The sequence below is a fragment of the Cupressus sempervirens genome, chromosome 2, assembly GCF_028749045.1.
Source record: "Cupressus sempervirens isolate cs-2001-9-10 chromosome 2, ASM2874904v1, whole genome shotgun sequence".
NCBI lineage: Eukaryota > Viridiplantae > Streptophyta > Pinopsida > Cupressales > Cupressaceae > Cupressus > Cupressus sempervirens.
In genome coordinates this window covers 19,482,002-19,554,090 of record NC_143119.1, presented here as the reverse complement: position 1 = coordinate 19,554,090, position 72,089 = coordinate 19,482,002, and the positions used below count along the sequence as shown (strand labels likewise).

Genomic DNA, 72,089 nt, shown 5'->3' with positions numbered 1-72,089 from the left:
CATCCCACACTAAATTTCTATAATGTCTCAACTTATCATTTTTCACAAAAAAAATTGTTTTCTTACCTATTTTACAATAAGTTCAACATCACCTCTCACTATCAGTTGCTTTATCTTCCTCACTTTGGCTTCCTACAATCCTAGGAGTAGGGTTTCATATTCTACAATGTTATTTGTATCATAGAAATCCAATTTAAACAAGAAAGGAAACACTTCTCTTGAGGGGGAAATCAAAACAACTCCTACCCCTAATCCCAAATTAGAGCAAGTGCCATCAAATTCAAAAATCCACAAGGTATCCTCACAGTCTTTTGTATTATTCTCCTTGGATTTATCATGAAGCAAAATGACATAATTTTCAAAATGACATTCTTGATATAATATTTGGGCTTTTGGATTATTTGAGGGCACCACCATGTAATTTTATTCTTAGGTTCTGGTTCTAGTTATATCTTCTTTTTTCCCATCGTGATATAAGCCTCAAGCCAATCCATCTTGATCTCTCCATCCATATCTTTGTAGAAGGTTCTACTGAGAAACATTCCATAACTAGCTGATATGTTAGCTACAAATATGGTTAGTTTTGGCCTCTTATTAGGGAAAGCACAAAGAACTACTTGTACATCTTTCACCTAGCCAAAAAAGGGGACTTGCTTTCCATCCATGGAATAGAAACCTCCATAAGTTTTAGTGAGGTTCAAGTTAAGGGCCTTAGCAATATGATTTGGTATAATATTGCCAGAGGCTCTTGAATCTATAATACAATTACTGAGTTTTTTTCCATTTAGCAACAAAGATACATAGAAAGGATTAGGTTTCCTTTCTTCTACTTCTCCTTCTATGGCATTAACAACTGGCTTCGTATTGGGGGAACGCTTTGTATATTTTTCAAATACAAAATTTAGTTTCTCCAAAGATATTTGATTTTCAATCATGTGGTTAGCGAATTTGGCATTAGTAACCAGTCCTCCCTTCACATATCGATCTAACTTATCCAACTCTTTAGGGTTCATTCTTAAGTATTTTTTTGGAGAAATGGATATGGAAGATGATTTACAAAAATCTGCAATGTCAAAAGCAGATGTACCAGTGGTTGTTTCTTTCTTGGATAATATCTTGAAATGTGCATTCTTCGTTGGATCACCATGCATGTGTTCCTTTCCTTTAGAACTTGATGCGGTCATGTTAGTTCTAGGATAAGACTTCTAATTTCTTTGGTTCATGGTCATGATAGTGCAAGAAGGATCTTGGATTGTCACAAAAGCATCTCCTCCTCTTTCTAAGTTAGATTTGTATTTAAGAAAATAAGTGTTTGCATCCTCACTTTTTGCCTTTTCATTTACAATTAGTGATTCAGCGCCAAGACCACCTTATACCAACTAATCACATCTTAACCAGTTTGTGCAAGTTTCCCATTATCATTTGTAGTTAGATGGAAGGAAAATATAGTCTCCTTAGGTACTCCTTCGATTTGCAACCCTTGCTAAGGATCTATCAAAGATGGGGATTTTTGATGACCTTGGTGTTGTTGATGTCTATTAACATCTTGATAGGGGTATTGGTAAGGATCATGAGGTCTATTCTATTTTCTTTTCAACATAGCTATGTCATTCATTAACATCTACATGAAAGGTCTATGGGGGTAGAGGTAGAAGTAGGCCTAGAGGTTTGAACATCCCTTCTCCATTTACATCGGTAATGAATGCATCTTCTAAATGGATATCCAATCTTTGAGTGGCTGCTAAGTTAGTGAGTGAATCTTTAATGAGGTGAAAAGTCACATCTGGGGAAATTGCATTAACAAAGAATATTAATATCTTTTGATTTTCTCCATTAGGTCTGGAGGTAGTTGGGATTCTCTCAACCAACCTATTGAAATTTGCTACAAATTCCCTAATGGGTTTCTGCATTTCCTTCTTCAATTGACTTAGCTAAAGTAACAAGGAACATTCATTGTTGGGGGTTTTGGATCTATTTTCAAATGTTGTTTTCATATCATCCCAACTGGTTAAAGAATGTTGGGGTAGATGGTTGAACCAATCAGTGACAATATTGGGCATTCTTCAAACAAACAACCTAATAGAAATTTCTTGGGTAGGAACACTTATAACTCCACAGGCTGTATGAAAGGCACTCAGGTGATTGTCTATATAAATTTTACGATCCCCACTAAACATGGGAAAATTTTTGGCTTCACCTTTAGGCAACACGGTAGGATTGACCCCAAGATTCAATGGGCCTATATTCTACCCCCATGGTTAGTTGAGAACCATGTTTGGTAGTACAAATTGAAAAGGCTAGATGTTCAGATGAGAAGGGACCAGAGCTTTCGATGGAAGCAAAGATTGTATCGAAGGCAAGAGAGAGAAAATTTAGGTGGGACAATTGGGTCTACTATAGGATTTAGTTTTCTTCTTTGGGTCATTAAAATCGAGCAGAAACCTCAAGTTCTTTAAAGGTTCAAAATTTTCATCTAAAATGTCGCTTTCTCTTTTTCTTCTCATGTACCTCCTTTCAGCCAAGTCTACTTCTTGTTTAAGGTCTCATAGGGGGTCGAGCAAGTCTATTTATTATGGCTTCTTCTTGAACTTCTACCACATCTCTCCAAAGTTTAGAATGCTCTTCTTCTCTTTCAAGAACATTCAATGCTTGATGCAGGAGCATCCAGAGGTATAAGGGCAATCCTGTGTCACCAAAAAAAATGTACTTAAACTTAGTTTTTGTTTCATGTCTTTACATTTTTGGATACCCATTTGGCTCAAATAAAGGCTCCAACTCTCATAGTTCAACTATCAGTGCGTTTGAAAATCCCAAACAAATAGGAGCATGTATTTGGGCCATCAGTTTGGTAAACTAGAAGGTGTGAATTGGCCAAATGAATGTAATCATGATTTAGAGCATTCCAAAAAAAGAATCAGGGCAATAGGCCCCACGGTTTGAAAGTTATTGCAGTTTTTCAGGTTTTGGAGACCTCCTAAGAATACTTCAAAGTTAGGTTTGGGGCATTAAATGACCTCAAAAAGGGTTAAAAATGGGGGACAAGCAAAGCTGTCCATGGGGCTATAGAGTGCTTCGAGAGCTTTCCAAAAATGTAAACGGTTCGTCAATCGGAGCTACGGTTCAAAAGTTATGCCTCCCGAAAGTTCGGCTACTGTTTCTGGATTCTTCTAGATTTGCACTGACTTCTAACGCAGCTTCTGGAATCTTCTATTTTTTCGGTGGATGCCTACTAGCACTTTCTAGAATGTACTCCTAGTCCTTAACCCTCCGGGGTCTATTTAAGGAGATTTCTGGCATTGTAAAAGGCAGTTCGGGGTGGAGTTTGAGAGGAGGTGCTATAAGGAAAAATATTCTCCAAATTTATGCTATTGTAAGCCCTTAGGGCATGTTCTGAAGTTTATTTTCTCTGTACTATTTGTACTGGCTTATTTTCTCAGTTAATATAATTTCCCTTTTCTGTTGTGTCCATTCTGTTCTTGGGTTGTGTCCCCATCAATGCTTGTTGAAATTGTTGATTATTTTGGTGTAATGTTCAAGCAGCAGAGGTTAAATCAGAGATTATGTCTTCATGTGTGTCTTGAAATTTGAGATTAGGCTACAAAACAAGAAAAAAATCATCATCTGGTAGGAGCATTGTAATTCATTACTACTTCAAAGGGCTTAGTCCTTTTTCTCTAGGGACTCTCCCTAGTAGAGTCACAAAAAATATATTAGTGAAAAAATTGTCTTTTTCAATTAAACAATAATATAATTTATGCCCAAAACTTGGAAAATCCAATAATATTCACAATAGTTGGGAAAACATAATATTTATTTGTTTCCCTCTACATTTATAGGTACAACTCCCTTTACAAAGATTTATTAATAAGCTCAAAAGAAACCAACAATAACTAAATATGCACTTTTACCAAAAAGTGCATAAGGATCACTCACATACTCTTAGGTACTGAGGTAACAATTTACATACTCATTTATATAAAATAAATGAAAAGCTCATAGTCCTTACACCAACAATAATCTAACTAGAATCTAAATACACCATAATTTGGATTAATCATGCAAGAAAATAAATGAGAATGGACCACAAAGAAATAATAGTAGATATTACATGTGACTAATTATCATAGCTCACAAAGTAACTACGATCAAATTGCTTCAAACACCAAGTTTTAAAGTTGAGTAAAAGGTCACACACACACACACACACACACACACACACACACACACACACACACACACACACACACACACACACACACACACACACACACACACACACACTCAATAACTTCGTTAGCACAAAGTCTTTTGAAAAGCATTCATATATATATATATATATATATAAATCTAATCCCTAAATAGTTAAATGCTCCACATTTATAGCTTTACATATCTGAAAAGGCCTCCATTAAAGCCCAACGTTTCGATTAAAAATAGTTACGAGCAAAAAAGACAGTTTTTGAAACAATCGCAAAACAAATAAACAAAACTAATTCAATTAAAGTTCATCGTCAATTTTCTTTCTATCAGCCATGATTTGCTTTACCAACTTCCAACTCTTGAAGGAATTCATAAATTCCTACATTGCATGAGAGTATGGGTTTTTCAGGCTCAACAATTTGGACCTACAAGCATCCTTCTGCCATTTGAGTTGTTTAATCCTTTCGCTTTGCCATGGCATGAGGTTCTTATTCAGATACAACATCAATTTGATGTTTTCTAGTATAGTGAAGTCGCCAAGAGTAGATGTATCATTGTATTTGATTTTTGTCACAACATCATTGAAATTTCTTGTTAAGACCTCAGAATCCATATTGCCATCTTTGAATTGTGAAACCCCTATGGGATTAACAACATGCATATCCTTTAGGAGCTCTTTGTGCATCCCAGCGATCTCAGTTTCCACTGATCACATTTCCTCAATGGCTTCTCTATAAATGGACTCCTTCCAACCCATATTACTCTTCAAGATGAGTAGCATGCATGAGTCCACAGTTTTCATGGGATTTCCACTAAGAAATTTTAGTACTCTTTATTTTTTGACCTCATTTACCTAAAACACGATGGCTTGGCATCAATTCTGATTAGCTTCCCATACCAGCATGAGGGTTTGAATCTCACCCAATATGGTGAGCACTTGGCATGTAAATTAGATTAATAGTTATGTATTTTTCTTCATTAAAAAAAGATTTAAAATAATTTTTGACAAATGAAAATTGAGATAATTTATATGAATGTATCATTGTATACTAAAGTTTGCATATGTAATAATGTGATGATGCAGATTCAAATTGAAAATGAAGACATCATCACATGAAGATTCAAGCTCAAGTCAACAAGTTGGCTAGGTGGCTCTAGAGGTGGCCCACCTTCAAGAGCTTTTGCAACAATAGGGTAATGCCCCATGTATGATTACTAGAGTGTCACCTAATTCCACTTATGTCAACCACACTCTACCCTCCTTTGCCTACCAGTCCCAAGCTTCGACATCTCAAGCTTCTTTCCACTCCTCTATTGGCAATGATGATGGCTAGCATCGTTGCTTTGCTTCTCTAGTGTGCCACAACTCTGGCTAGTCTTTTGTGGCTCTCACAATGCCCCCACCTACTATTGTTTGGTATGCTCTTGGTGACTTTTCATGGTCTCTTGCCACTTCTTCCAAAGAATTTCCTCACATGACCTTTGCTATTTCATCTCCCCAAGTTGAGGAGGAAAAAGAGAAAGATGACATGTGGGCTATCCCTGACAACATTCTCCTTGCATGGTTAATGATAATAGATTATAAAACCATATGTGATTGTATATATATGTGAATCAAGAAAGTAGGTAATTGATTTGATATGTTCTCAATGTTCTATGTAATTTTATTTTATTATTGAATATGCTCACTCCATAATGGTTTGTGAGAGGGGGAAGGAAGTCGAATTACAAATTTTATAATTATTTGTTCAAGACTAACATTCATTGATGCAAGATTCAGTCTTCCAATAACAAATGGCAATGTTCTATAGCTACTTCGACAAAATGTTTCTTGGTGATGGTATTTTTAATTATGATATATTCATATTTTAAAAATATTTATATGTAACACCTAGCCTAAGATTATAGTAAGGTGAAAGTGAAGTTGATCTTAGATCTTAGTTAGGATTAGTTCTAGCAACAATTTAAATATAATAAGGCCCTCTAATCATTTAAATCCATGACAAGGCCCTGTAATCACTTTAAAATTACTACATTTGTTCCCTTCTTTTATCCCCTTCTTGATTAGCTACAATGCAAATTCTTTAATTTTCTAAAATTGAATGCAATTACTAGAACCATGCTTAGTTCCATCTCCATTCGTATTGGAATTTCTCCCAAAGTCCTTGATGAAACAAGAATTGCCTTTCAGTATTTCCCAACAATAATACTCATTTTACTCCATCACAACACTGGATTCATGTCCTCGGTCCACAGGCAAGCAACAACAAGTTTATAACCTTGAATTTAATTCAAAAAAGTACTTGGTTGAATTAAAAAAAATAAATTTAAATTTCCTTAAAAAATGACATTAGGACATGGTCAAGATAATGATGCAAGGCATTACCATGCAAAAGACTATAGATGAAATCTTGGTAGGGCATAGAGCTCTAATATTTTTAGATTACCAAAATTCTGTCATCATTTTTGGTGAAGAAGTGTCCATCCTGCTAGCCTTGAGGATTATTTTAGCAAGAGCAACCACTTGATAAATGAGATCAAAGAGTATTGTAATGATTGATATTAAACCTAAGGTGTGTTTTTGCCTCCCAAAACAAATATCACCAAGAAATGAGGGATGCAGTGGCCTAAAATATTAACTGCTACATTAAAATTGACAATTAAAAATTCAAATTCAGAAAATGAAAGATTTGTTTTTTATTTAAATGCAGAGAATATGTAAAATGCATCATGTTCTGACAACATATCAGTAGTTTGATATATTTTATAAAACCAAAATATATAATATAAAGAATGCTAACCAAGAACATTTGGCATTAGCTTGGTCTATAGTGGAAAAACTAGTGAAAGAAAACATGTGATATATTATAAAACTATTATGAATCTATGCACATCAATTCAGCATCAAACGATGCGAATCTACTATCTTAAGATGCATACTAAAAAGCACTTCAAGACAAATTGCAAAATGTTCAAGAATTACATTCTTTATGCCAATTGAATCAGACCTGTGCTACTTTAAATTTCAACATATTTCAATGATCAACACTGGCTTTCCAGCATATTCCAGGAACTTTGTAGCTTGACACAGTTTATTTTTTATCAACAACATTATATGACTAAAATGTTTATGAATGAATTTTTAGCTTTGCCAGAGACAAGATTTCCCTCACATTATTTCTCATTAATACACCATCACCATCACCATCACCATAATGCATAGGGCCAACTCACTCTAAGACATAGGACCAATTGGCCCTAACACAATCTGATGAGAGAAAGCCTAAAAATAAAGAGTGCACATGTCTGATACCAAATGTTTGGACTATGATGTGACATCTGATAGACTACAATTCTAACAGAGGCCTACACAACAAAGATAAGAAAGGAGAATGTTATATTATTAAATTGATCTAAAAAACGTAGAAATTGATTAATATATTCAAATTGTTTTGGAATTCTTACCCCATGAGTATTCTGTCATCGCATTACATATCATGGTTCTTACCACTTCTTAAATCTGCCTTTACCATGTTTGTTTTCTTGATATTGCAATTTCTAAGGATGATCCAATGTGTTCCTTCAATTTTGGGAAATAAAATAGCTTGCCATTTCCTATAGGTTGGTGTAGCCTTGCAACAAATTACTTTTCCGATAGATAAAGCACATGTTTTTCTTTTTTCATTTATTTCCGATAGCCTCATTGGACTTCTTAATGTTTCTTTGTAGTCGTTGTGCATCATGAAGTATTTTTGTTGTTCAAATTGCTACAGTATTTGTGTTCCATGAGGAAAACTTGATTAATGAATATGTGGTAGAAGCATTTGAGGTGTCAGTGAAAGTATTGTGTAAATTATCAGTAGCTAAGCCTATGCATTTTCAGCTATTGCAATGCTTTGTTTTCTTTTCGCGCTACATTCTTGATAGCAGTAGTAGGCTGGTTCCTTTCAAGGCAACACCAATCTCTTTTGTTTTTTTGGGTGATAATCATCACAAGCATAAAGTGAAACTTATATCAGCATAACCCGTACCACTTCTTTCGTTTCGAAACATATTTCTACTCTTTATAGTTATAGTCGTATTAAAATTTAGTGTAGGACTGTAACCCCTCTATGTTCTCCTATGAGGTAGCCGTAAGTTGTAGTCCTTTTCTACCGTTTATGCCATTGTTTATTTTTCCACTTATCAGCATACCATATTACTGATCAAGGAAACGTGTCCATATAAAACTTACAACTCAGATGGAGGAAAACATCTTATGTTATTAACAAAAGAGGGTCGATTGGATTTTACCTCTGTAGTTATTTCATAATCTAGATCCATGTATTCAAAAAATTTCTAGTCAAAGTCTAGTTTGCATACTTTCGTTCCATTGTGAAGCCTACAAATTTATCTTGGTAGAGTCGACAACTAATAATGTTTGGTACTTGACAAATTATATAATCATTGCCATTTGCCTTGCTTTCAAATTCCATGTTTCGGAAATCCCTATCCAAGAAGGGCAAGTCTAGGAACTTTGGTGAAGGCATAAAAGAGAATCCTTTCAACTAAATGTCAGAATATCAGTCAGACTAAAATTTTGTTGAATTGTAATATAACTATGTCTAATTTACCATAATAGAAACATTTGTGAGAAAGATATGCTTTATGGGAACAATCTATAAAGAGTTTGTGCTGAATTGTTGTCAGTGATTATGTGACTATTATTCCCAAGCTTAGATAATTGTTTGATTAATCTGTGATATGTGTTTTATTTCACCACAGTAGTTGCATGAATCACAAGTGATTCTATCTATCTCCTTCCATCATTATTTTTGTGGTTTTATCATGCATCTTGAATTACACTAAATGTATTATTTGAGTTATTTTTTACTGAAATACATTCAATATTATGAAATGATCCCATATCTTAGCTTTTGGAAAGTGTATTCCTTTACTCCTCTTAGTTTTCCTTGTTTAGACTTCCTCATTGCTAGGGTATGTATTTTTCATGTCAGGAATGATGCGTAAGAAGCTTAACAACTAACTCGTATGGTGATAAAGCACTCCTACAATAACCTTATACTTTGTATTTCTTGAGTAGGTTATGTAGCTCCTCTCAACAAGGTCATTGTGTTCAAATTATTTCACTAATCTTGCAACCAGCAGATGGTGTCTTGGGTATGTCATTTGGTCAGTTACTTAACTAAAGGAGAGGTAAAAATTTTATTGAATACCAAAGGGAGCAGAACAACACAAGAAACAAAGAGAACTATAGAGCTTTATCCTAGTCCACAAGTTGAACCAACATCTGAGATAAATCAAAGAGAAGCATCCTATGATCAATAATGTTCCAAGCCAGCCCATGCTCAAAGGCCCATTTAGCTAGACAATCAGCCACACTTCATGAAGGATATGCATAAAAGACACAAATTCTAGAGAATTGCATAACTGAATGATCTACTAAATAATCAGAGCCAAATGCCAATCCACATGCACAAGGTTCCTTCTATTTAATAAATTCACAACCACCTACGAGTCAGTCTGACAGCACTGTTACACTGCAACCAAGATAGTCGGGGCTTCCATCAGGTTATTAGTATGGTAACGCTTGTATATAGAAAACAGAAACTAAATATCACCAGAACTATCATGCCCAACTCTCCTATACCAGCCGGTTTAGGATTTCCTCAAGAAGAACCATCAGTGTTGATTTTAAGAATACCTGACTCAGGAGGAGACCAATGCTCCTCACAATTAACATGTTGAGAGTGTTGCCTAGCTCTATTCCCAAAGCAGTGGTGGGGGACTGAGGGAATGCTACACTGAAGAGGAAAGGAAAGGCATGAGTAAATACCAACATCTCTAGGATCCAAACCTCCACCAATGTCACATTTAGGTAAGAGTGTTTCATGAAGAGAATTAACAATTTTCTCTCACAGGTGCCTGATCTCAAACTGCACATCATGAAAGATCCTCCTATTCCTCTCAAGAAAAACATGCCATAAAATAAGGGAAGGGCCAATAGTCCAAGCAACTTGAAGAAAATAAGCCTTGGAAGGGGGATGGCCCAAATAGTCCTAGAATTCAGACAAAGAGGAAACATGCCAGCGCGTGCATCCCCACACACTCCACTAGAAGTGCCAAATCTATTTGGCAAAGGGGCATTGGAAAAAAAGGTGAGAAATAGTTTCTTTACTATTGCGACATAAAACATAGATAAAATTTGTCAATTGTAAGTTTAGAACATACTGGTTTATCTTCTTTTGTCATGCATGTATTTTCTTTCATTTCAATTGAAAGGAATATATATTATGTTGACTGGTCAATGCACATATCAATCTTGACTCATGTAGACCTTTTCAATTTTAGTAGAAATTCCTGAGGTGACTCTTGTTTTGTAGGTGCAGTTCTTAGAAAATTGCAATCTGTTATTTGGTAAAAAATTCAAAACCCCCAGCATATTAGATGAAGGATCTCAAAATCAAGCTCAAATCTATGATTAAAACTGAAGTTCCCAAACATGTTTGACTTGACCTCTATGCCTTTAGCAATCATTCAAACAAGATAGAACCAATCTGAATCTGATGAAGAAAACACAACAAATGCAACAAAAGTTTTTATTGGCATGGAAACTGTTTTAAGGGTTTTAACAAAGTTTTAAAGGTGTTATTGAGAAATTTCAAAAATAAGTTGAAATTCAACATTGCCTTCGAAATTACAAGAATAAGCCGGTATCAAACCTTGTCTTGAAATAGAACACCAAAAACTCTATGTTTGTGAGCATCAATCCACCTGAAGCACCAATTCTATGAAAGATTGGTATCCTTTGAATAAGGAGTTTTTTTTAATTGGCTACAACCAATAAAGTTTGATTGTAGGCAATAAGATTAGTGCATGAGGTAGTTATTTGGATTTTCAAAATGTCAAATTGTGTATTAGATAGAGGGTTTTGGTTCTTTTGAAATACTTGCTTATATTTAAGGTGCTTATGTAAGATAGTAGCCAGCAACAAGTTTGTGCTTGTCCTTCTCAACCAAAGGATAGTTTCTCCTGAGTCCTATCAATGCAACTCAGTGTGATCTACCTAAGCCTTTGACATGTAGCTATGCATGTCCTTCTAAACTAAAGGACGGTTACTCCTGAGTCCTATCAATGTAACTCGACATGATCTAACTAAACATTTCACATGTAGCCATAGACTTCATAGTAAGTAGTGAAACTAGTAAAATATTTCCAAATGAATTCTTGTATCAATAGATCAACCACCATTTGTCATCTGACTCAGTGCCACTGTTAGTGAGACCCTCTTCTCTTAATTCATATTGACTAAGAAAATGAATTCCTGTATCAATAGATCAACCACCATTTGTCATCTGACTCAGTGCCACTGTCAGTGAGACCCTCTTCTCTTAATTCATATTGCATCGCACCAAATCTTTATATGTAAGTACATACTCATCCTTGTTACCGCTTCTCAGCAGATCTTTGATAGTCACAATTTCTTCTTCACTAATGACATTCTCAGAAATATCAAGTGTAGTGCCTGCGCTTGGTTTGCATTTTGTTATCATTGCTAAACTCTTTTAGAACTAGTTTCATGTTGATGGTTAGTAACATTATTATGAGATTATCAGATATTGTGCTATGGATTCAGTTGATATGTGATGAGATTACTTAGACTCTACATTTCATGTATGTATGATGATTATTTTTAGTGTTTGCAGTTATTAATGATGATTAGTAAGATGATTTATTATTATATGTGTTTTCTTATGGATACTTATCCCATACTTGCATGTGTATGGTGTGCGTGTTTGCTTTGTGTGTTTTCTTTTGTATGGTGTGTCTGATGTGGTTAAGGAAGGGAGTCGTAGTCACCTGCTAGTCGAGATCTACACAATGCACCACTTCCTGCCATTGCCTGTTTAGTTTAATATATTGTGCTTGTACATGCATGGTTTTTATGCAGGTTGCAGGTACCGAGTATCGACTTTTCTAAATTGCCAGGATGAGCGTACCCTATCACATTATCTCAATGATAAGAGAGGGGAGATAAATTCTCAAGTCCAAATCCCAACCCTTTAAGCCATTTGTTCTAATTGAAAAATTAGGACAAGTATTTGAGTTGAGTACCCTCCGAATGCGTCAAATGATGTAATTCATGATATAAACCCCTTGGTTTGATTTGTATGTATATTGGCTATGATGGGTTTTTCATATTTTTACCTTTGTGAGTCTTTGAAGTATTTTCTATTAATTAAGCCTAATTAAAAGATTTAGTTAATGGTTTAATTTAATAAAAAATTAATATGGTATTTTGATATTTATTTTATTTAATTAATTAGAAAATTAATTAAATAAAATAATTAAATTGGAAGATAAAAGTTATAATATTAAATTTAGAATGTGACAATATTTATTTTAATAATAATATATTTGGAGCTCATTTTTAAATAGATGACTAAATAATAATATTATTAAAGCTAATAAATATTTTAGCAATAAAGTTTTGGAAAATGAAATTTAAAAGTAAAAAATATATTTTAAATTATTAAAAGATTCTAAATCTCATATGATTAAAATATAAATATATTAAGATTGAAAAGTGGAGATATTAAAGTTAGTGCATGAGACTTAATAAATAAAATTGGAAAGAGTAAAATAAATTGAACTTATAAGCTTGCATGGGAATTAACATGTGTCAACAACATGGGGGTTAGTGTATCAATTAAGCACAAGGTGTCTACAATTCTATGACTCATCAAAAAATAATTAGAAAAGACCCATGCTTAGTTGGTGACACCTTTCAGTAGTTTCAAGAAGCATTCCAAAGGTTTCTTGAGAGCTCTTGATATTCAAGCATTCATAGAAGCTTAAAAAAAAAAAAACTTAATGGAAGCTACAAGCATAATGGAAGTCATGAGTTACAAGCAAAAATAGAAGTTTCAAAGGTTACATGCATGGGAGAAGATTCATATATATTTTCTACTTGCTTCTATGCTCCTTCTAGCACTTCTAATCACTTGGAGGATTCGATCGGCTTGGATTCTTGGAAGAATTGCGAATGATGAAGAAAGAAGGGATTTTCTATAGACTTCTGAGACATGGCAAATTAGCATCAGTGTCCAGGTGCACTCGTGATATTCTCATATTTCCTTTGCACTCTTTCTCTTCCTGTCTTCATCATATCTGTTTTATGTGTCTAAATACTCTCTATGATTAAATCTACTAGTTGAAATTGGAATCAAAATATTTTATTTGGTTGAGAAGAAAATAATAGAAAAATCTTAGATCCAAATAAGGAGAAATAATTAGATCTTAATCGAGTTTGGGTTCGAATTTATATTGTGAAATTAGATAGACAAGATTTGGAATTAAAATAGAAATTTTATGGTGAAAATTCAAATGATTAGATGTAATCTTTCTATCAATTATATTTTTAGATGCATATGAACAAACTCTTTTATGGTTAAATTTAGAGAACAATTATTTTAAAAGGAAATTCTTAATTCATCACAAATTGTCTTGTCGCTGCCTCTTGGATAGATCCGAATTCAGTCATTCATAATTTTTTATCGGAATCAAATTTATTCGATCGCTCCGGTCAGAATCGGCGCAACTTGGCCCTCTCTAACATATTTAAATTTCAGCCGATCCAACGGTTCATTAGGGAGATATGGCCGTCGTACTGAGACTATTTTATTCAAAAATGGATGTCTCTTCATTTCTCATAACTAAGAGTTCTTTATGCTTAAACTTCACAAAAATAATATATCAAAGTAATATAATAAAATTTTAATAATTATTTAATTAGTCTAAAGATTAATAAGAATGTTCTAAATAAATTAATGAAGATTTTTAACGGAAAGTTTGTGGATGGAGTTGATGGATAGAGATATTGAATTCAATAGAGAATGGATGACTTTTAATATTAATTATTTAATGTGTATTAAATACTATTTAATATATAGTTAAGGGGTGGTAAAAGTGTTTAATGATGATTATTAAGAGACTCAAATTTTAATGATATTGGATTTAGATTTAAATAAGAATTATTATATTGACAAGGAGTCATAGTTACATTATAACATTGTTATAACATAGTTACGATTTGAATTATTGATATGCCTTAAATGTTAGTTAAATAATAATTAATGGGGCTTATGGAAATATAGTTTGATGAGTTTATTATTTATTAATATTTTTTAGGTCTAACAAACTATTAATAAATAATGGTTTAAATAGTTATCAACAAATTTGATTAGAGATAATCTATTGAAGATTATTTAATGAATTAAAGATATTATTGCAATCTTCCCTTATTAGAATTTTATTAATATGCATTACTTTTATATGGTCTATTATCTAATCTAATTAAATCAAATTTAATTAAGATTAGTTAATAGTAAAAGAAGTGTATTTAATTATTAGTCAATCTAAGTAAATGGATTATATAGTGGAATTTTTATAATGTATATTGAATACTATTAAACAATTTTAGAGTTGTTTAATGAAAATAATAATGTTAAGAATTTGAAAATTATTCATGTTAAAATTTACAATGAGTCTTATTGGTTTGTGATAGGGATCTTTTTTAAACAACTTTTGTATAGACAAAATATTATTAGAACAATTAGAAAATGAAGTCTAATGGTTGATTTTAATATTAATTAAATAATTGTAAGATGATAAGTTATATTATGTTGATTTAAATTTAGAAATTTTAAATGATATTGGATTAAGATTGATTTATTATGTTATTGGTTAATACATTTGAATACCCTAATGGTATTAAAAGTTAGCTAATGAAGTTCTATGTAAAAGTTCTCTAGATTGATTATTTATAGTTGTGATAAGTTTATTATTTATTAATTTTTGTCGGGTCTAACAAACTATTAATAAAGAATAGTTTAAATAGTTTAAATAGTTATCAACTAATACGAACAGAGTCACTCTAAAGGAGATTAGTTAATGATCGAAGTATTGTAAAAGATATTAATCAAATTGAATTGGTTAATAATTTGGAGGATTATCAATTAACTGAATCAACATACATAGGAAAAACTTATTTGAGATAATAATACCTGGTATTGAGGATTTATTATAACTTGTTATTATTAAAATATAAATGAGAACATTGTTGCAGAGTGATGTATATGATCATTAAAAATTTAATAATAAGATTCTCAATATAGCTTGTCATTAAATATTAACAAGTTATTATTATTGAATTATTAATATGATCATTTGAGTATTGAATTATAGTTGACTTTTAACTTACAGAATTCTAGTTAGTTATTAGTCAACTGATGTTGATTAGAATGTTGCTATGGTTATACAATTATTAATTAAATCAATTAATGAGAGTTAATTAGATTTAAGTTATGTAATAGAGATTTATTTGATATAATTCTTTTAATGAGATTGTAGAATATCTATATTGAAGTTGATAGGTCTTATTCTTATGACTTGAATTACGACTTTAGATATTTTATGGTTGTTAGCGATGGTGACGATTAAATTCAAAGACTCAAACTTTAGTAATACTTAATTAAGTTTTTAATTGAAAACTAAAAAGATGTTAATAGGTCATGGATGGTGTACCTTTATTAATGGATTGAGATAAATAAAGTTATAATGTCTTATTCAAAGAATGATAATTGGTCCTCTTATAATATAACGAATAATGATCTTAGAAAAGTTGAAAGGTTAATCAATTAGAATATGAATCATGGTTAAATAAGAGAACAATTTAATTAAAAGTCAATGATGATCAGTTTATTAAATATTTATCCTTAAGTTATTCTTTAAATATAATTCTTATTAATGGAAAGATAATGTTATCGAGGAACAAATGGGTTGACTTGTAGGTCAAATGATGAAACTTAAGACACTTGAAAATATACTTGCAAACAGAAAATTGGAAACCTCTACACTTGATTCAACTATGTAAGTTAGCAAAATCAGAATATGTGTTTGCATTGTGTATTCTTTATGCTTCTTGTTTTGGGTTTTTGGGTTGACTAGTGTTGACTAGTCTTAGGTTGTTACCAGAGGCTCAGGGGTTATGAGATGTGTTGGCATGTTGATCTTATTTGGTTTCGATCTTTATAAGCCCAACCATGGTAATGTGATCGTATGCTCTATGAAATGTTTGTATTTACTGATTGTTATTGTTCATCAGTCTTCATATGTGAAGCTAAGATGTATGCGTATGAGACACTTGAGCTAATCAGTTTTGAGTTATCGATCAGTTATCCTTGGATTACTTTCTAGTCACCATGATGGAACTAAAATGTGGATTTATTTCTGATGATGTCATGTTGTGACATGTTTGACTCAACCATTTTGGAGTCTTCGATTAGTATGATATTGAGATATTCTTGGTTGCTTGTTGAGAACCAATGATTATGGTGATTTATTTTGAGATATATTTTGGTTATTGAGAACTAATAGATACTTATGATTATCAGTGATGCCTTAAGTTGCCAATAGAGAACTGTTGTGGTCATGATTTTCTATGGATGCTTTTCGAATGCTCATGGAGATTTGATGATTCTTATTATGGATATTTGATGCTTATTTGATGATTCTTTTTATGGATTATCTTTTGGATTTTTTTTACAGTCGCTTGTACAAGACTGTGGTGATTTATGATTCCATGAGCCTAGGGTAGGTAATTTACTTGTAGTGTCAGGAAGTGGCTTGCAATGGGGGTCGGGGCCTTAAGAGGCTGCCAGGGTAACTCATTGTAAGTTGGATTAATAAGTGATAACATTCACACCTAATACTAACTGAATGAACCTAAAAAGATAAGAGTTTTGGTTCTCGCCCATGCCTTGAGTGCTTGTATAGGCCAGGATGGGAGTAGTGAGAACGCATGGTTGCGACCTTGCATTCCATAGTATGCCTTGTCAATATGAGAGGATACTAGTGACTGCATGAGATTTGTACAGACCCGTGGAGTTTAGCTAACTGCCAGGGTAACTTGTATGAGATAAATACGATGACACTTTTTCACTTGCATAGTAGGTTCCTACATGTCATTGTGTGCCTTTGAAAATTAGATGTCGATTTTGTGTGTGTTGAAACCTTTGAGTTAGTATACTTTTAGGATTCTTCGACTATAGAGATTTGTGCTATGTGTTATGGATAGCCTATTTGGGACTTGAGATTATCTCCTCACCATGGTGGGAGTGGACCACTTAGGTACCACACAGTCGGGTGGTAGTGTATTTTCCACTCTTATCATTTGAGATTCATTGAGACATCATGGCTAATGCATCCTTCATGATGGTGGATATGTATCATTTCATTGATGATTAGCATATGTTAGATGATGTTATCTTATGCTTATATTTGCATGTTAGATTACTTTCTACATATGATATTGTATATGTTAGGAGTGACATTTCTATTATGTTAATACCGATGATCTCTTCGGTGATTTGGGATGTTACGCACGGAGGGATGGCTAGGGCCCACGATGGTCTAATGATGCTATTAACGGTTGGGAGGAACCGTGCACTTAGTTTATTTTGTTTGATCTTTATGATGGATGTATATGTCTTCTATAATGATGTATCATGTTATTATCTTTATTTTGATGTATCATGGATTAGAATAGGATGATGTACCTTATTCTACATATGTATATTCTTTGAGCTTGTCATACCTTGTGACATGTACAGAAGATGAATGAGCATTTGAAATGTAATATTTAAACATTGGACTTATCATTATTATTTCATGTGGATGTTGTACTAGATGGATTCATGTATGTAATTCAATGTTAAGGGATCTTTAAAGAATGTAATCGATTATGTATGCTATGTTTACTTTCAGATGGACATTGCTATTGCTTCCATTATTAAGTACAAGTTATATGTGGTATTTACTTTCATGTTATTTTTATAAAAAAAAATGTTACCAAATTTAGTGAAATTCTAAGTTAATTCTTTGGATCCCTTGGCGGGGCATTACATCAAGATTGATGCAAAAGCATCTTGCAAGAGAAAATTTATTTTAACAAAAAATTAAAATATAAAAATAAAAAAATATTGTGGAGGGGAGAGAAAGTGACGAAAATAGGAAAAAGAAAAAAAATAGAAAAAAGGAGAAAAAGAGGAATTTCTATTTTTGAGGTGCATAGGTGGCATAATAGAAAATTAAAATAAAAATGGTTGTCATTCCATTTATCGAGGTGTGTAAGTGAAATTCTAGAAAGTTATGAATATTGTAGAAAGTTGTGGATATTGTAGAAGGTTATGAAAGTTGTAAAAGATTGTGGATATTGTGTAGGTGGAATTCTAAAAAGTTGTGGATAAGTCATGCATTGGGTGGTAAGTGCCTATTTAAGTAAGGCATATGAGCATTTCTAATCAAGCTAGAAGTAGAAGCTTTGGAACGTGAAAGCTTCAAGGTGTGAAAGCTCGAGAAGTAGAAGTTGTGGAACGTAAAGCTTTGGAAGGTCAAGCTTGGAAAGGTGAAAGTTGGAAGGTGTGAAGGCTTCAAGGTGTGAAAGAGAAGAAGGAAGTGAAGGGTGAGTTTTCCTGAGTCTATGGATAGAGCGCCGAATGTGGCGCAATTTACACTTGGATCTTAGATAGAGTTTGTGAGAAGAGCTAATGACTACAGCTTAGAAACAAGGAGGTGGCTTGGTACCTTGTGAGCACAAGTTGAGATCTCAGAGGTTTCTACTAGAGTGTGGATCTAGACTAGCTTGGGTTTGGATTGGATCTTGAAAGATCTTGCAGAAATGTTATTCTAATTGCTAAGAATTTTCAAGTTTTAATAAAATTTCTTGGGAAGCATTTTATCTCTCTTTTTCTTCATATTGTTGCATTCTTGGTTATGAGTTGGTAAGGGTGGTGTAGGCCTTCATCAAGTGGTATCAGAGCATACCTTCATCAAAGACAATTGAAATTGGACTTTTTTGCAACAGCTTCTTTAGCTACCTTAGCCCCAATTCCAGTCATACCATTTACACTCAAATCAAGTGCTTCTAGCTGCTCATGACCTTCTGAAATGGCTTTGCATATTACAAATGATCCTTCATCCTCCAGTTTATTCTCTTCTGCAGAAAACATGGTCAGCAGGTTCTTTGCAGCAAGGCATTCTGCTAAAGCTGGAGCTGCTTTTGGAGTGATACAATTTCCTCCAACAATAAGAACTCTTAAATATGGAGTTGTATTCTTGAGGCTACGGGCAATAGAAATCATCCCTTCATCCTAAAATTTAATATTCATTATGTTAAATTCTATGAGACATAGATATCCAGAGATGACTGGTCTCAGTGCAAGTCCACACCTGTTAGATTCTATATCGAACATTGCTAAACTGCTGCCTTCTCTGAAAGATAGTACGACATCTGCACCATCCCACATGCCAAGGTTGTTGTTTAGTGAGAACTCGTTATCCTCCAGAGCAACCCATTTGCTATTTTCTGAGAAATGGATATCCAGAGCAATGCATTTTTTAACAAGCTCAAAAAGGTCTCTGCTGAATCGTTTTCTTTTCAGTAGTAAATAAAATACAAATCATCGATCCTTTCAATAGAGGGAAGAAGCTCAAAAATTGCTCTAGTGGCTTCTACTGAAATGTTGCTACTCATTTTGACTTTAGGTTTTCCAGCGCTTTCTAAGATTTCAACAGTTGCATAAAAGCTTCGACGCCCTTCTCTCCCATTTCCCCTAAATCAAGAATCAAGGATCTCAGCATGCTCCCTTCTAGAGAAGATGAAAATTCTTGCATAACCTCAAGTGCCTCATCCTCAGATTTTCCAAAGACGAAATGTACAAATTCCACATCTCTTGAAGTTTCCTGAACTTTCAACAGGGCTCTTTTGGCAACACGGGCTGCCTCCACTCCAAAACTATGGTTGCAAAAACTTATCCTAGTATATGATTTCTTGGCCTCTTCCAATGGCCTTAGGAGCTCTATGGCCGAGTCTTTGTCAAGAAATATGAAATCACCATCCCCATATTTTGTTGGTATATCAAAAACAACAGTTCTATACCACATCGATCCCATGACCTTTCTCAAAGCAAGAGTGCCCTGTTTCTGTGCTCTCTTGCGTAAAATTAAATAAACATTGTTCAACCCCTATAACCAAATTTAGTAATCTTATCCCCCATCAAGAAAAAATCAGCGATCCCATAGGGAAAGTCATCGTTACCAGAAACTAGTATATACAATCACCACCACCATAGTTCTTAAATAAAGAATTCAAATGGTTTGAAGCCGACAACCGAACCCACGCCTCCATTTTATAAATAAAAATAATAATATGGAGTGTTAAATTTTAAAATAATTAAAAGTAACTAAAATAGTAAGAAATAAAATATTATTATTGAATATTAAAATATTTATTTTCAGTTGTTATACTCGTAACGTGGCTTTAAATATTTTGTTTCATTGTTATAACAGTACAATTGATGGTGAAAGATGATTTCTTTTGCTTTCACAAATGTATGACTAGCTTATATATATATATATATAATAAGTCGAGAGATATCTTTTTGAGGCACCTATTGCATTGAGTGAGATTATGAAAATAGGCGCCTCGAGAAGGATATCTCTCGGCTTATTATATATATATATAATATATATAAGCTAGTAGCACTCAATGCAAAATAAAGACATTATTATAGTTAATATACAAAAGTAAAATATAATTACTAAAACTATATATATTTTATATGTTCACCTAAAAAATATGTATAATACAAAAGTTTCCCTTTGAAAATAAAAAAATTGTGTGACCTAATAATAAATGTGATCTTAAAAATATAATTTTTAAGGAAGTAATTATAATTAAATTTAGTATTGAAATTAGAGTTTTGGTTTTCATTAGCATTAGCATAAGTTTCATGCTGAATAAAGTAGATTATAATTTGAAATAGAGAAAATGATGTATTGGAGCTCATTTATTCTATAATATATAGGGAAGTCATATTGGGGACTCTCTCTCTCTCTCTCTCTCTCTCTCTCTCTCTCTCTATCTCTCATGTCCTAATTATTATCTCTCTCGACTTCATTAGACTTCTCTCTCTTTATGTCCATCTATTCCATGCTCTAATTATTACATCTCTCCACTCTCTCTCTCTCTCTCTCTCTCTCTCTCTCTCTCTCTCTCTCTCTCTCTCCTTTCTTCCAAAATCATAATCCTCTCACCATCTTTTCCCCCTAATTACAATATATCTCAGCCCATATCTATCACCCTCTCCCTCTTCTCTCTCTTTATCTCTCTCATATGTCTTGCATGCTAATTACTCTCTCTTTCTCTTCACGCCCATCATCATCCCCATCCATTTGATTCCCTAATTAATATCTCTCTTTACCTCATCTCTCTCTTTCTCCCTCTCCCCCCCTTTTCTCAGTTTCTAGCACACATTAGAGTTTTCATTTGCATTAGTGTTAGCTTAAGTTTTATCCTTAAAGCTAGATTATTATTTGCAATAGAGAAAAGGTCATAGTGGGACTTCTTTAAGAAAATCAAGAGTTAGAGAGTTATTAAGGCTTCAACTTTTATAATACATGGTTTGTGTATTGTTCATTAAATTAAAGTCTAAAAAACTCTCTCATGTCTCTCTCTCTCTCTCTCTCTCTCTCGTCTCTCCCCCCCCCCCCCCCCCCCCCCTAAATTATCCTCTTTCTATATTAACCTCTATCTCTCCCCACTCCCCCTTCTATTTTTCTTCCATCTCCCTACCCCTCTAGGAATTGCTTCCCCCTAAATACCTTATATATCTTTACATCATGTCTCTTACTCTCTCTCACACATCTCTCTTTTCCAAACATATAATACATATACCTCTCCCCATAATTACTCTCTTTCCCTCTCTCCCCACCCTTCTCTCAACAAATCTTCTCCTATTTAACCCCCCCACCCACCTCCACCCACTTATCACTATTATCCTCTCTTCCTTCATTACCATGTCCATCTATAGATCATATTTCCTAATTATTATATTTACCCCATCTCTCCCCTATTCCCTCTCTTATTCCCTCTTTCTCTTATATCCTTCCCCCTCTCACCATCTATTCCTCTTGATTACCATATAGCCCTAGCCCATCTCTCTCTCTCTCTCTCTCTCTCTCTCTCTCTCTCTCTCATCGTATCTCCATCTCTTTTGGACCCTAATTGTCATCCATTCCCTAATTACCACATCTCTCTCCCCCTCTCCCTCTCCTTCTCCCTCTCCCTCTCCCTCTCTCTCTCCCTCTCTCTCCTTCCCAAATTCCTCACCTCATCACCATTTCCATCCATTCAATTCCCTAATTATTTTCTTTCTCTCTACCTAATCTCTCTCCCCTTTAACATTGTCTCTTTCTATCGCATACCTTCCTACACTTGTCCCTTTGTCCTATTTCCACCCCTAGTTACCATATCCTCTCCTTTATTACCATTTATCTTTACATCATCTCTCTGCTTCCTTGCCTCCTTAATCTCTTTAAGTCTCCTCTCCCTCCTCTCACAATCTCTTCCCTCTTTTACCCTGTATATCTACCCCATATATCTCACTCATGTATCTTTATCTCTCACAATCTCTCTTGCACATATCTCTCACAATATATCCTCTTAGCTCACTCTCATGTCCCCTCCTCATATATCTTTATCTCTCAAATTCTCTCAATATATATACCTTGTGTCTCTCATGTCCCCCACAACCTGTATCATGTCCCCTACTACCTTCTCTCTTTGTGTCATGTATCTTTATCTCTCACTCTCTCTCATAGTGTTTACTTCATGCCTCACCCTCATCCCCTTCTCACACTCTCTCTCACATGTCCCCTTCTATAATTTGCTCACCCTTCCTTCTCTACACACTCCACCCCCTCCTCACAATGTAGACCCTCTCCACTCCCCTATCCCTTGCGCCCCCCCCCCCCCCCCCCCAACTCTCTCTCTCTCTCTCTCTCTCTCTCACACACACACACACACACACACACACACACCCACACCCACACCCACACAACACACACACCCACACCTACAAATCCCTTTTGAAATTCAACTATATTTATATATTTTGAATTAATTTATAAAGCTTGATTTTATTTGTGAACTTAAACTTTCTTTTAAAGATAACTTTATAACACTTTCTCATAACAAATTTAGCATTACTTTAGAACATTCTTTTAATTTTAACTTTATATGTTTAACTTCATTAATTTAATATTTTCCCAAATTTATAAATTTCAACCTTATTTCAAAATTTGATATAATATCTAATATTTTGTTCTAATTTTCATCCATCCCCTAATTACCAAATCTCTCTCTCTCTCTCCCCTCCCCCGCTCTCTCCCTCCCAAATTCCTCCCCCATCACCATTTTTATCCATTTGATGCCCTAATTATTCTCTTTCTTTGTACCTAATCTCTCTGCCCTTCGACATTGTCTCTTTCTACCTCATACCTTCCTACATTTCTCCCTTTGTCCTATTTCCACCCCTAGTTACCATATCCTCTCATTTCTTACCATTTATCTCTACACCATCTCACTGCCTCCCTACCTCCTTAATCTCTTTAAGTCTCTCATTTTCCTCCTCTCTTAATCACTTCCCCCTATTTACCCTTTATATCTAGCCCATATCTCATACTCATTTATCTTTCACAATCTCTCTTGCACATGTCTCTCACCATATTTCCTCTTATCTCACTCTTATGTCGCCTATTCATATGTCTTTATCTCACAAATTCTTTCTACATGTCTACCTTGTGTTTCTCATGCCACCCCATAGCCTCTATCATGTCCCCTACTACCTGCCCTCTTTGTCTCTTGTATCTTTATCTCTCACTCTCTCTCATAGTGTTTAATTCATGCTTCACCCTCATCCCCTTGTCACACTCTCTCATACATGTCCCCTTCTATAATTTACCCACATGTCCTTCTCTAGACACTCTCTCCCCCTCCACCCCCTCCTCATAATGTAGACCATGTAGACCCTCCCCACTCCCCCCCACCCCACGCATATGTGCACACCTACACCCACACCCATACATCCCTTTTGAGATTCGACTATATGCATATATTTTGAATTAATTTATAAAGCTAGATTTTATTTGTAAACTTAAACTTTATTTAAAAGCTAACTTTATAATACTTTCTCATAACCAATTTTAAATTACTTTAGAACATTCTTTTAATTTTAATTTTATATGTTTAACTTCATTAATTTAATATTTTCGTAAATTTATAAATTTTAACCTTATATTAAAATTTGATATAATCTCTAACATTTTGTTCTAATTTTCATCCTCTCTCTCTCTCTCTCTCTCTCTCTCTCTCTCTCTCTCTCTCTCTCTCTCTCTCTCTCTCTCTCTCTCCCTCCCTCCCTCCCCTCTCTCCCTCTCTCTCTCGTCCCCCAAATTCCTCCCCCCATCACCATTTCCATCCATTCAATGCCTTGATTATTATCTTTCTCTCTGCCTAATCTCTCTCCCCTTCAACATTGTCTCTTTCTACCTCACAGCTTCCTACATTTCTTCCTTTGTCCTATTTCCACCCCTACTTACCATATCCTCTCCTTTATTACCATTTATCTCTACATCATGTCTCTCCCTCCCTATCTCCTTAATCTCTTTAAGTCTCCTCTCCCTCCTCTCACAATCTCTTCCCCCTATTTACCCTCTATATCTACCTCATATCTCTTGCTCATGTATCTTTATCTCTCACAATCTCTCTTGCACATGTCTCTCACCATATTTTCTCTTATCTCACTCTCATTTCCCCTCCTCATATCTCTTTATCTCTAGATGTCTCATGCCTCCCCCCCCAGTCCCTTACTACCTGCTCTCTTTGTCCCATGTATCTTTATCTCTCACTCTCTCTCAAAGTGTTTATTTCATGCCTGACCCTCATCCTCTTGTCACACTCTCTCTTACATGTCCCCTTCTATAATATACCTGTCCTTCCTTCTTTACACTCTCTCTCCCCCTCCACCCCACTCCTAATAATGTAGACCTGCCCACTCCCCTTCTCCCCATTTTCTCTCTCTCACACCCACACCCACACCCACACATCCCTTTTGAAATTTGACTATATGAATATATTTTGAATTAATTTATAAAGCTTGATCTTATTTGTAAATTACAACTACTTTATAACACTATAGAACATTCTTAATTTTAATTTTATATGTTTAACTTCATCAATTTAATATTTTCCCAAGTTTATAAACTTCAACATTTTAAAATTTGATATAATATCTAACATTTTGTTCTAATTTTAAAAATCTATTGTAATTTCATTATTTATTATAGTCTTAACATAATTATTTAATTACTTTATCCAAATTTTGTCCAACATTTTAGATTATATAATCACAATATCTAATACTAGTCAGTGCAAAATTTATATTAAATTTTTCTTGTGTTTATTTAAAATGAATATATTAAAAATGTGGAGGTCGAGTTATTCCAAATTTTAACAATAAGAACAAATGAAGCCATGATCGGACAATGGAATAAGAAAAAACTTAAAAAGAGAGCAAGAAAATAAATTGATTTACTCAAACTTTGGGCTGGTGCTACTATGGGATTCAATTAGTTTATTTTTGGCAATAATTGGATTAAAATGTGTCAATATGGCGAGGCTTGGGAGATGTGAATAGAAGGAAAGAGGGGACAAGTGAATCCAACTAAGGTTGAGGTACTCCAAATGTTGTAGTTGGAATAGAGCAGGGAATACTCGACTACTTGAATTCCTCACCATTGCTAACAAGGAGAATCTGAGGGGCTAAGATCCAGACAAGCCACGTAGCCTGAGGCCCTGTGGTAGGTGATTTGCAGCCAAGAGTAGCAATCTATATTTATAACAAAAAACATCATAACAAGTGGATTTCCCAAAGTCTAATTATAAATCATTGTTTCTCTTGCCAAAATTAATGAACCTTCTTTGTATGCATCATCAGGAAATTGCATGTGTAAATGCTTGCATCTTGGAGCTTCTTCATGTCTCTAGCGTTAATCCCTTGTGATGTGACTGTAAACTACAAAACTAGTACTATTACCGACAAATATTGAAATTGATATCGAATTCCCCAAATGATTATGCTGCTACCAATAAAGTTCACTACAATAAATCAAAAGAAATTGCTTAAAGCATTTGTTAAAATATGTTTCTCTATAGACTCAAAAGAGTCATCTTCCTCCTCGATTTCTTGCTCAGGATCGATGAACTGAAGCTATTGATCTTTTGGTCTGCAGTTTGCAAAAGAATTATTTTGTCAATAAATTATCACTTGCAGCTTATCATCCAGGAGGATGAAAACTCACCTGAATTCTATGCCGACTTCTATTCGAGACCCTCTCAAATCTCAAGAACAATATTGACATGAAATTTTTTGCAAATGAAGATTATACACCATCATCCTTTCTATTACTTGTATTCATTGGTATTGCACTAACTGTCAAATGAAGTGATTTCTTTATTTTTGTGAACACACAATTTTTGTGGAGTCAGATTTGTAACTTTAGAGATATATAATATTATTTTTAACAATAATGTTAATTTGAACAGTCAGCTGCATGTCAATTTTTTTCAAAGGATGCAAAAGTTTACATTGATTTTTCAGTTTGAATGTACTTATATTTCAAATATCGAAGTATATATAAGTTATAATATTATAGAAGATTTTGCAATCTTGATAAAGTATATTTTTCAAAAAAACTTGTGCAAGTATTCATATAATAAAAAATATATAAAAAATTCTTGTATTTCATATGTTACTTGTTAATAATATAGTTTTTAAACATCAATATTTATATTTCAGAATTATTGTAAATTTATATTTAGAAAATAGACATAAATATTAAATAATTTATTTTACTTATGAAATCTATATTTTTGTGAATTAATTGAACCTAACACTCACAAAAACTAATATTGATTGAGAACTTATGTTCACATTAATAAAATACTTGAAAAATATAGATGATATTTAAATTAATTAATTTAACATTAATGTAACATAGTTTTAGAATTATTTATATTTTAATATTTATATATATTTTTTAAATAAATAATTTGAAGAAATAAAGTATAAAGTTAAAAAAATTATCGCATATTACAAAATGCTATATAATTTAATACAAAAAATTTATATTTTGTATTGGGTAAACATTATATAATATAATTTAAAATTCTCACATTTACCATACAATAGAATAAATAATCGACTCACATTATTTTAATATGTGAAATCTCATTTTTAGCGAGAAAAAAAAATTGGGAGGATGAAACCAACTAGAATTTATCTAAGTTTTTAACTCTATGATTTAAAACAATTAGGAAATGTTTTTTATGCATCAAGATTGAAAATGCATAAACTATTCCATATAGCAATAGGTCATTAATAGGAGAGATAAAGATCTTTTGGGAGGTACTAAATCACAACAATTGAATTTTGTAAATGGATTGGATAATTAAAAACCTAGAAAAACTATAAACGACCTTGAATTTTGATTGCAGTTTCAAAGGTATAGATGAATTTCAAATCTTTAGAAGAAATAATAATGTGTTTTGGATAATTGAAATGAGTAAGAAACAATAAACAATAGGAATTTCCCCCATGCAAAATTGAATCCTACAAACTATGTGTTTTGTTTGATCTATGTGAACCAGACAACTAGGGCAATATTTGAAAGATAATGTTTATCTATTAGTGCACAAAATATGCTCTCCCAGGGTTTTACTACAAACTGATTCTAGACTTGGTTCCCTCGAAATCTTTCTAAACTAGTGAAGAACTAGAGTTGGATTACTATAAAATTAAAATGGTCTTGATGGCACGAAGCATTTTTTAATACCCCAAAAACTCAAATTTCTCTCCACCCTTAATCTCAGAACTCACATAGATCAAAACCCCCGTCAAAAGATTGAGATCAACTTTGTCCAAATTAATTATAATCCTTTCATTTGTATGAGAGATTCAATTCTGAGATCATCCTTTCCTATGTTTAAATCAGAACTCATTGCCAAACCAATTAGGAAGGAAGCCCCAACAAGCCAACAAAAAGTGTCATCCCTAGTCTAGTGGTGACTAATAAGGAGGAAAGTCTCACTCCGGATCTTCAAGGTAATGAAGTGGAATATGTTGGCTCTTGATTTAATAGTGATTATTACTACCAGTAGATAATGAAATTTATTATACCTAGAGGTAGCTAGTGCTCATATTTAGCATAATAAACTATGTCTCTGGGCGAACTTAATAAAGCACAATTGCTTCCTACACTTCTTGCTCTACAAGACCAAGGTGGTAGTACCTTAGGGATTCAAATATCTTCTTGAATCTTACCCTTAATCCCTAGAAATGAAATTTGTGGTCCAATTTCTCTGATATATGTGAAATAAAGATGAGCTACAACAACTACCAATAACTCATAAATCCCATAGATTTAGATGATGACCACCCTTATCCACTTGATGCAATATTTGATTGATTTAGATTTGAATATAATTTGGATACATGTAGCATAATTCACTTCAATTTTGTCTTTGATTTATATGACTAGTGCCTTATCCATTGTTATAAAAAGTCAACTATTACCATGGGATCTAATTTAGATAACTTGTAAATGAATTATATCAACTATAATCACCAATTCAAATTCTTATCAAATATCCCTCTTATAAACTTATAGACCCTATTGATTCTTTGAAGCACTTCCTTAATTCCTTGAATTAAAAGAAACAATAGAATCAATATACGTCCTATCCAAACTGCATTCAATAAATTAAACCTTATTTAACTAATTTCAAAGTAAACAAATCCATAAAATGGAGATAGAGATTGATGACACAGATGTAGTGTAAGTGCCCTTTTGTATTATCCTTTCAATAGATTGATACAATAACCAATAGAAACTCAATGAGACTCAAAATATCTTGCTAATTCTATCATTGATATGAAAACATTAGGAAATACAAAACCTAAAAGTAAACTTAGAAAAATTACACATAAGTGATCTGACTATACCTTTTTGGAACAAAACAAAATTATACAAAATTCTTTGACCTTTTCTCTAACCTTGGGATCTCACTTATCTAGGGTGAGATGCAACAAGCTTTAGGTATAGAGAATTGATAGTTGTCCTTAGGACAAAATATTTACATCATTACTATCACAAAAGACAAAGGAATTTGCAACAAGAAAACTTCACATCATAATATTCCTTTGTGAGATCATTTCTTTGTTACATTTGTTGTTGCTTTCTTTGTTTGAAGAAAAAGCTAATGATTGGCTTTATTGTTGTTGTGAGTACTTGAAAGATGTGGCTAATGGAATTAATGGTAATGTTTCTAGCTTTGATTCATGCAAGCTCACTTCAACTCAAGGATCCCCATTAATATCATCATGAACTAATAAAACAACATTTATTTTCATTTCCTCTTTTTCTATGTTAGTAGTCTAGACTTCTATGCCTGCAACTGCAATTGGTTGCTCATTTTTGTTTTCTTCTTCCCCTTGATCTCTTGATGATGTGTCAATAATTTTTACTTCATCCTATTCCATCTCATCATCATCAATTTCAACTTCTTCCAACTACTCACTATGAGTGATATCTAACACCCACTTGTCAAAAAGGGTGTCATCTTGCCAATCAAATTGTAAAATATCTTCTTGCTTCTTAATTATATATTTAGTACTTTTATCAATTTCATCAAAGTCTCTTCTCAAAGGATCAAAGAATAACTATACTTTTACAATTTTCTCAATGTGTGGCTATCCACCATGCATGTCCTTTGTCATTAATGACTCTATTCATTCTTAAATAGAATAAGTCATTCACTTCTTAGGTCCATTTCTCTCTATTTTTCAACTATTCTTTCTATCTATAGCATGTGGCAATAAATCAAATTTGGCACTCTTATGTTTATCCAAATAATTAACAATCCTTTTTTGCAACTCAACTCTCATATCATAAAAATTGGAGAGGTCATGGAAAATATAATAAGTTTTCTCTATATGTTGATTAGTTGAAAAAATCACAAAAAAAAATAAAAATATGACCTTTGTACTCCTCTTAATCCATTTATTTACAATTGGCTTTAAGGTTTGATCATTTGCCTCTATCTCATCCCACACATTTATTGTTTTTTCCAATTGTTCATAGAATGAAGGCCAATAAACTTTATCAACCAAATACATGAGGGCTTTCCTCAACTTATCCTCATATTGTACTTCCAGTTCCACATGCAATGCCCATAGTTTACATTTTTCTTCTTCAAAATCCTCTATAGTATAATACTGTGGCCTCTGTGGTGTATCTGGTATCTCAATGAGAGGAGTGGATTTGAAAGGCTCTATTGGTGGGTGAGGGTAGGTAATCCTTGGCCTAGTGGACTATCCCATCACTTTATTTTCAAGTTCAATTCTCCTTTGAACTTCCTTATTGTATGCCTCCAAAACCTTTTCATACTTATCTTGTAATTCAAACCTTGCCTTCTCATCTCTTTCAGCAATAGCTAAAGTCAAGTTGGATACTCTAACACCCATTCTACACCAGTAGTTTCTTCCACTCTCTTCACAATCAGGTTGCCTATTAATCTAGTATCATTAGGTTGGGAAGAGCTAGTCCTAGATCCTTTCCTTACTAACCAAATGACCAATGTAGCGTGGTCCTCACTAAATTTAGCACCTTTTTTTTCTTTCTTCCCTTGATCCTCTATACTTATTCTGTCTACAACATAATTAAAAACTAAAGCATTGGCTATATCCCAATTCGATAGTAAAAAAATACTAGATGCTCTTACCATTTGTCTCCCCTCTTTAGGGCTCAGATTCTTAAATTCTTGCATCATTTCTTCTTTAACCTAATTTTGTGCATCTGATTCTTCCATTTCTAGATGATCTATTATTAGTTTATTGCACCTCTCCTCAAACTTTCCCATGTTTACTCTCCATGAAAATTGGTAGAAGGCTCCGATATTACCAAAATTGTCATCAGATATAAACTCATTACTGGCTCTAGTATTAACAAAATTGTCATTAGATATAAACTCATTACTAGCTTTTTCAATCATAGGGTCTAGCTCCTTTCCTCTTTAATCTTCCACTATTAAATCTAGGCTTGGCATTGGAGGACCTATGGATTTCCCTCTTTTAATTATGCCTAAGTGATGAACACTCCCCCTTGAGATCCCATTTTCTCCATCTACTCCCTAGTAAGTTGTTTGTCTCCTAATTGTAGTGGGAATTGTGTGGGTGAATATTCCTCAACCTGAGGTGTTTTTTCCTTTATTATTCTCTAGGCCTTGGGTGAGGGTTCATTAGGTCTTTCCTCAAGAACAACACTAGCTGATCCCATTACCTATTTTCCCTTATCCACAATGGACCTTTTATTCTGAATCACATTATAGCCAAGTCTCTTCTAGAAAACCAACTGCCCTATTCCTATTGTAGGAGTGAATACGACTCTCTTGATAACCTCTCTGGCTCTTTTTGAAAAAGGAATTAATAAAAAAATATTTCTTTTCATCCATGACCTCCATGATTTCAAGAAAAGTAATCATTTATTTATTTATTCTGTCTGCCTCTATTTTTGCATCATCTAGAGGCTTTTAATTATTATCAAAACAATGAATGAATTCCAAGACTCTAGAAAAAACTCTCTATTTTTCTTTCTTGATCTCTTGCTCTTGTAGAGAGAACTCATTCCTTATTATATCCTCAGTGAAATAAAACTCATGTTTTTTGGAGCCAACTTTAGCCCTTAGTCTAAACACATCAAAAAATCCCTCAATGTCACAAAAATGGGGATAAGACACATCCATCTTGTACTGATCCAAGAATTTATACAAAAACAACCATCCACCTTTTGTAATTATGAAATGGTTGGGCTACAGTCAAGTGGGGAAATTGAGCCTCTATTTCTCTAACCAAATATGCTTCCTCCAATCCTCCTAGCTACCACAGCATTTCAGCTATCCCTACCTTCAAAGGCACCTAGTAGGGCAATACATGGGGAGTCCCTTGGAAACCATAAACTCTAAAAATATTGAAATGGAGTATGGTATGACATCTGCCCAATTATGTGATACTTTCATATAAGAAGGATTATCCATGGGTTTGATAAAATCCATAAATGCCTTGGGGATTCTGGGATTGCCCCTTAATATGAGGCATCTTAGCCTTGATGCAAAGTACCTATCAAACCTGACAAAATTGGCCTCCCCTACATCCTAGGTCATGTTTGCACTCCACAACTAGACTAAAAAATCTTCTTCTTCATACTTTCAGTTTTATTTCATTTCCTTTTCAAAATATGTAACCCCCTTAAATAGGAAGATGTGCATTAACAATGAATAATGGCCAAAACTTTTTTCCACCTTCCCCTTCACAATTCCAACTAACCCTATATGAATTTCCTCTACCAAGTAGGATTCAAAATAAAAAATAATATCAATACCAAAAGAGGAAATTTGAATCAACATATACATAAATTTTATTGGCACAAAATTTTCCTATTCCTCACCAAAAACCCTACATAGAGTCATATATATTTCTATGGCCCTGGAAGTGAAAAAATCCTTTTTAAAAGGTTCCCTAGTAGATGTTGTGACTACTAGAAAATTTACAATTGGACCTATGTATGCCCTCAGTGTACCCTACCCAATGTTGTCCTTCTTAGATAAATATTCTTTCTCTAGTCTTTGTAGGTCAATGGATATATGATAATCTAAAATAGTTCTAAACCAAAAACTTCTCAAAATTTCTTCAGGACTTATTCTAACTAGGCATCCACCATCCATTCTTCTCAATATCATGGCTACTAAGTCATAATTTTAGGCAATGACCATTAATAGGTCAAAATCCATAGAAACACTAGGGACCACAAGTTTTCCCAAATCAAAATTCCAAATGTTCCTGTGGGGAGCAAACAATTTCCTTTTTGAAAACCACTTCTTAAAAAGATGGAGCCCTATTTTAGTGGTAGTGACATCTATAACCAAACTTCCTCTATCATATAGCCCATCCATAATCTTGAGCCTAGGGTTTATGAAAATTATCTTTTTCATCTGGTTAGACTCAATTGTAGATTTAGGCCATAACTCAAGAAGGTCATCATGTATGTTTTTGTTAGCAGAATCTAACTATCTTAAGAATACTTTCTTTGGAGGTATTATGGATAAAATATGTAGAATACTAGAATTATTCAATGTATATGGTGAATTTAGAAACTTAATTGGATTTTGGCTACTCTTTCACTACAACTTCTGTGATACACTATGAACAATGGAAATCCTTTTGCACTCTAATCACACCAGACACAATTATTTAATGGATTTGAGCTCTCTAAAAGTTTGAAATTTGTTTGCATAAAGAAGAAAAGATGAAATCTTTGCAATATACTCTATTTCTAGTTCACACAGGGAGCCTTCAATCTTCATAAATGAATCATAAAGAGAAACGGGGTGACATCACCTTCTATTTTTAAAACATGCCATCAATTTCAAAAAAAAATTGATCATCTAGGAATAAAATCGTGAATGACTCACTTTCCACTTGCCAAGTTAGTAGCCAATCCAATAAAATTTCTCCATGTAAGCCTTTCTCTCTATGGCTAGCAACTCAATCTAGACCCCTTAGTGCTCATGTACACATGTTGCACTCTCTCTATGTTGCTATGCATAAACATCAAAAAACTTTTGCATGCAATATAGCAACCATCACTGATTCTTCTCTGATCTGATGATGCATATTTCATAAGTGTTTTAATGTAACTGTGGTGGGTCCTTTTGTTTTTCCTTTGGTTGCTATGTTGTGTCCACTAAATAATGACTAGGTTTCTATAGCGACAACATGACCATTATTGATACATATTCAATTTGATGACTTTAATCAACACACATCTTCTTATGAGTCTAGGTCCATGTAGCATGTGACATCAGATTTCCCTTGATACATTGGTATAGTTATTTTATAATTGTCAATCTTTTTGGTGCTATTCTTTTGAAATTAGGTCCCATCATTTTTTATTTCACAGGAGGTCTCTATGTCATTACCAACATAAATACCACATTTCTTGAGCATGACATAGCGACCATTGCATTCTTTGCAAGAATTTGGCACATACAATATGCATGTTCTCATTATTATTACTCCATTCATTTCTTTTGACTTTCCACAATGGTCACGCAGCTCGTTGATGATGAGAAGACTTTTTGGCACCTACATTTTAGTGTAGACCTCATGATGTTCCATTTTCCTAGTAAGTTGTCATGTCAATACTGGTGAAACTCTTACACATTTTGGTGGTGACATAGCGACCACCTTAACCTTGGAAAAATATCGACACCATGAAATAGCACATGTTCTTGTTATGATACTTTATTTATTGCATCTCTAATGCATCTATCAATCTGTTGAGTTGACATGGTTTATTACTGATAGGCAAATTTTTCAGCATTGTATTCCCTTTTGGCCCACCATGTTTTCCTTTTGTGGGAGGTCACCATGTTGCTATTGGTGGAACTCCTACTTTTTTTGGTGATGACATAGCGACCACCATGACTTCAAAAAACTTGGCATCACAAAATAAAGCATGCTCCAACAAGTACTTCTTATGGTGCCTGATATTTGTGACATCCCATTGTGCCACCAAAATTCACAAAAAATAATTAAAATCCTTGCACCCATCTTTTGGAATCTAATCTCTCTGTGTTTCTATTTTGCGATGGTCGCCATGTAATGAAGGATAAAAGCTTTATAACTTTTGGTAGCAACATGACAAGCACCATAGATTTGAAAGAAGATCTAATAGTAGGAAACAAATTCAAGAAAAATGAAGCCAAAAAAGAAAAATTAAAAGGCTTCCCGAAAGTATATACCTTTTTCAAAATGATTGTCCCATTCATTTTCAAAATAAAGGCATACGACCTAAAAGGTCTACTTAGGGTAAAAATTTGCTTTTACTAGGATTTTTCTTAGGGTTCACAAACTTTTAAAAGACAAATCCCTTATTTGTAGGTTACATATGGATCTATCAAAAAAATTATACATATTTTTAGGAAAATTTTGCATTTTGGAAAATTAGACCATTAGAATATAACCAACAACAATGTCAGAGTATGCACTTTATGTTAGATGGACAAGAATAGGTACAAAGGTAGAATATATTGTGAGATGGTTGAAAGAATCTTATGGTAAGAAACTAGAAGTAACTATTTTGGAAAATAATATTCTCTATATTAATTGTTTTAGTTTAGGTATTAAAAGAATGAATTTTTATTTAAAAATGCCCTAGTTTTCAAAGGAAATTTTTTTTAGTGTCCTAGTCAACAGTCTTTTATTAACCCAAACAACTCAAACTCCTTCATAATAGATTGTGTTGTTAGTTTGCCTAATTTTCCTATTGAACTACTAACAAAAGAGACTCTTAAATTGATAGGTAACAAGTTAGGAAAATATGTGGCTTTTGTAGAAACTTAAGTGAGGTTTTCTAGTCCAACGTGTGGAAACCTAAGCCTTTATAGATCTATTTAAGGGAAGGTCATTCATAATAAAATCAAGATTTGTATAAGGATCTTTCAAAGAGGACCATGTATCATCTTCTCCAATCCTAAATTAGAGCCCTTCTTTTACTTAGCCTTCTTTGGACATGCACACTATCCTTAATAAGGAAGAGGGAGGCTTTGACATTGTGGAATCTGCTAAAGTAATAAAGCATTTTCTTATTAATTAAATAATATTTATTTAATTATTAAGTCATTCATTATCTCTATTTTTCTTAAGCTAAACTTTAGGCATATAATATTTAATCCTTTTATTAATTATTATCATGCAACCTAGGTTTTACCTATTAGGGTTTTGATCTCCTTTTATGAGGATTGATGTCTTTGTAATTTATTGTTTTAGTTTTGATAATAGAAATCACTTTTTTTCTCATCAAGAATGTCTCATCTATGGATTTGGAAATTTCAGCCTCCATATCTTTTGTGTCTCTCTTTCCATGATAGGTGTTTGCATGCAAGTGATTCTTAGGAGGTGTGGGGTTGATCTTTCGTCAACTTCAACATAATCATCTATAGGGGATGACTTGGAAGAGAGAAAAATAAGAGAAGTTGTGCACTCAATCGCCTTGGTTATAGTGGAAAATATTATCTCTACAAATCGAGGATGGGAGGCTTTAGGATTGATCATGCATACCACCCTTGTTGGAAATAGGGAATATTGAGAGGGGGGGGGGAGGAGTGGGGGGGAGTGAATCAATATTTTACTAAATTTAGCCCAAAAGTGAATATTGTTAATTACTTTATAACTTGCATATGAAAGTAAGCTAAAATGCTAAACAATAAACATAATCATACGATCAATGAACTCATAACACCATGTTTTATTAACTAGGGAAACCCTTGCCAAGGGAAAACCCTGGTGCGGATCGTACCCACAAAATGATCTACTAAGCAAAAGAATTTGGTGAAGGATATTAATGAAGTACATATAGTGTCTCAGTCCTTGTCAGAGGACTAGGTACTATTACATTCCCCAGCCCTATTAGAAGTTGCTTCAACCTTGTTAGAAATTGGTATTACAATTACAATCTATGCAAGATGAGCCCACTACCCAAACATGAAATCTATAATGAAGTTCCTTTATAAAAAGAGATAGATACAAAAACCTCTTTCCTATTGTATGTTGTACTTTTCATTCTTTTGGTCATATATCATAAATCTCATCACATATACCTTGTTGATCACATAGATAGCCTTCACATAAGTTTGCATAGCTCTCATAATACTTCTACAAGTACACACACTACTTTACATATTAGAATATTTTCTTTATACCTTACAATTCAACAACTACTATGTTGACCTTCAAGCTTTCACATGCTTGGAAAAATAAAAAATTAACTCTTTTCCTCTTAAGGTTAACATCTAGGATGTCGTCTGTAATTATTTTGGTAAGAAAAATAATCTTTGAACTAAAATATCCAATTCTTTGTCATTCTTTGTTCTGTCTATTTATTGTCATTACTAGGAAATTGATCATAATGCTTGCTAGACTCTCCATATTTACTCATGCACTTAGCCACATCATCATGACACTCTATACTTAGTGTACCTAACTATGCACATGCCAATTATGCCTCTAGTAACCATACATACCAAAAATGTGTCTTCTCTACTAGATGAACTCCATGATGCTTAGAAAAGTTTTTAAGTATAACTTCCTTAAATTCATTTTAATGATCCACCCCATTCACACTAAAATCATGTTTTCATAAATGACAACATCAATTTCTTGCCTTACCTAAATCTTCAATAATCTCCCCCTTTCTCATCAATGGTAAGATGAGGGAAAATTGGTAAGTTCCAAAAAACTCATCACTTCAAAATTTCAAAAAGCTTTTTAAAAAATTGACCTTGATTAAAAATTCAAAACTGCAAAGCTATAGATCATCATATTAACCATCTTTCCTTATAACTCTTAAATACACTACATTATTCCCTGTTTGACTAATTTCTCCTTACATACATTTGTTACTTATGTATACAATTTTCCATAACTTTTCTCCCCCTTTGATGTCAATGAAAAAGGCATCAAAACTTATTTACAAGTCAAAATCTTTGAATCTATACCCTTGCATCAAGTTGATAGTCATGTCATATAGTCATCAAAGCCTATCTTTAGAATCTTCAAGTTCTTCTCCCATGAATCTCCAACTCCTTTAGATATGTTGAGAATAGCACAAAGTCTATAAGATGTAATCTCAATTACCTTTAAGTTTGAATAGACAAATTTCTCAAATGATGTCTTAGCCTTAAAATATTCTTCTATATGTTGCTCTGATGTTCTAATTTTCAAAGATATATTTTCTCTGAAAAGTGAGATTTTCTTTTCAATTCTTTCCTTATCCATCTTAATGAACCTTATCTCATCATAAATCTTCTCAATTTGTGCCTCAATATCTTCAATCTTCTAATTTTTCTTTTGAATCTGACCTACCAGTGCTTCAAGTTCTTCATTTTTCTTCTTTATCTCCTCATCTTTGTCCTTAGTAAGCTTAAATTTTAGTGCACATATAACATACACACTATTTACTTCTTGTCTTAATCTTCTCAGTATTGTGATGTAGAGCCTAATCAGACTCATAGGTTTATTTGGTGTGATTTCTCCCTAGATTATTTCTATAGGGGTTTGGGGGAAGCACCCTAGGTGTGCTCCCTGTTGCAGTACATGGTGCGGTCAAGGGGAAACATCACCATGGGGGTTAGAATCCCCAAAGCCAAAAATAACCTTATATTGTAAAAATACATCATTTATTATTTTTCTATTATATGACTTATTCTAGCCCTAATTTTATAAGCAACAAATGCTTGTGTAAAAAGGATTAGGGTTAGGAATTTTATAATGTATAGTGATATTGTAGCTTCTTGTAGTGATATTGAAATATAAGGGATTGTGGATTGTAATAAATGGATAATAATAAGATTGTACTATTAGATTAAATAATTAATAATTAATTATTTATTCTATTTACTTAAGCTTACTTAGGTTAATGCATTTATTTAATATTTAATAGTTAATAGTTGTTGTGATGAGTTGTTGACAACACGGGAGTTTGTTCCCTTCTCGCATGTTCCACTTTTTGTGGAAAGTATGTTAGTTGTCAACCTTATCTTCTACCACCTTCCAAGCTTGTTCTACAAGTTTCCTTGAGGCCTTTATAAGTGGTCTCTCTCTGATTGTAAAATCATCCATTCACATAGCAAATCTAATTTTCTAATGTGAAATATTTTCTCTTGCTTTATTTTCTTCAAGATCTTGTTCCTTTAGTTTCTCTTCAGGAAGCTATTTGCATGCAGGTGATCTTGGTGAGATGTGGAGTTGGATTTCATCAACTCCTATATGGTATCAAAGCCTCCCTGCTGCTTCTTATTTGAAGGATTTTTTTAACCCGTGATTCAAAGAAACAAACCCTAGCTTGTTTGTGATTTTTTCTTCAATCAAGAGGAAGAGCATTTTTTTTAGTATTTTGAAAAAAAGGAGAAAGAGAATTTTGCATAATAGATCTAATATTTTTTGGGCTTTTTTCTTTATTTTTTGAAGGTATGACAGCTGCGATTTAGAAAAAATAACTACAGAGGTGATTTTCAAACAACGATATCTCCCTCATACAAACTCATTTTTTTGAGCAATTTTTTTTGTTTTGGGGTAGGATTTCATGATCTACACATTGTTTCAGGTGGTTTGAGATATTTGTTCTTGAGTTTTTCTACAACTCACAATTCTCAATTTTTGCCACTTCAAATACTTAGTATGGGTTGATCTGGATACATAATCGGGTTCTTTTTTTTGAAAGTGTATACTCTTTTGTCTACTTTCCAGATCTGTAATTAGATTATAGATTTTGTAGATAGATACTACTTTCAAAAATAGGCCCTAAATTGGTTATTGTAATTGAACTAAGTAAAGAGTGCCCAATTTATACATTGTGGGGGGGGGGGGGGGGGGAGCATTTTATTTTTTGTAATTTACTTCAAAATAGACCCTTCTACTTCCATCTTCTTTTCTCTCTCAATGGTGGATCCATCTGTACCCTATCTCACACCACAAAACTATCACACCTGGAGGCCACAAATGACTAGGCCTCTCATGTCAAGGGGCTTATGGTCATGTCTGGATAAGAATCAACCTATTCTTACACACCCTTTTGAGGTTCTTCAGCATAGGAATAAACTAGATGAACCCATGGGATTGATTGCACTGAATATTTTAGATAGTCTACTATTTCACTTGGATGGTTTGACCACTCTACTAGCTTATTGGCTCAAATTTCAAACTTTGTTTGACATAGTGAAAGAGTTTTGGGCACTTCAGCTTGATGCAAAGTTGACTTCTTTAACAACTAACAACTTTTCCACCATTGAGGACTTCTTGATGAAATTCAAATCTTTGCATACAATTTTGTAGGGATGTGGGAAAACCAAGACAGATGATGAGTATATCTTTTTGATACTCTCAAAGTTGAGGGGATAGTATCAGATCTTCTCTTCCACTTTCTACTCCACTATGGATGCCTTGGGTGATAGACAAAGAATGCCTTCATTTAAGATATTTTGTGATCTGTTAACTCATGAACAATCCAAAATCAATTAAATGGGTTCACTTTTAGGTTTATAGTTAGAGGCATTGCTTGTTAAGGATACATAGGAGCAGAAGTCGAAGAAGATATCAGATCCCTCTTCTACTAGTTCATCATCTTCTAAGAAGAAGGAGAAAAAGAAGACTGAGACTCCTACTTGTTCCTATTGTTAGAAAGGATCTCATGATGAGGCGCATTGTTTTCAGAAGAGATTTGATGGCTATGAGAAACAAATTGTAGATTTGCAAGCTCTTCTTCAGAAGAACATTTTTTCTTCTCCATCCTCTTCTACCTCATAGGGGTCTACCTTTCAGTCTTCTTCCACATCTTCAACATCTACAGTAGATCTTGAAAAGGGTCATGCATTACAAGCTACCATTGCATCTCCTTCATAGGTTCCTTGGATACTAGATTTAGGTGCTTCTCACCATATGACACCTTCTCAAGGTGTCTTCTCTACTCTTGAGGCTTCTCCTATTCCTCATATTCTCACAAGGAATAACACTAGCCTACCAGTCTATGGGAAAGGTTCAATTCACATCCAGGATGGTATATTCAATGATTTATTGTATGTTCCATCTTTGTCTACCAACCTTCTCTCAATTTCTTAGATTACATGTAGTGGATTAGGGAAGATAGTTGAGTTCACTATTGATTCAATCTTCATTCAAGATCATGCTATAGGAGGTCTTATTGCTATAGGGGTAGTTGATCCTTCCACTCATCTCTATAGCTTCTCACACTTTAGTCCACCATCTCCATTGTTGGAGCATGACTCTTCTCTTTCGCACGAGCAGAATGTGGTGCAGTCTGGATACTTGAACCTTTATATTGTTCTTGAGATCCCTATTTTGGCTACTACACCACATCTAGTTGAGGGCTTTTATCCTCTATAGGATTCTTCTTTTTCTCTACCTAATCCTCCAGCTTCATTCATTGAGACTCCAAGTACACTTGTTGCAGATACTATAGTGGACATTCATGATAGTGTCACCACACCTTCCTTGGGGATTCCATTTCAAGATCCTCATCCTTTTTATTATGGGCATCAACTAAGCCTTCTAGTTTCCCCTCTCATTTAGGGGTTTCCTTGTTATGTGCCTTTGTTCCTTTCACATTGGAGTTTCATTGGTTCGATCATTTCTATGGGAGCTTTGTCATTCTAGGGGGTCTTTGGTGTCTATTCTCATGGGGGGGCTAGTTGTACTTATGGTTTTGGGAAAGTCTCTTGAAACATTTCCAATGGAAGTTGTTCTTGGGGGGTCTTGTTGAGGCTTTCCTTCCTTTATTTTTCAGCATGTTTTTACTTACCTATTTTTGGAGGAGGCTTTTTCCCATGTGGTTTTCTCTCTTTCTCCATTTTGAGATGTTGCATTTCTTCACATTGTACATGGGTACCTAACATGGCCCTATTGTTAGGATCCATCGTACATTTTCATCTTAGCTTTGTGAGCTTAAGGCATTCCCCTAAGTTGCACTTAAAGGGGGGTGTTAGAGTAAATAATTAATAATTAATTATTTATTCTATTTACTTAAGCTTACTCAGGTTAATGCATTTATTTAATATTTAATAGTTAATAGTTGTAGTGATGAGTTTTTGACAACACGAGAGTTTATTCCCTTCTAGCATGTTCCACCTTTTTGTGGAAAGTATGCTTAGTTTTCAACCTTATCTTCTACCATCTTCCAAGCTTGTTCTACAAGCTTCATTGAGTCTTTTATAAGTGGTCTCTCTCTCATTGTAAAATCATCCATTCACATAGCAATTCTAATTTTCTATTGTGAAATATTTTCTCTTGCATTATTTTATTCAAGCACTTATTCCTTTAGTTTCTCTTCAGCAAGCTATTTGCATGCAGGTGATCTTGGTGAGTTGTGGAGTTGGATTTCATCAACTCCTACATGTACTTGTTGTTGGTGGGTGTAGCCTAGGGATTGGGTGAACCACGTTAAGTCTTTGTGTCTTGTGTTCTCCTTTGTGCACTCTATTATTTTCTAATATTGGTTATATTTGCATGTAACTATTATTTTTGTTTGTGGTTAATCCTAACACTCAGTTCCTAGGGTTCCCAAATCATTTATGATGTTCTAAAAAACATTATTGAACATTTTTGCATCATCCCTATCTTGTGCTTGTATCTCTGCAATGTGATGTAGCTTGGTTAATTGTGCATCAAAATATGGTATCATAGCTTTTTCTTTTTCTTAAGGATCTGATTCTATCATCTTTATAGGCAAGGTTTTCTCAAATCTTTGTTTTTTTTTTTTTTTAAGGTATTCTATAGCCTTTACACCTTCCTAATTTTTCTCTATGATTTTTCTAAGAGATGAGATTAGTTTAGTCTGATCATCATCATTTGATCCTGTCAATACTGCTAATGTAATTGGTGTCCCAAAAGACCTAGGTACACTTACCTTTTTCTCATCTTCTTCACATTTCCACTTATCTTCTTCCTATTTCTTCTTCCTTTCTTCTTCCTTCCTTCCTTCCTTCCTTCTTCTTCTTCTTCTTCTTCTTATCTTATTTTTCATTTTTCTTCCTCTCTTTCGCTTCTTCCTTTCTCTTCTTCTCTTTTTCTTCCTTTTTCTTTTTCTCCTCCTCTTGCTATTTATTTTTCTCCTCTTCTTCTAATTTCCTCTTCCTTTATTCCTCTTTCTTCTTCTCATCTTCTTCCTCATCCTTTTCATCCGTATGTTCTTTCTCCTTTCTCTCCTCGTCCACTTTTATTTTATTTTCCTCTTCCTCATTTTGCTTGTTTTCTTCTTTCTCCTTTTTTTCCTCTTCACCATCTTTAGAACTAGTATAGATAACCAAATTGTCAACAATATATATTCCATAATCCTTGAAAGGAATTTCTTCCTCAATATTTATTGTGATTCTAGTACTATCTACATACACAGTGTCAGTACTAATAGATACTAGCGATGAAGGATATGGGATTATAGTGTCCTTGCTGACCTTTGGAACTGATAGAACTTCTGGTATGGATTATGTTAGGGTCTCTTCTTCAACCATAGTCTTTTTTTCATTTGTTGATTTTGATATTGTAGCGACTTCTCCCACTAAGTCTTTTATTTCTTCTTCTTTTGGAGCCATAACCTTTTTCATTTCTTCAACAAAATCTACTATTACCTCCTCATAGTTTCCACCCATTATTAAACATTATCTTTTCTTGTTCCTAAGTAGGGGCTCAATACCCTTCTTTATCCCCTCCAAGTCATCGTCATTAAAACTTCACACAACTTCCTCATTTGATTTACTCTTAGTTTTCTATCTTCTTCTACTACTCTTCTCCTATTTACAAGTCTATTATACAAATATTGAGGAATATCAGATTGAATATCTTCAAACCTCTTATTTTTCAAAATTATGTTTCTAACTATTGCATTATCTAGATGTAACCTTTTGATATTAATATACAAGGGATAATACTTTTTTAATTAGTTAAAACTATTACTATCAACAATTTGGATATGTAGTCCTTCTACCTTAGGTTTCCAACATTTCTTACTCTGAGTCTTCTTTGTCTCTTTCTTAGCCTTCTCAAATGGTCTATCTTCTTGTTGTTTTCATTCTTCTTCATCTAATTCTTCAGACTCAATCACCTCTAGTGTCTTCCTCCTCTTTCCTGAACCACTTAATTTCTACTTTATTCTCTTCTTTGATGTTGATTCAGTAGGTTTAAACTATACTTTAGAAAGTCTTTCAAAATTCCTTATGCTAGGAGGGGTGACAATTTGTTCTTCAATTATTAGTACCTCCTCTTTATCCTTCTCCTTCAATATAGGTCTTCCAAAATTAGGTTGCACTTGAGCTACTAGTGCATAGGGAGCACTTGGTATTTGAGTGGATGACCTTGCTATTGTGACTCATTTTACCACTCTTGTAGTTGCTAGAGGTCCAACAACTAAAACATCATGTTGTCCACTAGCTCCCATTTCTAGAGCTATTCCTAGTGCCTCTATAAGTTTCTCAAGAATCATTCCTAATTCTTTTCTCGTGGTCTCAAAATTCTTCTCAACTTTCTTCTTAATCTCCTTCTTGTGGAACTCACTATATACCTCTTTTATTTTTTCTTCATATGTCCCCCATCTAGGACACATGAACTCCTTTTCTGACTCTAGGATTATCTTAGTATAAACCTCAATTAATTCGTCAATTATTTCATATCCTATACGGTCAAAGGATTTTAGCCTTGGTTCCACTTCCTCCATGCATGTGACATCTATTTCTACTATAAAACCTATTTCATTCATATAATTTATCTACTAATGTTGGTGGAGTTATGAACCTTTTCCTCATGGATGGCTGTAAATTTTTTATCATCTTTGAGATATCTTTTATTATCTTTTTTTTTGACCATCTTCTATAGTTTCTAGTTATCATGCTCATTATATAATTATTACTATCCCATTCTTGATTAATCATACTAGGGAATTGTATAATCACCTAGAAAAAGAAAGTGTTAATAGTGATTCGAAGATAAATAGTGCATTCTTGGTTTTATTTTGTTGTTCTATGTTGTCTAACAACTTTTGTTTCACAATTTCACACATGTTAACTTCCCCTTCTTTTTTGCCATTAGCTAAGTTGCATGGATGAATCCAATAGGCATAAAATTCACTCTAGAACAATAGTTCAACTTATAACTAATAATTCTTCTAATCAATCTGATATTAGTTTCCTTTATTAGATCAATCCTCGTGTTTCTTCCATTAGATTCAGTTTCTAGGTTTACTTCAACTTGCTTCTTCAATTCTTCTCATTCACGGGATTGCATCCTTCATTACTTAGGCCAACGAGTTTTTGGATCATATTTTTATCAATTATTACAAGAATTTCTTCTACCCATAACAAATCTTCATGAATTATGTTCATAACTATCATTGTTCATTCATGGTTGTCAAACTCATTTTAAAACATTTGGTTGATAATGTTCACACCCTTGTTTCAATGTTAAATCATTGTTGTAAACTACATTCAGCTCCTTGTGGATATGACTATCACCAATAGTTTCAAATTTATAGTGAGTGTGTGCTCTAATGTCTTCTACATGTAAAACATTAGGAAGAACTTGTGAAAAATCCTCGTAGAGGTTCATCTTCCAAAGATACATAGGGATGCGTCTTGAATTTATACCTAGGTCTCTCACTAACATCATAGAGTATTGGATTTTCCATCTTAAAGATTTTCCATCTTAACTAATTCAAAGCTTCAAAAATGCAACTTCAATTTCATAAAATACCTAAAAATTGCATAACTAGGGCTTCCTTTAGTTCAAACTTAAAAAAAATTCAATTTTCCTTCAATTTGTCCTCACTTCTCTCTATACTTTTCTTAACTTCTTCACATGATCAAATGGTACATACAATCTTGTTTTTATAGCTTATATCTCACAAAATCAAACTTCACATTAATTGTAGAAGTACTTAATTTATAAAAGTTTTTTATGATTACTAGTAAACTTTTTTCTTTGCACTCACATGTGATGTCTCCAAGTAACATGTGCTCTTAACCATAGGTTCCTTTCATTTTTTTCTTTCTTTTTCTTACTTCAAAGCTCTTAATTTGATCTCTAAATCATTTTTCATCTCCCTAGTACTCTATCTTCAATAAATAAGTGCTTAATTCAAATGGAATGAGTTACATACAATAATTGACTTCAATATTTCATTAGGCGCATCAAAATATTGTTCTTCCAATACTATTTATGAACTTGATGAATCCTTCGCAATGAAAAATACTTCTTTGAGTTCTTCAACATATTCTCTCATTTCATCTTTCTAACTATTTTTGCCACTATCATTCCTTTTGAGGTTGTCATTCCTTCTATAATTCTAGTTCTTGTTGATGCTCCTCATATCAATTCTATAAAACCTTGCAATCTGACCAAAGTTGAATAGCTGACATACTAATGTACTCCTTCTCTGATTATGTTCATTCTAATTAATTGGTGCTCTACAATTTTTGGAAATGTGTCCAAAGTTATTACACTTGTAGCACATAAAATTACTCCTAGTTTCATTAGATCTCTTTCCTTCATTAGAACTTCTTGAGGATCTTCTTCTTTCATTACCTATAGGGTTATTATCCCTAGACCTTCTACTATTGATATTATTATTATCAAACTTAGGTTTCTTATAATCAACATCCTTATGGCTAAAACCATGACAATTATAACAATAGAAATTAGTAATAGGTTTGAATGACTTAAGTGTATAATTTCTCTTCATGTGACCAACTTCATTACATTTAAATAATCTACCTTTGAATTCATATTTTACCTCTCTAGGTGATTCAACTTGCTCTATTTTCTTAGGTTCATCCTTGGTGCTCTACAATTTCTGGCAATGTGTCCAAAGTTATTACACTTGTAGCACATAAAATTACTCCTAGTTTCATTAGATCTCTCTCCTTCATTAGAACTACTTGAGGATCTTCTTCTTTCATTACCTGTAGGGTTATTATCCCTAAACCTTCTACTATTGCTATTATTATTATCAAACTTAGGTTTCTTATAATCAACATCCTTATGGATAGAACCATGACAATTATAACAATAGAAATTAGTAATAGGTTTGAATGACTTAACTGTATAATTTCTCTTCATGTGACCAACTTCATTACATTTAAATAATCTACCTTTCAATTCATATTTTACCTCTCTAGGTGATTCAACTTTCTCTATTTTCTTAGGTTCATCACATTTCTGACGTTGATTTTCATGTTCAAAATTTTAGGCACATATTTGTATTGAATTGGTTCAATCTCATTTTGATCAGTCTTCTTAGTTTTAGGATGTTCAATATCTAGATCTAGTTCTCTTTTAGTTTCATTTTTCTTTGTTGATTTTTCTCCAATAAAATATCCAATACTAGTCTTATCATAGGATGCTCTTTGAAAATACATTTGTTCATCAATTTCATCACTATTGGAATATAAATTTTTTAACTATTGCTTGATTTGAGTCAATTTCTCTTTCACAATTGCATTGTACTTCTCAAGGTATACATGCTCTACTTTGATAGATTCAATTTCAAATGTTACCTTTATAACATGATATTTTAGGTCTACATGTTGATCTCATTTTGGTTTTGACAAATGAGTGACAACACACCTAAGTCATGCTCTAGAAAAATGATAGTGTAAGCTGAGTGTATAGAGAAAGCTAAGTATAAGTTGTCAGATAATGCACATCAAGCAATATACTTAGTTAGTACCGAGAAATAGTATGTGCTGACTAGATGGTATGTACCAAGTCACTCAATTGCTAAGCACGTCAATACATGCAAAATGATTCAAGAGCTAAGTAAATAGTTTATGTTGAGACATTCAAAAGCTGTCTGAAAAAATTGAAGATATAGTGATTGGTTGAGCATTAGATTCTTCAGGTGCCAAGTGAACAATTTTTGGCATTGTTGTTTGTTTTCTATGTACACCAATTTTGGGCTGACTTAATGATTATTTTATGATTCTAGAAGACATATATGAATGTATATTGTGGACCCTCATGTAGTACATGCAATTGATTAGAAAGAGGGATGTATTAAGTGACACTATGGATCAACCACAACTATTGATTCCTACCTAACCCTAGTTCACCTAAGTCTTCTTATGGAGGGAAAACCCTAAAGAGTTTGTATGCATGTATAAGAAAAGAAGGACAAATGCTAAGTGTAGAGAGAGAGCATTCATGGTGACTATGGAGGTTATGATAGTGATATGACTTACAAAATTAGTTAGAGAGAACAAAGAAAAGAAGAGAGAGGATAGAGGAGACATATCTAATTAGAAGGATCAAGGATACACTAGGAAAGAGAAGTTTTGATATCTAGTAGAAGAGTACTAACCAAAGGATCATGGTGCTGAATCATTCTAATAGGTGATGTAGAGAAAATCTTCTAATAGAGTATCCCTAATAGGTTTTTGAGTTCTAATAGACCCTTGTAAATCCCTTAAGTGAGTGCTTACTTTATTATGAGTTAAATTCCTCTAACAAGGCACACTTTTATTAGGGTATTAAAATCCTTTAATAGGGTGAGACTTAACGATCTTTGAAAGCCTTTAATAGAGAAAACCTTTCACAGGTAGATCATAGTTTATGATCAAACATTGTACCCTTAATTGGATACACTTTACAATTGTAGTAGTGAAGATTTGTGAGCATCATCCCCGGCCCAATTTTACCTTCTCTTTGGAGGGTTTCTCGGTAACCAAATATCTTGTGTCAAATGCTATTTACTTCATGTTATGTATGACATGCATGGATAGTTATCTTAGTTTACATATTTGATTATGATATGGACATGTGGTTAATATTTTTTCGATAAATTTTTGAAGAGTTGATTCAAACTCCCACCCACCCCCCCACCCCCCCCCCCCCCCCCCCCCCCCCCCCCCCTTAGAATTCACTTTTCCACTATTATTCCAACAATTGGTATAGGAAATTTGGTTCTCTTGAAGGAAAGTTTGATTGAAGATGAAAGTCTACAAATTGGGAAAAGTTATTGAAAACTAGAAGATTGAAATATAGCTTATCCTACATTAGTTGAATGAAGAAAGAGATGAGTTGAAGCACTCATTGAAGAGAAGGAAAAAGATGGATATTCAACAATATGACACAAAATACAAATAGATTGACACCATTGGGCTATTTTTAGAAGGAAACTCTAGAGAGCTTGATGAAGCAATTATAGATATGATGAAAAAGAATGGTACCCTAATTGAACAAGTCAAAAATCTTAAAAGGGAACAAGAAGCACAATTAATACTATTGTGTGAGACAATTAAAAAGAAAAAGAAAGTTGAAGAATAAAAAGTCATGATTGAGGAGGATAAAATAATACTGTCTAGTAGACTAGAAGAGAAGACATTAGATTTGCAAAAGCTTACCAACATGAAATTGATGATGACAAATCAAGAGCTGAATGGGAAAGACATTAAGATTATAACCTTGGAGACAAAAAATGCCCTACTACAGAATGAATTGAAATTAGAAAGAGAGAAGCTTAACAAGCCAAGTGAAGCCATAAAATATTTTAAGAAATTTATGGAGTCACCAAGACCTAACAATGATACTATTGGATTGGAATACAACTCTACTGAAGAAGGAAAATCATCTAGGAGTGATGATAAAAGGAGTAACAAAGGTAAGAATACTAAACCCACTTATCATAATTATGGTAAATTAGGTCATATAGCTAATTTCTATAGGAGAAAAACTTCCAATCAAAGCCCTAAGAAAATATATAAAGGAAACTGCTACACCTACAAAAAGAAAGGACATCTGACACATGAATGTAGGACCAAGATCATGAACACACAAACATTTGAAGGTTGTTATTACAACTATCAAAAATATGGAATCAAGGCATATGAATGTAGATCCAACCCTAAATGCCAATCAAGCAAGAAAGTTAAGGTAAATAATAATGGAAATTCATATGTTTGGGATTACAATACAAGATACATTTGTCACTATTGTCAAGAGTATGGTCATGTTACTGAGAATTGTAGTAGAACACATTTAAGGGGCAACTATAATAAATGGTTAAGTGTGACTACATGCTTTAGTTGTTTGAAAACTAGTCACATTAGCAAAAACTATCCAACAAGGTCACTTGTTCTGAGTAACATATCCAATAAAGGAAAAGAGAAAGTTGATGTTGAGAAAGTAAAGGTGTAGATGAGAGAAAATAAAGTATAGATGAGGTCACTTCATCCAATGAATCAGGTGATCACATCACCCTCAGCTAGGCAATCAAAAGGTATGTGTGGGACTGATATTTTAATGTTATATTATACATCAGTTCCAAGAATCTAAGATCTGAAAAGACTATATATGCATGAAGTAAGATGCAATGTATTGGTTAGAATTTAGAAGAAATATGTAGTTTTGTTATTTTGCATGTTGTTGTTGAACATGGAAATTTTCATAGTTGTTGCCGAGCATGAAAGAAATTTCAGTTGTTGCTGAGTGATGGAATTATCTTATTATTGGCCAAGCTTGCTATGTTAGCCAAGCATAGTGGAAATAATGTGTATGACGAGTGAGTTGAAAGTCCTATGATAGCTACATTTACAACTATAAATAGTAAGCATTTATTGCCGAATTTCAAGGGTTATATAGTCAATTTTTGACTAATTTGTATTCATCGAAGATCAAAGAGAGCACAAAGAGCACAAAGGTGAATTGAGAAAGAAGATTCAATTGTTTTTGAATTGGATTCAGCTACTACTCATCGTCATTCATTAGATTTGAAAGGTATTTTACTAGTGTCAAGTTATGTTGTTTGAATTTTCACAAATGCTAGTTACTTGAAATGATATATAGCTCTATTGCAAGTGTTAGGAATGAAGAAAAATGAGTTTTTAATTTTTAATTGATAAGTAATGATGTTAGAAAACCACCCTTCTAAGCTATAGTATATAAAGAAGACCTTTCTGGTATGTTATCGATGATACCACTTAAGGTTTTGATGATTCAAGATGTCAAATGTTATTATACTAGAAAGATAGGAGAAGTTGAAGATATGGAGATTAGAGATGCATATAATAGACTGTGTGATAATGGTGGATTGAGGGATGAGGAAAAAATTGTGGAGTGAAAAGGATTAAATCATGGCCTAGATTTTCCCCAAGTTTTTAAGATAGAGTAGATACACATTATTCTAAGCTGAATACATGACAAATACATTTGGTTGGAGAATGTGATGCAGGAGCATCAAGATTGGATTTTGGTGGTGTGACAATTTTCATGGTTAGGGATGTGTTGGAGACACACTGGAGAACCTTTCCTCATGATTTCATAGATATTGGATGGATTGAGTTGAGTTTGAACTATTTTTACCTTGTTGTTGGAACTATGCTTTTCTGGTTTCTAGATGCTTGTTGTGAGATGCGTAACTAATTTTTTGAAATGAATGCAAGGATGAAAAATTCAATAATTAAATAGGGCCTAGAGAACTATCATTGATTAAGGGTGCAAGTTTTTATTCATTACAAGTTGAGAGATATGGAATGCTCCTACAGTATCGATTTCTTGCAATTTTGTGTGATAGTCTACTATGCATGACTTTTAGAATGGATGCATAGATATTCTTAACGAATAAGATTTTGTGAATTTTATGGGTTGTAGAGGACCTCAATTTCTACCTTTACTTTGAAGAATGAGTTTTAATTCAATTAGAGCTATGAGATATCACAATTTTTCTCGGATATTGATTTGTAGACATTTAATTGCTATTGGAGGCTAACTTGTGGCTCTTCAAGTATTTAATGCTAGGTTTATTTAGTTTTTAGAATTTTGGGCTGATTTGTGGCATAGATTGGTATTGATGGGGGTCTTGTGGAGTCTTTTAGTCATGCAATTGGGAGTGGCAAGTAGCTGAATAGAATTTTTTTCCTGAGTCTATGGATAGAGCACTAAATGTGAGGCAGTTTACAGCAGGATGGTGATGGAGTTGTGAATGTGTGGATAAAGCATAAAATGAGAGGTAGTTGATGCTTGGATACTAGATTAGTTGGAATAGATCTAGGGCTATGACTAGAAATAAGGAGATTGCTTGGTGGGCTTGTGAGCACAAGTTTAGATTTCCTTGGTGATTTCTTTCAGATTGTTGTTATGTTATATATCTAAACTAGCTAGGATTAGTGTTTGGGTTGGATCTTGAGGGATCTTGTAGAACTAATTTTGTAATTTCTATTTTTATTTGGCCCTAACCTAGAAGGCCTTACAACCAGGCATATGGCATGTAATCAATTATATTTTATAAACAAATTATTGTAATTTGGTATCAGATCTTTCATTGTTGCTTCTTCTTTTTGTGTTTCCATTGTGTGGTTATATTGTTGGGGGCTAGGACATCTCCTTTGGGGATTCTCCTAACTTGCACTACATCATAATAGACCTATCAAGATCACTTAGAGGATATTAAACCAATTATTAGGGTATCCTACCCTTGAAAACCCTAAAACAATGTGAAATGATGCAAAGGAGAAAATTGAGAAAGGTACATGTGTAGTATGGAATAAAAGAGGGATGTCTATTGACACAATCTCATACCCCCTAATTTCCTTTGTAGTAAGAGTGATTGGTCACAAAGTCTTTCAATCTACCATATTGAATAGTGTATCTTTTATGGTAGTAGATTTGGGATATAAGATAGTAAAGAAAGATCACACATATGACCTTTTCGAGTTACAACTTGAATAGCTATCTAAAAACTTGGGGGCCATAAGGAAACAAAGAATGCATCATGCAAGTTTGGTTCTTTAATATTTTTCATATTCTTATATGTGCATAATAATTTTCCAACATTTAAAAAAGTGGTGTGGAAAAAAAATAGGCCTACTATAATTTAGATTGCATAGCTTATAGAGAAGCTTGGAGAAGATTTTGAGTCTATGATTACAAGCTACTTTGAAGATTTCAATAAATATATAAAGAAAAGACTAAGAATACCTATATCACTAGTAGAATAGTACTACAATTGTGTTTTCTTTCTAATTGATGTAGATCATACATATTTAAAGGCAACCATACCTAGGGTTTTATGGTTGAAGCCCTTGCTAAATAAAGTGAATGTAGATGAGGCATTTGCAACTATTACAACTCTAGTGGTAGAGAAAATTGATAAAAGTGCCACCTAATTTGGAACTTATGAGGAAGCCAAGTCAAGAATCACCATATACTTGAAGACAACTTTAGTTATGAGGAAGAAAAATAAGTTGGTGAAGAAGCTAAAGGAGAGATTTGGCGAAGGGGGAGAAGAGGAAGAACATGCCTAATCCCAATTGGCACTCACTCAAGGAAAAGAAGAGGATGAAGAAGTAAATATAGAAGGTATAAAGGAAGAAGAAGCTAAGGAAGTACCTAAACTAGTTAAGAAGAAGAAAAGGAATGGAAAAGAAAAAGAGGTGGAGAAACCCAAGAAGCTTGTGAAGATTTCACAACAAAAGCTAGTAGTACCTACTACTAGGTCTAGCACAAGGTAACCACCAAGAAAGCGAAGGAAGGAAAAAAACCAAAGGGTAAAAGGACTATAGCCTCAATAGAGCTGAGCTAGCTTGCAAAGAAAATATATAAGAGAAAGTACACTCCAGTGGCTAAGTTAGGTGAGGATAAAAGTGAGTCTGATGACATGAGTGAATTCAAAGTGGTAATCCAAAATCCTTCCTCTAACTTAGACAACTTGTGTGATAACATTAAGCATAATGAAGATTTATATGGTTTCACACATGTTGAGTTTGATAAAAAGGAAAGGTTGATATGAATAAGGTGGAAGAAGCCATATATGAGATGATGGCTACATTTAAGACCACACCTATTGAAATTGCTAACTCATTACCTAAAAGCTTATATGACTGAGTTGAGTAGAAATAGTAATTCAGTTTATAAACTAAAAGACAAATAAGAGAAACCAATCTAGCTAAGTCATGCCTAAATTTCCCAAATAGATGATTGATGAGGCCATGGAATTGCGCAAAGGAAAATTTACTCCCAAATATAGAGCATTCTAAAGTTTAAAAAAGAATATAAAAGATGTGGTAACCAAGAGCACATATATTTGGAAATCTATTTATCAGTTACCCAAGTTCCTACTATTACATAGAAAGGTGAGAAAGATTTGCAAGATCCTAAGCAAGGTGAGAAACCAGTAGCATAGACTTCACAAGAGGATTTAATTAAGGATGGTAGTGTTGGAGGCACTAAGGAAGTAGAAGAAGAAGAGGCCATAGTTGAAGAAGAGCAACATGATGAACAATGTTTACAAGATGTATAAGTACCGAGTAATAGCCCCCCACACATAGACCAAGTGAGCCAGTAAGACTTACTAAAAATCAAGGATATTCTTGACAATTCTACTCAGAACATCAATCCTCTAACTAATGATGATTTGAAGAAATTTTTAAAGTAATCCACCACTGTAGCTCAATTGTGCACAAATCCTATATTGGAAAGAATAGATGAAATTGAAAAGGATGAAGTGGCATCAGAAGGGGAGAAGAAAATTGACACATCTAGTGTGCCCCCTCCATCTATAAAGGTAAAAGTTATAGAAGAACAAACTACAAGCACTACACAACAAGGTGTTTCTACTACAACACTAGTTGCATTACCTATAATTCCACTCATTATAACTAAGCAAGCCTTAGTTATAGTTGAGAAGGATGGAATAGAAGTAAAACTAGGTTAGGAAGCTATTCTTGCACCGACTCCATGGACACCAAGTGAAGAACAAAAGGAGGAGAGTCAAGAAGATAATTTTGAAGAGTTAAAGTTTACTTCTACACTAGAGGAACAAGTAGCCATATTGACTCTAGTTACCCCACTAGTTTCTGTTATTGCTACTAGTAGTCAAGCCCTTTAGAGGCTAATCACTCATGCCACACCATTACAGATATCAAGTCCAAGTGCAGAAACATCCAAAAGCTCAAATGAAATATCTTATGGAGATGTGAGTCTTGATGAGGTGATTGAACTACCCAAACTTGACCTTAACACAATAACCATTGAGAAAATGAGCATTACATAGGAAGCTCTACAGAGGAAGAAATTATAAGAGTTGCTAAGAAGGGAACATAAGTAAAAGTAATTGCTTCATGATATCAAAGACATATTTCTTGATGCTTTTAGCCTCCCAACCTCTAATGAAGATATACCTATTATTGAGCAACTGGTAAATATTCTTGACAAGATAAGTGATGAAGACTTGGATTTTAATACTAAACTCTTGGAATTTTCTAAAAAAAAATTCACACTAAAGTACTTGAGAAGATATCTATTGCCACTGCACTATAACAACTTGATCTAGAACCTAAGATGGAGAGTGTGAAGGTGTTGGAGAACATATTCTTTCTTTACACCAAGTTATTTGATGTGAATTTATTTACACAAGAAGTATAGAGGGATATTAACAAACTACAAGGAGATATACAAACAATAGGTAATACTCTTAAGTTATCTCTTGTTCAAAGCCAAGCTCATTTCCAAAGGTTACTATCTACTCAAGGTCAATTAGCTGAGTTACATTCACAAGATGCAAACATAAGGGCTACCTTAATTAGTACCCAATCCATGTTGACCTAAAAACATGGAAGTTTTGCATAAGGAACTAGCTTATGCTAGGACTTTGATGAAGAAATATTCTCATCTTTCTACTCATGATGGCTTAGTTTACCTTTTTGCATAGTTAGAGGTAGTATGCAACACTAGAGAACATAATGAGGATCCATAAAACATTTATGGATAAAAACACTATGAGTGTACCACCCATGACATAAGTGTCAAAAAAGGGGGAAATGTATAGAAAGGGGGATATTAGATAAAAAGAGGAGTTAGTATTACAATTTCAATATATGAAAGATGAGCCCATTGCCCAAACATACAATATATAATGAATTGTATATATACAAAGAGATAGATACAGAAACATCTTTCTTATTGTTTATTGTACTTTGTATTCTTCTAATCACATATTAGAAGTCTCATCACATATAGCTTGTTGATCATGCATGTCTTCTTTGTGAATTGCAACTAATAACCTTTTTCCACTAGTTTTCCAATAGTCAAAAGATTGTGCTTCAAACCATTAACAAAATATACATCCTTATTGTTCATTTTACCATCAAGAGTTATAGATCCAATACCTTTAACTTGGCATGCTATATTATTTCCAACATTGACAATGCCTCCATCTTGGCTTTTGAAGTCAACAAACTTATTCATATCACCAATCATATGATGTGAACAACCACTATGAATTATCCAATTAGATTTATTTTCAACCTATGACACCAAAGCTACTTCCTCTAGACTTTCTTCTTTAATTACCATGATTCCAATTTCATCATCACTAGCACTTATTGCTTGTTCATTAGAATCATTTTCTTCATTTGTGTACAAACACTCTCTATCTTTTCAAGGTTTGTAATTTCCTTTATACTTTTTTCTCTCTTTTAGGACACTTAGATGCATAATGACCATATTCATCAAAAGTCCAACATTTAAAGATTTTCTTACCTCCATTTTCTCTTCTTACCAGAAGGGCTACTCCTTCTTTAATATTTTTGTCCTCCTCAGATTTGTTGCTACTAGCAAAATCTCCTCTAGCACTTGTGCTCCTTGATAAACTAGGTTGAATATTCAAGGCACTAAAAGTTGTTTATGTTTTTTTAATTTCTCTAGACTTTCTAAGCTCATTCTTAATTGATTCAAGTCTTCCAAGAAATGTCTCCTTTATGAAATATTTGGTACACGATATCAACAATTGTATCATTTGAGTTGCTAGCTTAAATGGTGGTGTTAAGCTCTTCAATATCTTCCATATAACCTCATCATCTTCTTTTGCCTACAAATGTTCTTACAGATTCATCTTCCATCACTTTAGCATCTTGAAATGCAGAAATCCAATCTCAATTTCTTAGAATGTTCATCACCTTCCAAACTAGTTTCAAAAGCTTTCCAAATCAAGTGTGAAGTAGCAAGTCACTTTATCTAATTGTGTTCAATTTTAGGAAGTACAATAAATAGGGCTTCTCTACCTCTCATGTCACACATAAAAGATCTATTTTTTCCTTCGTACAAGTTTCCAAATCCTTTGCATCAATTATTATTTTTTCTAGTTTTGTCAAGATCCAATATCCTGAACCCATACACAATAGATATGTCTTTATATTTTCTTTCTAGTTGTCATAATTTGTTCCATCAAAATTCAGACTATCTTTCCTAAACATGCTCACCATGGATCTCCCAAAGTTTTTAAACATTATCTTCAAGAACTTGATGCTTTGATACCAATTTTTAGAAACAATATTCCACTAAGATAACTGAGAGGGTGGGGGGTGGGGGGTGCGGGGGCTGAATCAATTATCCAACAATAAATTTTTTTATCTTCTTTAAAAAAACTTAACCATTCAACCAAAGAAAATAAAAACCATAATAAGATGCACATAGACAATTACACTAGATATGTTAACTAGGAAAACCCTTGATCAGAGGGAAAACCTTAGTGGGAATGACACCCATAAGATGATATACTAATATATAAGTTCCTTGTTAGAGGATGGACCTTGTTAGGAGTCTATTATAGCATTAAGTAAATATGAGTGCCTATTAGGAGACTTTGAAGCCCTATTAGGAGATTCTAGCCCTATTAGGAGTTGTGGCACCCGTGTTAGGAGTTGTAGTACAATGTATGCAACAATAGCCCACTACCCAAACATCCAATTTCAACTACAAGAAGAGCTCATTGCTCAAATATGAAATTTAATATTATGTTCTTCTTTCCTTTTTTCTATCAACCAAACCAATCACTATCAAACCTTGTAGATTAGGTCACAAACCTTAGATCACTCAACAAAACCTCGGTAATGAAGTTTCCTTCACTTCCACTCTGCTTTAAATTTTTCTCTCTCTTATACTTACAATCACTTCATCATGACATACTTGATAAAGAAAAATTTCCTTCCTTTATACCGAGTCCATAAAAGAATTCCCTAAGTTGGCTATTAGACCTTCTTAATTAATCATTATAAGACCACATTAAGAACAAGTTACACTTAGCAATAACATTAATCTTCCACCTTGCAACTTGAATATCTTTTCATACATGTCATATTATGATGATTGAACATAGCCACATCATCACCAACATGTCTTCTTCACATCCTCAACCTTGATTCTTAGAATAACAATTTTTCTAAGAGATATAACAAGTTTACCAGAACATGCCTCTATAAACTCTCTCAGAACAAACATCACCAAAACTTACATAAGTTCTTCTAGACTTGTCATTTTTTCATCTGATGTTAACTAAATATACTAGATACTCAAAATTATCTCCCATAACCTCAAATAGTGAGAATACTTCTATTAGATACCACATAAAACTGCTATGTTGACATCAATGACAAACTCATTCATTAATGTAACATATCATCATAGTAACATATTTATAATACTCCCCTATAAGAATATCATCAGCATTCATGCTTCCAACATATCCATGTCCTTAGTCTGATGAATCACATTAGCAATTGAAAGAGACTCTTCAATTTAGCCATGATGTCCATGTGAAAGCCAAAATTCTAAAATGTATTTGGGTTTATTCCTGTTAAATTGAAAAATAAAGAGACAAATCTATTGGAGACTAACAAAGAAAGAATATGAGAGCACTAGAAGGCACATAGGTGTAAAATTTTTATGCTTGAATATAAAATAAGATGCAATTAATTTGAAGTATAAATAGGAAAACTTATGTTAGTGTTAAGTTTCTTGAACTACTCTAGGTAATAAATGAAGGTATTAAAAAGATAGGAGCTAAAGATCAACAAATTAAACCAATTCAATATTTATACAAAATTTGATAGTAAGAAATTAAAAAATAATATTGAAATCATAGTACAGTTTAAAGTTGACTTGATGATCATGATTGAAAAGAAGGAAGAGGAAATAATGTTGACACAATCTTGGCATGAAAAACAATAATGGAAATGGCCAAAAGGGCAAGAAGCATTAAGAGAGTATATCAAGAGGAATACAACTAATTGAAACCCACTAGTATGACATGTACACATATCCTCAATGTACATGGCATTCATGAATATTAAATAAATAAAATTATTTCTAACATCAATTATAACTATATATAAAATTTGACTAAAATGATAAAGCTAGTAAAAGAATATAATACAATAATGTAAATAAGCAAGTTTTACTTATGAATGTGGTTATTATAAGGAAGAAGAAGAATTAAAAAGAGGGAAAGTAAATAAGTTATTAATTGGTGAAAAGGAAATAATAATAAGAAATAGAAACAAAGAGGTTATCAATTTTTAGATTTTTTCAAGAACTGTTTTGAGATAATAGATAAGACTTATTTTAAGATTAGACAAGTTAAGAAAAAAGTGAAGAAAATTGAAAATAGATTAGATTATTCAAATTAGAAAGATATTTTGACAACATAAACTTCATGAATAAAGTGTCTCCTCCTATATTTCAAAGTAAATAATTTTTTGGAGAGTTCAAATTAATTAGTAAATTCTTAATTAAATAAGAATTCATATTAATTAGTATATTATTAATTAAATAAGAGTTTATATTAATTGGCAGATAAAAAAGAAAACAAGACTAAGAATATGAAGTTAATAATAGATATTATTAAGTTATTTCTTAAATATTCAATAGTCAAGAAGTAGGCAGAGAAAGGACTTTGCTCAAGTAGACAAACATGCTACAATTAAATGAAAGATTGAATAATAGAGAATAGATTTAGAAAATAGGATAATGTCAAGGAAGGAAAAAAACTCCTAGTGTTTCATCATAAGAGATGACTAGCATTACTACTACCAATGTATTTACTCTAGAAGTTTATCAATATTGTCAACAATCTCCTTTTGTTCATATCCTACAATCATAGCTTTTTGTAAGACCAAATTTCATTGTGGTACATTGTCACAAAGTTTGCAAGTCCTCTATATAATTCCATGTTTTACATAGATATATATATCTAAGTAGTTGCAACAACAAAATTTAACAAAATCCCTCTCTTTGATGTCTTTTCAGATATTCATACCCTATTCCATGTCTCCCATTCAACACCGATAGTGGAGACTCTAGAAAAAGTTTTAGAGTCTGCATTCACACCTTCTGATTGAATTTTCTAGAATATTTTGGAAGCCTTTGAAATAAGTATTTTTGGGAATATCTTGTAACTAAGCATCATGTGAATGCATATCTCTTTGGGGTTTGTATTGTGCAAAATAGTTCACATCTCCTTGCTTCCACATTCTATTGGCAAAGATTGCAGTCTTGAATGAGGTTTTGCTTTCACAAAAGAAAGAGAAATGAAAGCAAGTGGAAGAGAGCAACATCTAACAAAATTATTTTCAGAAAGGGAGTGACATGACCCATGCTCAAGTGGGTGGGAAGAAAAGTAGTTTTAAATTATGAATTTGTGCAGATCCATCAAACAACTTCTATTAATGGCAAACTAAGGAGTGGGACAAGTCACAACTGGGCCCACACTAACTATTGGAGTAGTCAACACTTCAAGTGTGTTGGTTAAGCCTAACCTCCATATTATGATCCTATATGATGTAAAAGATGAATAATTGCAAACTATAGAAATATCATATGTTGGCCCTATCTATCATCTATATGTAAATCATGAGAAATGAGCACAACATTATTTTTATATTATGCAGATGTACATCGTGAACTATCTTTGTCCATCTCTCCCCATCCTATCCTCTCTAGTTCTCTCTATATCTTATTTATTATCTCTCTCTCTCTCTCTCTCTCTCTCTCTCTCTCTCTCTCTCTCTCTCTCTCTCTCTCTCTCTCTCTCTCTCTCTCTCTCTCTCTCTCTCTCTCTCTCTCTCTCTCCCCCTCCCCCTGCTAACTCTCCCCCACTCTATGTAAGGCTGACACTAGTACCCTATTGTAGATCTTGATGAAATAAATATGATTAGGAGTTAAAAAGGTATTGATTAAAATTTTCATTACTAATAATGATTTATGAGACCCTATTAGAGACTGATGTAGATTTCAATTATAAGAAGTCTAATACCAATTCAACAATGTTAGGTAGATAAGATAGGACCACATGAAAATGAAACTCAACATGTTCAAGTCGAGAACCTAGTCACGAGATTCAAGGTATGATCTATAAGGCAATTAGGAAAGATAAATTAACATTTACTCTAGTGAGAACAACAATGAATGTAGGTTATAAAGACAACAAGATAGATGGTTACATTCAGAATTTGGTTTTAAATTATGATGACATAATTATGGAAGCATTCTGATAGTTTGAGGAATTAACCCTAGAAACTCACACACAAACCCCTCATAATGTGATAAAGGGATACTATTAGGAATGTCACTATGTTTAACTTGATTGAAAGGATACTAGTTAAAAAGTTTGCATATTAGTGATTTTCACTTAGGAGATATATATAAAGATCCATTTTATAAGATTTAATGATTGAGTAGATATTACTTCAATGTTTCATGATTATAAGTATGATGATAGAGTTTAGAACGGTAATTTTCTTATGTTAAGAAAGATAAATGTTGATACACATATTTTGATATTGCAATGTTTTGAATATTTTATGGGAATGATTAAATGAAAATTAAGTGTACATGTTAATGCAAATTATGTGATATTTAATCATTTTGCACTTATTTGTATATATTTCTATAATATTTCATTGGGCTACTGATGGTTAAGTTAAGTGTGTAGGAAAGTTGAACCATGGAAATTATTTGGGGAAATAAGGTTTAAACCAATGTGAACATGGTAAAGCTGATGTGAATCTTTGGAAGATTCAAAACCTCATTGTATTGTGTTTATTTCATAATGTGCTTGTGCATGGGTGTAATTAATTCATAACATGCTTGTGCATGGGTGTAATTAATTTAAAGATCATGATTAGTTAGAGACATGTCATCATGATGTCTAAATTATTTTAACGTGTGTGTCATTTGACACTTGTGTTGTTTATGTGTAAATGACATGTCATATAGGGCCTTGGCATGAAGTCACCTAACCTAAACTTAAACCCATTATGAAATTCAGTCAACCCACTTCAGAGAGTGTTAGGAGGAGTCACCATCTTGTTGGAATTCGAATTCAAACTTGGTAGGAACTTTAGAGAGCCTAAAAGTGATTTCCAAGTGTTATTTTTTGTGAAAATAAGTCACCCACATGGTAATAGTATAGGTTGGGGGTCTAAATCTAACCATAAGTTGGTCTAGGGGACTTAGGAGACCCTCTAAACTAGTCATTTTCAGGCCAATTCGAAAATCAAAGTGTCACATGACTTCTTTCCTCATCCCACCACTTGGTTAAGTTCCTATAAGTAGAAAGGTAGAAGGGTGTAAGAGGGGTAGGTGGGGATGGAAGTAGAGGTCCTTTTAGGGAGATTGTGCCAAAATTAGTGGTCGTTCACCCACTCTCTAGTTGTAGAGACACTTAGGGTTTAAAGGAAGAAACTTGGAAGAAAAGAAGGGAAGCTCTCCATCACCATTTTTCATAACCCTAGCTTGGAAAGATTTTAGTGCTTCATACCATGTTCTCTCTCATCTTATGAAAGTTAAAAGAAGGAAATTGGAAGAATGTTCTTGTAAGATGTATGTGTTTGCATTTGATATGTAGTAGTTGTTGTGTATGTAAATAAGCATGTTGGATTTACTTGCACTTGATTTTATTTCTTGATTTTGTGGTGGTGTATTGTATGTTGTGTTGGGTGTGAAGGCTTCACTCACCCTTGGGAGGGAAGAGAAGCCTTGGGGTGAAGGGGTTAGTTGGGCTTTTCATTGGAGTTGAGAAATCCTTAACTGGAGAGGGGATAGTTTTCATGGAGTATAGGCTCCATTGAAACCGTATGCCTTTCTAATATTCTATGGGAGGTATAATCGAGGATATGTGAAGAGGAGTAACTGTTGATAGCCTTGTTGAGGCATGTGGTATTGATAGCCTTGTTGAGGCATGTGTTATTGATAGCCTTGTTGTGGCATGCTTCTTGGAAGCATTATTGAAATATTGAAATTGCAAGATTTGTTGTTTCACAAGGATATGGCATTCTCCTCCTTGAAGAGCCCACCTTCACCCAATGTTTATGGTTCTACCTGTGAATCATTGTGCAAGCCTTGGTTGGGGATTAGAAATGTGTTCTTAAATTGTGATATTCATGTTGATTCTTGTTATTGTGATGTTGTTTGAATGTATCCTGGTTGAACCTTGTTTCCCCTAGCGCAGGGGTGGCCTCTTGAGGCCTAGGTTGGGAGGTGAGCCTCTATGGTTCATCATTTTTATCTCTAATTTGCAAGTCCTTATTGGATGATCTTGAAACTTGGAGCTCCTTTTGTCTTACCATATGCATAGGAGATGAAGGCATTCTTTGTTGTATTTGAATTGAGGCTATAAGAAAAATCCATCTTGTTGTGGGCATTTAAATCTTTTGCAAGAGTAGTGTTATTACTTCTCATTGACAAGGAGATATGGTGAAACATCTATGTTAGTGAATAGCATTTCCATTGTGTTGTTATACTATGAATATTTCACCACCTTTTGTGTATTGTAAGAATTATTGGAGGAAGCATGCATTGTGTGTAGGTAGTTAAGTTATCTTGGTCCCTAAAGTTATTGAGCTCCTATACTTGTATGTAGATTGCAAGATTGAATTTAAGTTTCATGTAGGAATAGCCATATTAGAAAAAACTAGTTTCATGGAATGATATCATCATTTCAACTCTCTTGAATAATAAGTGTATCTCCATCATTGAAATGGATCCTTGCATGTGAATACAATGTTAGATCTTGAGAAAATGGTTTACCATTTTTATTATAAGAAAGATAAGAATAATCATTTTGTTCATATAAGACTTCTATCATGTTCTTTATATATGATTTTGTATGGAGATATTGTTCAAATGAATCAATAAGACCATTAAAATTAGACTGTCATAACATATCTATTAACCCCTAATGTATCATTGTAATTACTTATTATGGGTTCCCTAGAGTATAGAAGAAGAAGAAAAAAATCAAGTAGATAACATAAATATATAAGTGTTATGAAATAAACTTTTTGTAGGTGCCAATCCAACTTTTTGGAATTTGTATGGAGAAGTGAAATATAACACTCAGCTATTACGGACCAATAAAATAATTAGAGAATATACTATAGTATCTTTTAAATAAAATAAAATAAAAATAATAGAATACCTAGATAACAAGGAAGGAGGACATAGCACAATTAAATAATCCTAGGAAAAAAATCACCCAAAGTACATGTCACTATCAAATAAATTAGGAAGTTAGAAAAGATTATAAAGGCAATCCCAAGTGAGGGTGAGACAAGTGGTTGATTGAGGCATTAAATAATAAAATAATAAACATTGAAAAATATTTTAAAAAAGGTCAAAAGAATTGCTGCCCTAGGTGACCTTTAATGTGTAAATGATATAAAAATAAATAATTTTAATTTTAATTTAATGTGGAAGAGGGAGGAAGGGCCCCACCTTCCCATCTCATCTCCCACACATTCCCCAACTTCTAAGCACTTTTTGTACTATCCAAAACATAACATAAGTCAATGATTAAATTTTTGACCCCCTTAAAACAAGCTGCCCACCCTAGGTAGTACCTTAGTCAACTAGAAGGAGGTGGAGTCATTATTGGAGATGGGCACATGATTTTGATGAATAGTCCTTTTCAATTAATAAAATTTACTAAGATTACAATTCAAAAAAAAAGGGGTCGGGGGATACAAGATCACCCCATGAATGAGTTCACACGGCCGAAGCCGAAAAAAACAACATGGCCTCAGCCAAAAACTATTAACTATTCATCAAAAAAAAAACTTTTTAACAACCTGAGGCTGCCAAGGTAGTACTCGCAGAGGGAGGAGGATCATCTTTATTAGGAAATCCCCATGCATCAGTGGGATTGTGGGGTGGACTGGGAACAGTCCAGCCATCAGCAGCATCAGTAGGATTTGGGGTAGTCACAGTCTCTGCATCCTTCATGTCTAGCCATGGAGGAGAAATTTCCAAGGCTAGCCGAGGAAACTTGCTAGAGTGCGCCCATCCAAGGGGAGGAGTCATGGACCGGCCAGAAGCCCACCTAGGGGGAGCAACCAGGGACCAGCCAAAACCACCATGTGGTGGGGAAGCAGAGTGGTGCCTCCAACCACCATGTCCACCGCTGGGAGAGTGCTGGCGGGGACCCTAGGAGTGCAGTGTGTGTGAATGGTGGCTAGAGGACTGGCATCAGGAATGGCAACTAGGAGACAAAGAGGCATCAACTGAGGGATCTGGAGGCACTCTAGCAATGGTGCATGGAGCATTGCCCCAATTATTTAACAATTCCTGTAAGTGCACAACTTCCAAGGAAACTTTATTAGCTTGCACCTGTATTTGCATAATGACATTGTTACAAATGCATGCCTTAGTGTACATTGCAATGTTAACATCCAAAAAACTATGAGTGAATAAAACTGCATTCCTATCTTTCCACAGAGAAAAAAAAATTTCCATCCTAAAGGTATGCCAAATTTGGGAGAACTTCTGAGGAATTCTGGGGGAATCACCCATCAAGATCATGTGCCATGAAAAAGGTTCGGGCCTGAAAGGCTTGAAAAAATCATGAATCCAGTGCCAATAATCCTGAGCACACTTGCAAAATCAAAAAATATGCAAAAAGGACTCAGGTTGACCACAGAAGGGGCATCTAGGATCAGGAACCCCAATGTGCTTGATCCAAGGCCCCAGGGGAAGACCTTGGAGGGAAAGGCACCAAGCAAAGTGGGCAATCTTAGGTTTTGTAATGGCACTCCAAATGGTGTCGAAATGTTTTCTCCATTGAGAAAGTGAAGATTGCAAATGCCACCATTGATTAAGCGTGTCCACCATTAGAAGGTGGGGCGGAAGCCATCTGTACCCCATATTGGGCTTATAATTGGCAAATGGAGTGGCAAGATACCACTTCCAATCATGCCACCAAGGATGAATAGACTGAATCCTCACTTTGTAAACTAAGTGCACAGGGATGGAAGACAATAGAAGGGCACAAGTCTAGCGATCAGAACTAACAAGGCAGTATTGAACTTGCATATCCTCCCATGACCTGAAATTCATGGTGACTCTTGAAAAAATATCCTTGGTAGTGCGGATGCCACATTTAAAGAAACGCAGAGCACTGGCACCTTGAGTCTTGGCAAGAGGAGTACCCTGGATGGAAAACATGGGAGACCACCAAATCATCTGTTGATTTAAGGATAGCCCACTATGAAACTCATCACCATCCCAATGAAGCCAAGGTTTAACAGCTTCCCAGGCTTTCCAAATGCTCTTTATAAGAAAAGAGCCCTATATGACCACTAGTTCATGCATAGTGAGAAGGGTCTAAAAATCAATCCCCTTCCATGCTAATATATTAACAAGGAAGCCAGAAGAAATAAAATGCCTTACAAGTATCTTCTAGGCTTCATCTCCAGAAATAGCTCTAATAATCCATTCAGCATAGAGGGCAAGGCCCTACTTTCGAGTGGAAAGTAGGCTAAAATACCCAGATTCCCTTGGGAGACAATAGAAATCCCAAGCAACTCTTTGAAAACCATGATGGTCAGAACCAGAAGCCCAAAGAAAATCTCTGAGTAAATGTTCTAGTTTGAGATAGGAAGCTTTGGAGGGAGCCCAATAGGAAGAATAGTACACATGGGTGGCAGCCAGAATCTTAGAACAAATTTGGAATTTACCAGCAAAATAAAGTGGCTTAGTGATCCAATAATCAAGCTTTTTGCTAATCTTTGTAAGCACAACATTCCAAAGTTCCACAGGGGAAGCCTAGAAAGCAAAGGGAATGCTAAGAAAGCAGAAGATTTCTCCATGAGTAACCCATTTCCATTGAAACTGGCTAAGACAAGGTGGAGCTGGCAAGAAAGACTGGTAGTAACAGAGCATTTTATGCCATTGAATGGCAGAGCCAGAGGCTTAACAAAAAGTGTCTAGACAATTTAAAGAATTTTTGATGTTTTCTTCATCTTCAAGGAGAAAAAGAAAAGAATCATTAGAAAAATGACCATTGACTAATTGGGATGAAGAATCAGGCAAGGAAATGCCATGGACCAGTCCTGAAGACATAGAGTGAGCAAGTAAATAACCAAAACCATCAACAACAAGGACATAAAGTGCTGGAGCTAGTGGACAACCTTGCCTGATGGAGTGAAAAAGTCCAAAAGCTTTAGATTACAAATTATTGATGGTGATGCAAGCATTAACATCACTAAAGAGCATCTCCACACACTGAAGGAAATTGGGACCAAAACCTAGAGCCTAAAGCATAGCCAAAATGAAAGGCCATTCAATGTGATCATAGGCTTTAGCAAAATCTATCTTTAAAAAGATAGCCTGCTACTTGGACTTATGAGCCCATTCCATACCTTCCCAGACAGCAATGATGTTGTCAAGAATATATCTGGATTTGATGAAGCCAGTTTGTTGAGGCTGCACAATTAAAGTTAGCATATTGCAGATTTTGAGAGAGAGCACCTTGGCAATGATCTTATAAGGCACATTCTAGAGGGTGATGGGCCTCCAGTTACATATGTCCTTAGGATCACCAACTTTAGGTATGAATTTAATATTGCCTTTTTTTATGATCGCTCCTAAGCTTTTAGAATGATATACTTCAAGATAGACTTTGTGCAGATCAGGACCAATTTGCTCCCAAAGATGTTTGTAAAATTCATAAGGAAATCCATCACACCCAGGGGATTTATCATCCACCATGGAGTAAACTGCCTCTTTAAGGTCTCAGAGGGAAAGAAGTTGCTCACAAAAAGCACATTGCTCAATCACGAGGTGGTTTGGAGTAACAATAATACACTTTCTGAGAGCCTCCTCCTGAGCAACCAAATTTCCCTACGAAGCAAAGACATTCTTATAGTGAAGAACAAATGCTTGTAGGATGTTGGGTAGACTGGAAAGAACATCAGTTCCCTATTTTATCTTTTTAATCCCAACATTGGTATGACAGGCTCAAAGAGCCTGGAAGAACTCCTTCGAGGCTTTGTCGCCAACCTCCAACTAGTGGAGACGGGCTTTGATTTGGGCTCCTCAAGCAGCATAGTTATCAGGAATTTGCTTATCATGGCGAAGCTTGGCAAGTTTTATTTGTAAATCCACATCAAAGGGGTTGAAGGTGAGAGCTTTAGAGGCTTTTTTGAGGGCAAGGGTGTTGGCTTCATAAGACCATTTTCTAAAGATTGCCATTAAATGCCTAAAGATGCACAAAAATTGAGTTGTTCTAGTAATGGCATCATTCCACCATTGAATCCAACCTCGATGGGAATGCGAACATGGCTCTAAATTCTAGACACATTGGATGTGGGAGATGGTGGAAGCATGCAATAGCACAGACATGTTGAGGAAGAATTGAGATTTGGCCACCTTGGGGATAGCTATTTGCCAAGAAATTCCAAAATAAATGGGATAGTGGTCTGATAACTTCACATCTATTAGGGGAATGATAGGTAAATCACGATCTTCAGAAAAGGGAAAAAAAGATTGCGTCGAGATCATAGCACGATCAAGACATTTCAAAATGTGGTCAGGACTAGCTCAAAAATTGGACCAAGTGTGTCAGGCCCCACTATCATGGTCACAATTTGTATTGGGATCAAAAAGGCCCAATTTATGTCGCATGTAAAACCAAGCTTCTCTTTCCCTAGCTGTCCAATGAAAAGGAAGAATGCCATCTTTGTCATAGGCCACTTCAACCATATTGAAGTCCCCACATAGGACCCAAGTAGCTGGCAGCAAGTTGTCAGCAAGAGAAACCCACATTTGTGCCCTTTCCACAACATCATTGGAGGCATAAACATTAATGACTCCAAAAGAATGATTGTTAATGGAAAGAAAAAGCCAAATAATACAGTGTGTGGGGTCAGAATCGTGTGAGATAATAGCAAAATGAAGGCAAGGTGACAAGAGAGTAACTACACCACCTCGGCCAGCTTCATGCTGAGAAGAAAACATAATGCTATCCTGCCAAATGACGTGACATGTAGCAAAGAGCATGAAACCAAAAATCTTGACTTCTTGCAGGCAAAGAAAATCTAAATTCCCAAGTCTATGACGGGTATCCCAAACATAGAACTTTCTGGGGAGGTCTCTAAGACCTGAAACATTCCCTGAGAGGAAGTTCATGATAACTCTTAAATATCATCCTCATCCTCCAGAGAGGAGTAGCTATTCTACAAAAAGGTAGGAATCCGGTGGAAGTCAAATGGGAAATCCTCTCGACTTATAGCCTGTCATTTTACCCCTGATATCTTTGCACGTCTAGGAGGACTGTATGAACATCTTGCTATTGGTGGCACTATGGAAGAGACTACAAGAGGAGTATGAGCCCTAGCTAAGGGTGAGGCCCTGGCGGTCACCTTTATCCCTTGTGAACCAGCAGGGTTTAAAACCTGCAAAGCCCCTAGAACAAGTGCAATGGAAGCCGCTGGCGTCTCCACACTACCAGGCATTGACACTTCTATAGAAGTAGGAGGAATCATAGTAACCATTGCATAGGATGTCTTAGGGGCCAAGGGATTCAAGGCAGGCTTTCCCTTGTACCCAATAGTAACCCATTCTTCTTTTTTTCCTTTGGCCTATTTGACAAGCACCACTTTAGGTTAGGGTTTGACCCTAGGCGTAGCCAAAGGGCAATCCTTGATCTTGTGTTCTGTAGACTGGCACCTATAACAAGTGTTAGATAGGTTCAAGTAAAGCACCTTCTATGAGAAGGTTTGAGTTCCAATCTAGATTTCCACCGAATCCTCGAGATCTTTGGAAAGATCAACTTCAATGCAAACACACCGCTGAGGGCGGGCACTAAAAAATTTCTCAGGCTCTTTGGTAGCAACTTTTCCAAGGGCTTGGGAAAAAGACTCAATGAAAGGCCAGCAGGGCAAGGGTAGACATGGGAATTTGACCCATACAAGAACCCTAAGCTTTTTATCATCCAAGACAGTGAAGTCTCAGGACCATTTCTGAAAAACAAGCAAAGAGGAATGCACAAACCAAGGGCCATTATTAAAGACTAAGTCTACTTGCGATGGGTTAGCAAAGTGAAATAAAAAGAAACCTTTGGTAAGGTTTTGCACAGCATCAAGGCAGACTCCATGAGGAGTCTAGCATTTGTTGACCCATTCTCTAAGCATAGCTTTAGGAGGAGTCCTACCAACAAAATACCCTATCAAGGTATGTTGTTCTAACCAGTCACATGCAGCATCAAATTCTTGCAAAGGAAGGATAATATCAGGATTACCTCATGGAAAACCTTCAAGACAAACTTGCATAGGCGTTTGTTCGATGGCGGCACCATGGCAATTCAAAGTAGTAGTGTAAACACTAGAAAAAACTAGTTTACCACTAGCCGGAGCCATTATATCCTAACCTAAAGTTCTCACAGTAAATGCAGTATGACAAGTGTCGATAGAAGGGGAGTGTAGGTGAAGGGCCATACACAAAAAAAATTGAAAGTTCGCATGTAGCAAGAAAACCCTAGAAAAGCAACCAAATTGATTCTATGGTATCATGGGCACATGATTTGAAACATGGTAGATGTTTTAAAAAGGTCAAAAAACATGGTTATAGGTACTAGGTAAGGGGAGACGTGTACATAGTATGAATAGTATTATTAATAGTATGTTAAAAGGATGGGTGTTAGTGAGTATTGTAGGAATGTATGTATGGGGTTAGGATATGTTAGTGTTAGAAAATTAGTTTGTTATTAAATTAATTTGTTAGTTGGGCGTTAGTTAAGATTAATACAACTAGATGATTAAGCAATTTAGATAGGATAGTAATTGTGTAAGATTTGAAATGTATTAGTTAGTATTGGATGTTGAGAAATTTAAAATGTTAAGGGTTAGTAAATATTGTAGGGTCATTAACAAATGGTAGAAGTGATTAAGGTCCATTTGGCTACAGGAATAGGAATACGTATTCCAGAATAGAAAATGGGGCTACGTATTCCTATTCTCATTTGGTTCAACCAATATATGATGGGAATTTTTGGACTCCAAAATTTATGTTTTCTAAAATTAAAAAGAAAGGAATAGGAATATGTATTCCAATAACACCTATTTAGGTGGAATTGCAAAACCCCATTTTTGGGCCAAAAATGGAATATGTATTCCATTTTTACTTCATATTCCAATTTCATTTTGGTGCATCCAAACAAGCAATTCAATTTTTTTGGAATTTACGTATGCCTATTCTGCTTGTATTCTGCTTGCCAAATGGGCCCTAAAGTTATGGGGTATAAGCATGATAGGATGTGATAGTGGGATTGCATTAAGTAGCTAGGAATTGTAATTAGGAAATCTTTCATAATTTAATTATTTAGTTGATTAATTAAGAGGTTCAATTAATTCAAGTCATTATGGTTATAGAGTATAAGGATTAGTAAAATTCTCATGTGTTTCGTTAATGAGTCGAGTGATGGATATTGTAAGTAAGCTTTAAAATAATAATAATAATAGAATTATTTATTATTAGTTGGTATAATAGAATCGGTTGAAAAGTAGATAACATTATCAATATTAGTTATAGAAATAGTGACATATATAGGATATCTAGATAATCACTTAAGGATTAATTACCATCGATGACTAGTTATTCTATATGGGAGTTTCACTTATGACCTTCAAATTGAGATGATTTACGTAGAAGATTGTTATGTAAAGGTATATATGCCACGTAAGACATGATTGCACTTATGCATTTAACTATGTAATTAAAATACTCATTAAAAAGTTAAATATGAAACTAGGTTTATATCTTGTTCTTAAGGTATTTACATTGTTCCACCACCCAAACTATAATGTACAATTTAATTGAGTATGGATACAAAATTTATTAACAAGCATTGGAAAACAAATGACTAACCTAATGTCACCAGGTATTAGTTATAGTGAAAATTAGTACATTTGATGGGTCAATTGTGATGAGGATGTAATGATAAATGCTAGAAGGGTTGCATACCTCATAGGATCACTTAGTGTTAGTGGTTATACAAGAATGTAAGTGAGATTATTGAAAAGTGAATGAAACTTATTATTCCTAGGAATAGATATGAAAATATTTATGCGAGAGTTACCCCAACATCATGGTTGTACTTAATGGAAGAATTAGGTTGTTTGAGATGTATGGGTAAGGTTCCATACCACCTAGATGGCGATTATGGATCTTAGAAGATAGTTGATCAATGACCAATGTGCCTTAAATTTTGATACT

The 72,089-nt window shown here is 34.0% G+C and overlaps 1 protein-coding gene across 1 annotated transcript; it reads right to left on the bottom strand.

Moving 5' to 3' along the window:
- Window positions 1-19,091: 19,091 nt before the first annotated feature.
- Window positions 19,092-69,370, bottom strand: LOC149570875 (RAN GTPase-activating protein 2-like). Its single transcript, XM_089815651.1, has 4 exons — window positions 69,122-69,370; window positions 19,835-20,286; window positions 19,492-19,680; window positions 19,092-19,383 (listed from the first exon to the last, which is right to left on the bottom strand). The coding sequence occupies exons 1-4, from the start codon at window positions 69,368-69,370 to the stop codon at window positions 19,092-19,094; spliced, it is 1,182 nt and encodes a 393-aa protein (XP_089671777.1).
- Between the last annotated feature and the right edge of the window lie 2,719 nt (window positions 69,371-72,089).

Excerpts from the sequence above, each read along its gene's own strand:
- LOC149570875 (XM_089815651.1), bottom strand. The coding sequence starts at position 69,370 with ATGGTTACTATGATTCCTCCTACTTCTATAGAAGTGTCAATGCCTGGT. Across the intron at positions 19,681-19,834 it reads GTCGAAGCTTTTATGCAACT|AGACCTTTTTGAGCTTGTTA; the intron begins GTTGAAATCTTA and ends ACGATTCAGCAG. Across the intron at positions 19,384-19,491 it reads TTCGATATAGAATCTAACAG|CCTCAAGAATACAACTCCAT; the intron begins GTGTGGACTTGC and ends TATTGCCCGTAG.